Source organism: Argopecten irradians, chromosome 9 (assembly GCF_041381155.1).
Source record: "Argopecten irradians isolate NY chromosome 9, Ai_NY, whole genome shotgun sequence".
NCBI classification, from domain to species: domain Eukaryota; kingdom Metazoa; phylum Mollusca; class Bivalvia; order Pectinida; family Pectinidae; genus Argopecten; species Argopecten irradians.
In genome coordinates this window covers 25,433,801-25,491,682 of record NC_091142.1, presented here as the reverse complement: position 1 = coordinate 25,491,682, position 57,882 = coordinate 25,433,801, and the positions used below count along the sequence as shown (strand labels likewise).

General features: G+C 35.3%; 2 protein-coding genes across 4 annotated transcripts in view; both read left to right on the top strand.

Moving 5' to 3' along the window:
• The first annotated feature begins 5,417 nt into the window (after positions 1–5,417).
• On the top strand, positions 5,418–35,710 carry LOC138331874 (NADPH--cytochrome P450 reductase-like). Of its 3 annotated transcripts, XR_011209739.1 has the most exons (16): positions 5,418–5,560; positions 15,765–15,962; positions 16,893–16,947; positions 17,212–17,340; positions 18,341–18,490; positions 20,394–20,518; positions 21,217–21,306; positions 22,328–22,426; positions 22,751–22,867; positions 23,188–23,306; positions 25,918–26,096; positions 26,522–26,671; positions 27,800–28,064; positions 28,820–29,048; positions 31,110–35,271; positions 35,346–35,710. XR_011209739.1 is itself a non-coding variant. In XM_069279711.1 (15 exons), exons 2-15 carry the CDS (start codon positions 15,781–15,783, stop codon positions 31,252–31,254), a joined length of 2,034 nt encoding a protein of 677 aa, XP_069135812.1. In that variant the 5' UTR covers positions 5,418–5,560; positions 15,765–15,780; the 3' UTR covers positions 31,255–35,710. The 3 variants fall into 3 exon arrangements, 2 of the variants coding, with proteins under 2 accessions (XP_069135812.1, XP_069135813.1); XM_069279711.1 differs by having other exon boundaries at positions 31,110–35,710; XM_069279712.1 differs by having other exon boundaries at positions 5,482–5,501; positions 31,110–35,710.
• Positions 35,711–43,605: 7,895 nt separating this feature from the next.
• Positions 43,606–57,882, top strand: part of LOC138331873 (twinkle mtDNA helicase-like) — a 20,168-nt gene continuing 5,891 nt past the window's right edge. The window contains exons 1-13 of the mRNA XM_069279710.1: positions 43,606–44,584; positions 45,440–46,940; positions 47,305–47,398; positions 48,406–48,556; positions 49,564–49,736; positions 50,354–50,510; positions 50,996–51,117; positions 51,974–52,145; positions 52,666–52,800; positions 54,358–54,431; positions 54,957–55,071; positions 55,372–55,551; positions 56,412–56,537. Coding sequence (XP_069135811.1) covers positions 45,518–46,940; positions 47,305–47,398; positions 48,406–48,556; positions 49,564–49,736; positions 50,354–50,510; positions 50,996–51,117; positions 51,974–52,145; positions 52,666–52,800; positions 54,358–54,431; positions 54,957–55,071; positions 55,372–55,551; positions 56,412–56,537 — 2,922 coding nt within the window. The 5' untranslated portion in view covers positions 43,606–44,584; positions 45,440–45,517. The remainder of the gene's footprint in view (positions 44,585–45,439; positions 46,941–47,304; positions 47,399–48,405; positions 48,557–49,563; positions 49,737–50,353; positions 50,511–50,995; positions 51,118–51,973; positions 52,146–52,665; positions 52,801–54,357; positions 54,432–54,956; positions 55,072–55,371; positions 55,552–56,411; positions 56,538–57,882) is intronic.

The window sequence follows — 57,882 nt, the reverse complement described above, 5'->3', positions numbered from 1 at the left end:
CCGCGTGTCGCAAGCTTTCTTATGACATCCACTTTTTCATTGATTAATGACTTTAACTTCCACAGAGACGTAATTTAACAAGTATTTCTCACATCATATATGCTTTGTTGATTTTAAAACATGTCCATAAAGTGATGAAACTCCAGTCGGAATGGCTTACTCAGAAATCCATGATCTGTCAACGTGTTTAACGTTAACGTTTCGGTTAGTCAGCTTACAATGCACTTGCTATGCATGTTACGATTATCAATTAGCTTCATTAATCTAATTGCCTCCGATTATTCGACTAATCCTTTCAGCCCTAATTTTTACACCCCTGATGATCCTTTGTCTATGTGTGAAGTGTGATCAGAATCACTCAAGGAATGAAGCTGCTAGAGTGCTGATAGGGATTTTCTAAAAATAGTAGCAGTGACCTTGAACTTGATCCAGCAACCCTGAAACTCGAACTCGTCCGAGATCTTGTTAATATTAAGCTACATACAAAGTTTCATCAATCTCGGTTCACATTTACTCAAGTTATCGTGTTCACAACAAAAACTTAACGCACGACGGACGACGCACAACGACGGACAAAAGGCTCTCGCAATAGGTCACCATGACCTATGGTTAGGTGACCTAAAAATGTTTACCAGGGTACACGTCAAAATAGGACAATTTGTCTGGATGTACGTAAACAAGTCTAAAACTAATTTGTTTTGTTTTCACTCACCACGGATGACACCTTATCTTATCACAACATTTTCACATGCAACATTGTTCCAATTTTTATTTCTCATGACCGTCTTTTGATGCGAGAACAATCTACTTGACGGACATAGGTCACACTATAGTCATATCTGATAACACTAGAGACCGTCCGAATGAAGACTATGTCACATGGTCAGAAGGTTTCCAGTTGTATTGTATCCATGTGCAAAAACATTTCCTCTAGGACTGGTATATGCTACAGACACGCTGGTTAGACTGACACTTTACTGCAGCTCATTAGCAATTATGAATGTCCAATAGAAATGAAGTAGACAATTAATGACTGAAGCTATCTTTACTGAACTCACATATGATTTCATAGTATCTCCGTCGATCAACCGATCTTCCCAAACAGCAAACATAACGTAACCCAATACAAAAGCAGTAGATCTGTGTCGAGTACCCGGGTACGGGTCGGGTACTAAAATTTGGGTACCCTGGGACAAAATATAGTACCGTTGACAGCCCTACCAAGCAGGTATCAATCTAGGTTTTGGGGGAAACTACCCTTTTTCAAAATAGGGGAAAAGTTTGGCGAAATATAGGGGAATTTGAATTTTCTTATTTAGGTCCAAAATTATATTCATTTTGACGAAAAAGTACTGTAAAACAACTAATTTTATTTTTAAATTTAGTTAAGCAAGATTTTAAGCTCAATTTAGAAAAAAAATTGAGTTTATTATAAAATATGCAGTAGCTGTATGATAAATATTAAGAAATTTGTAAACAAAAGTCTAAAAAAAAATAATAAAAAATAAGTCACAGGGGAAATTGTGTAACAAAAACGGTCATTTTTTAGCTTCAAATGGGGAATTCTTAAATTTTCAGGGGAATTTTAGGCCAGAGGGGAATTCATTCCTTGAGGGGAAATTTACCCATAAACGGTAATAAATCTGAGCTAGATTGATCCCTGCCAAGATAGCTACCGAAACATTGATTCTCGGATGCCTTTAACATTACTTATGACATCGCGCTGTTAATGTGATATAATAGGATAGAACATTTCTTAAAATGTTTATTTGCTGTATTTTCCCAATTTCATGTTAATATTTTCCAAATGAAGAAAAACTCTCTCTAAAATATACATATTTGAAGAAAAATACTATGTAAATTTTTCCCAATTGAAAAGGTACAGGCCCCTGAAATTACTGAGTAAGAAAATTACTGATTACAATGAATCGATGGTATATAATGTAGTACCTTTCATTTCCAGATATATTTCATATAAGGAATTTGTAATATGTGTTTAATTTACAGTGTATAACAAACTATGCTTATAATTTTGGTTTGTTATATTATATAACTGTTTTACTGTTATATAGGGCCTACATGAATATATATTTAACCCAAAATTAACCTGTTGCCAGATTTATACTATCTCCAGAAAGGGATCGATGAACACTACAAGCAGCCTTTACAGGCTATCAGTCAGAACTTTTTGGAGTCTGCAATTATGGTCAGTTTTAGCTGACTATGCGAGTCAAGTGAATAACACCTTTAACAGGTTGGGCACACTTTTGCCTATGAGGAATAGTCCTACATTTAAATTTGAGTAAGCATTTAGTTACCCAAATGCAGGATTCCGTGAAATTAAAATGGATGAATGCATTTCTCCTCACCCATTATATATCACTTTTTGTTCAGTGATCTGCATTTGCGTAACAAAATTATCACTCAAATGCAGGACTATCCTGCATATGGGAGTGTCCCCAATATGATATAGCCAAATCTAGCTATATAGCCAGATTTAGCGTGCTACCGGACCTATAGTCAAATCTAGCTATAAAGCCAGATTTAACAGTGCTACCGGACCTGATTAAAACTAGATGTCAGCTATTGTGCATCCTCGATACTCCAGGGCTTCCGATCACTTACGATCTCTACACCCCTGGACTAATCTCATAGTGAAATTGAAGGCAGCTCAGCGGAAAACATTTGACCAATCACAGGCTAGCAAATATTTCATTTGAAGACTACAGAGAGAGCGATGTCTAACATCAAAGCCACAGAGTCAACCACAGTGTACCGTTATATATATAATATACGGCTCTTTTGATGTACATCAAATGACTAAGTTACCTGTTCTATTCTGTTGCCTCCAGTTTTACTATGAGATAGTCCAGGGGTGCAGAGATCGTACAAGTGATCGGAACCCCTGGAGTATCGAGGATGGCTATTGTGATGATAAAATATCCTAGATAGCTATTCACCGTTACTATGCATGGTTGATATACATGTATGAATAAGTAAACATTTTCCACACAAATGTTGAAACATTAAATAAGAGGTATTAGCTAAATTTATTAATTAAGAAAGAAACTGTTTTCATTGTTATTTACAACGTTAAGATATCCATTCCATATATTTATTGTCATTATTCCAGAACAGTTGTGTCCCGACATGTCGTAAAGTTGAGAAGCATGAATCCCACGTGTTCCAGAACTTTCTGTGGTGGTTTGCAATTTTGTAAAATTACATTTTTCCTTTAGCTATACTTACATTTTGAGTGTGCCTTTTGGACCAAGATTGGTTTTAAGCACATCTTGAAGTCCTTTAGCAGCACTGATGTTCACCGCTAAGGCCTGGGCAGCCCTGGCAACTTCGGCTTTGGGATTCAGAGACTTGATGGCAGACATGTTGAATACGGAATGCCGAACTCTCGTGTTATAACCGGAAGTGTGCGAGATTTGAGGATTAGGGATCATTTATTATTATTATTTTTTTAACTACTGTTATCGTTTGTTACTCTAATATTGTCAGCATAGTCATGCCAAAAAGTTTAAATTGGATCTAAATATCTTTTATATCATGTTGATATCTTATGTTAAAATATCACTGAAAGTATTCACCGCGTGAGTGTTCAAAATATAAAACACATTTTCTCTATTCTCATTGGCTAAAACGTACACGTGGGCACGTGGAGTTCGATCATCGACTCGGTCCGTTTTTGACAAACAACTTATAAATTCCCAGGGTGGGGAATCACGATACTCAAAATGATATGTTTCACGGAAAGATGGCGAAAATCCTGCCACTTCAGGCATATTTTCCGGGTAAAACAGCTGGTCCAAAATATTATCATTCAATCTAAAACCATCTGTGTATTGGTAATTATTTGCCTGTGTACTCTCGTGTACGAAATCATAATGGTATATCTCCTTCCCATACGTATTATTATACATGTATACTGTATAAATACAGTTGTGCCAATATGTGGTGTTTTTAGGGATGTAGCACGACGTCGTTTCCGTTTTTTTCTTCGATATTAAAATAGAGATATGCCTAATAAGCAACAAGAAAGAATATAACATATGATTTTTTAGCCCACCACCATCAGATGGTGGGCTATTCAAATCGCCCTGCGTCCGTAGTCCGTCGTCCGTCCGTAAACAATGCTTGTTATCACTATTTCTTAAAAACTACTGCAGGGATTTTGTTCAAACTTAACATGGAGGGTCCCCTTGGTCTATATTTGTGCCATACAGATTTTGAGGCTGATCGGAAAAACAAGATGGCCGCCAGGCAGCCATCTTTGATTTTGGCAGTTGAAGATTGTTATCGATATTTCTTGAAGAACTACTGAAGGGATTTTGTTCAAACTTCACATGGAGGTTACCCTTGGTCCCTTTTTGTGCCATACAGATTTTGAGGCTGATCGGAAAAACAAGATGGCCGCCAGGCAGCCATCTTTGATTTTGGCAGTTGAAGTTTGTTATCGATATTTCTTGAGAACTACTTACTTTTGTTCAAACTTACGAACAAGATGGCCGCCAGGCGGCCATCTTGGAGGGTTTGATATCTGATCGAAGGGAAAAATTTCAATGTAGGTGGCCCGTAGCCATATTGTCATTTTGATACCAATCGTTTACTGCCACACTAGGTTTGTTATGCTATATCAAAATTTCATATGTAGATTTGTGCATATTTGCATACCAATCGATTTGGCCGCTATAGTTAATTATCTATACCTGTTTCTCAAAATTTCATATGTAGGATTCCCTAGGCCGTCAAAGTTTGTTATCTGGCCCACAGGAAGACGGGGCCAGCCTATCTGTCTCAAACTGCGTGTCCATCTTTCCTTTGTCTGAAGGATAAATTAAACGACTCGCGTATGAAAATTAAGCATTTATGCGTCGCTCTCTCTGTAATTTCATTTTGCTAAATGAATTGTTCAATAAGAAAATGATAAAGTTGGTAGTCCCTGCGTAATCTAACAGTTCCACTAGGCCTATATCAGAGATTTAGATACATTTGTAGTATTATCTATGTTTTGCCGTCTGGCCCACAGGAAGACGGGGCCTGCGTGAAAGATAAATTAAACGACTCGCGTTATGAAAATTAACATTTATTTCATTTTAAATGAATTGTTCAGAAGAAAATGACAAGTGTAGTTAACGCATGAATTAATATTTTTTCTGACTCCACAAAATTATCAATCTCGTTTACTACAGTACCCATTTAAAAAAAAAATCAAAAGCCAGTTCGGAAAGTTAGCTCATCATCATGATAGAATTACATTAAAAAAGAGTTAGATAATGGTTATTAATATATACGTCCTTGATATTTCTGATCAAAGTGCATGTGATATCATACGTTGTGTAAATTACATCAACGCATCGACAAAAATAATGAACACTCCCCAATACGTCACCGGAAGTAGAGTTCACATTCGCTTCATTTGGACTCGGGTCAGCGAGTCTTGTCAGCTGTACGAAGCGTTATATAAAACCTCAATTGAAACTGAGTGTATGGTGAGAAGAGGTTTATTCTGAAAGGATTTTGCATGCTGTTTGTTTGAGATTCCGGTTTGGTAAGGCGATGATCGACACAAATATCATAATGTCTATTTATGTTTTAAGTTTACATAATCTGAAGCTAGCCGTCATCATGCTCAGAGCATTGCTCTCGACGTTTTTCGTCACGTAGGAACTTCAAACGTTTTTCTGGGCTACAGTAGTTGTTAATATTTTTTTTTCGTTTGCATTTTACTCGATGTAACCCTTGTAAGATACCGTTTGAACAACTCGGAACGATTATCGTCCATGTATTAAATGTAACAGCTTGTAAATTATGTAATTTACGACATATAGGTACATGTAAACGTCCTCGATTCTGACCTGTCACTACAGTACACACGGGGGTCTGGCGAAAGGTCACGCCCTGTCAGCTAGATTTGTTTAAAATTGAATTATCAGTGACAATGGCTTGATGTAATGAAATGAACATTGTAACATGTAATCGACTAGGAACAAAATACGATATGATCAATTGTGGAGTTGTGCCCCAAGATTAATCAAATAATATTAGATCTGGATGGACAGCAAATCATTTGGGCATCATCCCATAGTTGTAGGCCATAAGGCAAAATTTATATTGATAAACAATCAATCAAACAATTATCTTTGCATACAATGTATTTCAGAATAGGGGTGTAACAATACATCAGACTATCGATATATTGCTATTGTGTGCCTCTGAAGTCGATCAATTGATGGCAATTTCAAAAAGTCGATAAAAATGGCTTATAGTACGCCATACTATCAATAGTTTCAATTGTCAGCTATTTTTCTGTAACTTGAACTAAAATCAATTGATAAAAGACTCACAGAGGATTGATAAACAGACTAACAGTCATGATGAAATGTCACTTTTTCCATGCTATTTAATCAAAACGCACACACCGACAATGTTTTCAATTATGATCTTCATTTGCCTTTGACTTGGTACTGATGCTAGCAGCAGGGATCAATCTAGGTTTCGGGGGAAACTACCCTTTTTCAAAATAGGGGAAAATTTGGCGAAATATAGGGAAATTTGAATCTTCTTATTTTGGTCCAAAATTATATTCATTTTGATGAAAAATTACTGTAAAACAACTAATTAAATTTTGAAACAAGATTTTAAGCTCAAAAATGACAAATTTGAGTTTATCATAAAATATGCAGTAGCTTTATGATAAATATTAAGAAATTTGCAAACAAAAGTTAAAAAAAAATTAAAGAAAAATAAGTCAAAGGGGAAATTGTGTTACGAAAACAGTCATGACGCGGGTTTAGGCAAAAATATTGAAAAATCCACACAATCGACCTATGAAATAAATTAGCTTATTTTCCCATTGTGATAGAAGTGCTCAATTTAAGTCAGGTCTTAAAAAAAAAATGAGAACAATTTTCTGCAATTTTAGGCTAAAACTCTTGATATTTTGTAATTTTTCAGGTATTTTTTTGTTGTAACCATGGTTTTCACATGCATGAATAAGTGCAGAAGATGGCCAAATCTGTATTAAAATGTAATTGCAAAAGTTGTGCTGATTAATTATATATATACAGTACTTTTGTACAGGTAATTTTTACAGTTAAATGACTATATCTATATTTCTAAGGCATGCACCTTATTTTCATAGATTGTCCAAATCTACTGTTTTCTGCTACCATGGTGGCCAATTCATCTTCTGGATTTTAATGCAATTCAGAATTCAATACTATTGCAATACTATTGCAATTGTAGTTTGCAATAGTTAAACTATCACAATAGTGTTTTCCTCGATAGCAATAGTATTGTAATATTTAAAATTGTGAACGATAGTCACCCCTATTTCAGAATTACCTCCCTATGGGCCGAGATTTTGCTTCTAATCATTCTAAAAATAAAGCCCTACATGACTCTAAAGTTCTAACATGAATGAAGACAAGGCCAGCATTTTGATCAGCCAATAATAAGATTTATATTGGAAGCTGGTAGTGAGAGCTAAGGTTTATTACTGGTATTACCCAAGATTATTTTTTTTAACAAATGGTTGGAAAAAAGCTGCAAAAAAATATGTTAAAGATGCTTCACCGCTGACAAATGGTATTTTTTCACTATAAAAACAGGAGCAGACGATTTAGTATTTTTCATCAGTTACAAAAGTTACTTACTTTACACCATTACCTCCATTGAAATGTTTGAGCTTCTAATTTTACTTCAAGCTAACAGTATGAAAAATAATTAATTGCATCCCGATAAAATTCCGCAATATTATATCCTTAATGGAATGAAGTACTGATTGCGCATGCACCAAAGGCGAAATAAATTATTTTATATTATTTTTTGTGTTAATTAGACATATATATACACGATTAAACACCAGTTATTGTTAAAATGATTAATATCATTTATGCTCTGTCGGCGGTGGAGCATCTTTAAATAAAGAAAGCAAATTACTAAGTCTCTTCCAAATCATCGTCTTCAACGATAAGAAATATAAAGAGATATTATTGAGCTTGTGTCGGATAAAGATTTACATTCATCAGAATCACAATGCATTAGAACTGTTTGGGGATTAATGAGCTTACTGCAAAGTATCATATTCACATTGATTTTTCGTGTTGCCTACGCAAGGGCTACACTTATAGGTATCACTATGTTGGCGTCGACGTCTGAGAAATGGTCTCCGTGTGATAACTTCAGTATTTATTGTCCGATTTCAACCAAACTTGGCTGAAGCTTTATATAAATGTGATCTCGGATGAGTTCGATACTGGTCAAAATCTGTCAATATATGCAAGTGTCATGGGACTTAAAAATCGTCAAAACAGATATCTATGGTTTCTGCTCGATAACCTAAATATTTATTGTCCGATTTCAACCAAATGTGGTATATTGCTTTGTATTGATGAGATCTCGGATTGGTTTGATACTTGTCAAAATCCATCAATATTTGCAATGAGTTACGGGACTTGATAATTTAACCTAATTAATAATTATATTTTCATAATTATACATCGTATTTGACCCAATAAGCCCCAAGGGCTTTTATAATTCAAAGAATGAAAAAAAAAAAATGAAAATGTGTTTATTAAGACGAAGTTATTGCAAACCTATACAGTTTTGATAGTTTGGTCCTATGCCCAGGCAATTCACATTATAGGCCTCAAAAAGGCGAAGGGCATTTAGGCCAAACAAAAAAATATTTGTGTTTCCGGTAACCAGACCGATCCTATAAAATCAGTGCCTTCTCAAAAACTTTTTATCAGTTTTGTCCTCAAGCAAACAAATAACAACCTAAATTTTGTTTGGTTTTTCACAAAATCCAGAATTTGGTACAAATTCTGTAAATCTAAGACACCAACAGTCTCCTGGGAATCAAATTCATGGTTTATATAAGGTTGAATAAAGTCTAATACAGTTTGTCACTACAAGACTGGGATGAAGAGAAAAAAATATATATAAAAAAAATCCCTCCCTACCAACCCTTCATTTTTAAAGGGTGTTACCAGAAACAAGAATATTTTGCTATTTGGCCTTATAGGGACATCAGTGCTTATTGGATTGAATACGATATGTGTTACGTCCCCTAATTAGAAGTGCTTCACACTTTGCTAAGGACTATACTATTATAAGTATTTTGTGTGTACAGATGCAAGAGTTTATATTATTTTTGCTCCAAACAAACATAAATAACAATCATTTCTAATGTGAAAGGAGCGGGTCGCTGTGGTTTGTGGGGCTTGTATCTTAATTTGGCTCAGTTAATAGAGCAGCAGGTTTTTACATTGGAGAACTGGGTTTGATTGATATGAGCAGCAGGTTTTTACATTGGAGAACTGGGTTCGATTGGAATTATATGTGTATTTTCCCTGTTCTTCTGTACTTTTTTAATTTACTTGTGTGTGATTTATCTTACCAAAACTTAATACACATCACATCCATTAATAATGCTGATACATCTATATACACAATATATAGAATTACATCAGATTTCCCAATTAGCCCTTCTAAAATTACCTCATCTATATTTGAGCTGCACAAGTCTGATGACGTTATTTATAACAGTGACACACATATCCATGTCCCGGTGTATGTAGGTAAAACGTACGTTCTGACTGCATGGATGTGATAAGGTATTATATTGACTGAGTAAATAAAGTACAAGTACACATGGTATATACATGTAGGTGTGTAGATCAACTATTTATACATGTACCCAAACCTAATGTACTAATGCCTCTGGTATAGGTCAGTATAGATCTACAACCTCTGGTATAGGCCAGTATAGATCTACAACCTCTGGTATAGGCCAGTATAGATCTACAACCTCTGGTATAGGCCAGTATAGATCTACAACCTCTGGTATAGGTCAGTATAGATCTACAACTCCTGGTATAGGCCAGTATAGATCTACAACCTCTGTTATAGGCCAGTATAGATGCCAGTATAGATCTACCACCTACTGGTATAAGGCCGTGTATTGATCCTACAAACCTCTGGTATAGGCCAGTATAGATCAAACCTTGGTATATAGATCTACAACCTCTGGTATAGGCCAGTATAGATCTACAACCTCTGGTATAGGCTAGTTTAAATCTACAATCTCTGGTTTAGGTCAGTATAGATCTACAACCTCTGGTATAGGCCAGTATAGATCTACAACCTCTGGTATAGGCCAGTATAGATCTACAACCTCTGGTATAGGCCAGTATAGATCTACAACCTCTGGTATAGACCAGTATAGATCTACAACCTCTGGTAAAGGCCAGTATAGATCTACAACCTCTGGTATAGGCAGTATAGTTCTACAACTACAATCTCTGGTATAGGTCAGTATAGATCTACAACCTCTGGTATAGGCCAGTATAGATCTACAACCTCTGGTATAGGCCAGTATAGATCTACAACCTCTGGTATAGGCCAGTATAGATCTACAACCTCTGGTATAGGCCAGTATAGATCTACAACCTCTGGTATAGGCCAGTATAGATCTACAACCTCTGGTATAGGTCAGTATAGATCTACAACCTCTGGTATAGGTCAGTATAGATCTACAACCTCTGGTATAGGTCAGTATAGATCTACAACCTCTGGTATAGGCCAGTATAGATCTACAACCTCTGGTATAGGCCAGTATAGATCTACAACCTCTGGTATAGGCCAGTATAGATCTACAACCTCTGGTATAGGTCAGTACTAGATATACAACCATCTGGTATAGGGCAGAAGTATAGATCTACAACCTCTGGTATAGGCCAGTATATATCTACAATCCTCCTGGTATCAGTATTAGATCAACCTCTGGTATAGGCCAGTATAGATCTACAACCTCTGGTATAGGCCAGTATATAGATCTAACAACCTCTGGTATAGGTCAGTATAGATCTACAACCTCTGGTATAGGCCAGTATAGATCTACAACCTCTGGTATAGGTCAGTATAGATCTACAACCTCTGTTAAAGGTCAGTTTAGATCTAATAAACCTCTGGTATAGGTCAGTATAGATCTAACAACCTCTGGTATAGGCAGTATAGATCTACAACCTCTGGTATAGGCCAGTATAGATCTACAACCTCTGGTATAGGTCAGTATAGATCTACAACCTCTGGTATAGGCCAGTATAGATCTACAAACCTATGGTATATAGGCCAGTATTGTATCTACAACCATCTGGTATATGCCAGTATAGATCTACAACCTACTGGTATATGTCAAGTATAGATCTACAACCTCTGGTATAGTGCCAGTATAGATCTACAACATCTGGTATAGGTCAGTATGAATCTACAACACTCTGGTAGTAGGCAAGTTTTAGATCTACCACCTTTGGTAAAGGCCAGTATAGATCTACAACCTCATGTTATAGGTCAGTATAGATCTACAACCTCTGTTATAGGCCAGTATAGACCTACTACCTCTGGTATAGGTCAGTATAGATCTACAACCTCTGGTATAGGCCAGTATAGATCTACCACCTCTGTATAGCGCCAGTATAGATCTACAACCTCTGTTATAGCGCCAGTGTAGATTCTACAACGCTCTGGTATAGGCCAGTATATAGATCTACAAACCTCTGTTATAGGCCAGTATAGATCTACAACCTTGGTATACCTCTGGTATAGGCCTGTATAGATCTCCAACATCTGGTATAGTTTTCAGTAATAGATCTACAACCTCTGGTATAGGCCAGTATAGATCTAACAAACCTCTAGGTATAGGTCAGTATAGATCTACAACCTCTCGGTTATAGTCCAATATAGATCTTACAACCTCTGGTAAAGTCCAGTATAGACTCTAAAAACTCTGGTATAGGCCAAGTAGTTTTCGATATACAAACCTCTGGTATAGGCCAGTATAGATCTACAACCTCTATAGGCTAGCTAGTTTTAAATTCTACTATTACTGGTTTTAGGTCAGATATAGATCTACAACCTCTGGTATAGGCCAGTATAGATCACTAACAAACTCTGGTATAGGCCCCAGTGTTAGATCCTACAACACTCTATTGGGTAGTTTTTAAATCTACTATTTACTGGATTTAGGTCCAGTATAGATACATACAACCTCTGGTATTAGGAACCTCTGGTATAGGAACAGTATAGATATACAACCTATCTGGTATAGGAACAGTATAGATATACTATAACCTCTGGTATAGGTTCAGTATAGATCTACAAACTCTGGTATAGGTTCAGTATAGATCTACAACCTAGCTGGTATAAGTGTCAGTAAGTATAGATACTACAATCTTTGGTATAGGTCGAGTATTAGAATCTAACAACCTCCTGGTATAGGTCAGTATAGTTCTACTACCCTTCTGTATAGGCTCAGTATTGATCTACAACCTCTGGTATATGTCACTATAGATTCTACAAACCTCTGGTATAGGTCACTTTAGATCTACAACCCATCTGGTATAGGCCAGTATTAGATCTATCAACCTCTGGTAATTGGTCAGTTTACTTCTACATCCTTCTGGTATAGGTCAGTAATAGATCTGATCAACCCTATGGTATATGTCAGTATAGATCTATAGATTCTAAACCTCTGGTATATGTTCAGTTTAGATCTACAACTCTGGGTATAGGTCTGTATCTACAACCTCATGGTATTAGGCACAGTATAGAAGATCTACAAACCTCTGGTATATAGGGCCGTATAGATAAACAGGTGTTCATGTATTTATGACAAAAATAATATAAAGTTGGGATAAACTATTTACATTCATGTACTTAACTATATGCATAAAACACTAAAAAGTAAACATATCGAAAAAAAATTTCCATATTAAATGCCAGCATGGTACATGTGCTTTAATGTAGTGTGGAGGATACATCTGTGTATTGTTCATCTTCAAGGATAGTCGTATATATATTCCTGTAGCTATTCATGGAGATTACTCATGACAATATTATATTTTAAGTGTTTACATACACATATTGTGCCATTTGGTTGTTTATAGTTAATGTATCCAATATTAGACCCTGTCCCATTAATTATGCACCCTTCCCTATAAAGCAAATTCCACTTAAAATACCTCAAATTAAATGCAGATTAAAAAGATTGATGGTGTACATTTGTACAATATTATAACTTATGCACAATTTGATATTATATAAGCTAAAGAAGATGGAGAAAAATAAAATCCGAGAATGGCGCAAAAAACCGGACGTTATCTTGACGTCACAATAGAAAACATTGACGTTGCGTATCGATTTGGAAAAAATAAAATTAATGGAATCGTACGTGTAAAGGTATTTCATTTTATAAAGAAGCCTGGAAAAATTTATATAAGCATTAAAGTTACTATTTTTTAATTTCATTGGTTTATGAAATAAATTTTGTTTGCAAACTTTTGTGAGAATCTGCTACGCGGATTCACACAGTTTACAAACAAAATTTCTTTCATACCCCTATGAAATTCAAAAATAGTGACTTCAATGCTTAAATAACAAAATATTTTCCATCATTGGTAAATACCTCTATATTTATCGGTTGCGTAGGTGGATTAAAATCTTGAATGTGAAATATAAAAAAAAAAATGGATGACATGGTTTTATCAGTTTTTATATATTCTACATTCAAGTTTCCAAGTATTTGATAATGAGTGATCATGTTTCGACTGCTGAGATCCCCGTGCTGGAGGTCCACCGTGCGCCGTCCGCCGTTACGTTAACTTTTCACATTTTGAACTTCTTCTCAAGTTCTACAGTGGGATTTGGCTGAAACTTGCATGAAATGTTCCTGACACGGTCCCGACAAAGTGTTGTTATTTTTCGGGGTCGATCCGAAATCCAAGATGGCCGCCACAGCCGCCATCTTGAAAAACACATTTTGAACTTCTTCTCAAGTTCTACCAGTGGGATTTGGCAGAAACTTGCATGAAATGATCCTGACACGGTCCCGACAAAGTGTTGTTATTTTTCGGGTCGATCCGAAATCCAACATGGCCGCCACAGCCGCCATCTTGAAAACACATTTTGAACTTCTTCTCAAGTTCTACCAAGCGGATTTGGCTGAAACTTGCATGAAATGATCCTGACATGGTTCCGACAAAGTGTTGTTATTTTTCGGGTCGATCCTAAATCCAAGATGGCCGCCACAACCGCCATCTTGAAAACACATTTTGAACTTCTTCTCAAGTTCTACCGGTGGGATTTGGCTGAAACTTGCATGAAATGATCCTGACATGGTCCTGACAAAGTGTTGTTATTTTTCGGGTCAATCCGAAATCCAAGATGGCCGCCACAGCCGCCATCTTGAAAACACATTTTGAACTTCTTCTCAAGTTCTACCAGTGGGATTTGGCTGAAACTTGCATGAAATGATCCTGACATGGTTCCGACAAAGTGTTGTTATTTTTTGGGTCGATCTGAAATCCAAGATGGCCGCCACAGCCGCTATCTTGAAAACACATTTTGAACTTCTTCTCAAGTTCTACCGGTGGGATTTGGCTGAAACTTGCATGAAATGATCCTGACACGGTCCCGACAAAGTGTTGTTATTTTTTCGGGTCGATCCGAAATCCAAGATGGCCGCCACAGCCGCCATCTTGAAAACACATTTTGAACTTCTTCTCAAGTTCTACCTTTGGGATTTGGCTGAAACTTGCATGAAATGATCCTGACATGGTCCCGACAAAGTGTTGTTATTTTTCGGGTCGATCTGAAATCCAAGATGGCCGCCACAGCCGCCATCTTGAAAACACATTTTGAACTTCTTCTCAAGTTCTACCAGTGGGATTTGGCTGAAACTTGCATGAAATGATCCTGACACGGTCCCGGCAAAGTGTTGTTATTTTCGGGTCGATCTGAAATCCAAGATGGCTGCCACAACCGCCATCTTGAAAACACATTTTGAACTTCTTCTCAAGTTCTACCAGTGGGATTTGGCTGAAACTTGCATGAAATGATCCTTACATGGTCCCGACAAAGTGTTGTTATTTTTCGGGTCGATCTGAAATCCAAGATGGCGGCCACAGCCACCATCTTGAAAACACATTTTGAACTTCTTCTCAAGTTCTACCGGTGCGATTTGACTGAAACTTGCATGAAATGATCCTGACATGGTCCCGACAAAGTGTTGGTATTTTTCGGGTCGATCCGAAATCCAAGATGGCCGCCACAGCCGCCATCTTGAAAACACATTTTGAACTTCTTCTCAAGTTCTACCTTTGGGATTTGGCTGAAACTTGCATGAAATGATCCTGACATGGTCCCGACAAAGTGTTGTTATTTTTCGGGTCAATCCGAAATCCAAGATGGCTGCCACAGCCGCCATCTTGAAAACACATTTTGAACTTCTTCTCAAGTTCTACCTTTGGGATTTGGCTGAAACTTGCATGAAATTATCCTGACACGGTCCCGAAAAAGTGTTATTATTTTTTCGGGTCGATCCTAAATCCAAGATGGCCGCCACAACCGCCATCTTGAAAACACATTTTGAACTTCTTCTCAAGTTCTACCGGGTGGGATTTGGCTGAAACTTACATGAAATGATCCTGACATGGTCCCGACAAAGTATTGTTACATCTCTGGTTGATCCCAAATCGAAGATGACTACCATGACACTATATCTAAGTAATTTCCTATATGTTAAGGCCCTTGGGCCTCTTGTTTGAAATAAAATTTGTTGTAAGAAATTGAAAATTATCCTGACATGATCCTGACAAAGTGACACTATATATAATTAATTTTACTATTGTCAAGGTAGTCAGATGACCGTTAAGGCCCTTTGGGCCTCTTGTTATATATTCTACTTTCAGTTTCCAAGTATTAATAATGAGTGATTCTGTTGATGCCGAGATCCCTGTGGAGGCCACATTAGCTGGCCCCGCTGAAGAAGGAATGTTTTCTACACTTGACTTCTTCATATTATCAGCACTGGCTGGAGTTTGTATATACTACTTCTTCTTCAAAAACAAAAAACAAGAGGAACCAACATTTAAAAAATTAACAGTCCAGTAAGTATTAATACAGTAAAACGCTTACATTATTATAAATCTCTTATAAGTTCACTTGAACATATTGATAAATTAAAGTCTACAAATTCTTAGTTATAACATAGTGATTTCCATTCTCCATGCATGGTTAACACTCCTATAAGATGTCTATGAGATATACCGGTACACATGTGTATGATAAACTATGCTTTAACGAAGTTTGGTCTCCAGAGGTTTGTATAAAGTTATGTTTTACTGTATAAGACATGTAAAAATAAAAGTCTATACAAACCATAGAGGAAATAGATCAATACCTTTAGATAAAATTGCCAGGGATCATTCCAGTCATTCTACATACAGTTAATCGACACATTTTCCCTCTGACTTAATTGCACATTTTTTTTACCTAAATGAAGGAGGCATAAGTTTTTCCAGAGATTTTAATTTCGCAATCTTGACTTCTGGAGTTCTACTTTACCTATGTTTTAAACAGTTTAACGTCAATTTCTTTTCTTGATTCCTTTGTTTGAACAATTCATTGGTGATTTATTTTTCTTGATTCATGTACATGTTTTGAACAGTTTAATGACAATTGATTTTCGCAATTTCTTATTGTCCACAAAATATAATATCTCAAGCGAAAATAAGCTTCATTTACAGTACCTTATTTATATACTGTATAATAAATAGAAACATTTTTTTTAGCAGGGCAAGAAACTTATTTTGAAAACCACTTGCCCGAATTTAATATTTCAGTCTAATTTAATCCAAAATAGGGTAATTAACATTACAACTGGACAAGTTTACACCAATTTTCACTTGCCCGGGAGCATATTTTACTGGTCTCGGCCCATCGGACCTGGGATATTTCTTGCCCTGTTTTTAGTATCATTTTCAGATTATATGTAGAAATGTGAGAGTTTGTTTAATCAAAAACAACTCCTATTTCAGGCCTATGCAGGACAAGACCAGCAATGCAGGATTTATAGAGAAAATGAAAGCTTCTGTAAGTTCCCTATCACAAGGGAAAATATAGCTTTGATTTTGACATCTGAAATGGCATGTGGCATTAAATAAAATCTTTTTGTTTCTGTTCTTGAAAATGAAAGTATACTATGGAATAGTGTTGAAGCTAAAATTTATGTAATTACATACCTTTCCAAGAATTGAAGATAATTGGACATCATCTGCAAATTATAGAACTTATCAATGGGCAACAGTAGTTAATTATATACTATCAAATTGATCCTTTACTGTTTTGTTTTCCCAGGGTAGGAATGTGATTGTATTTTATGGATCTCAGACTGGAACAGCAGAAGAATTTGCTGGACGTCTGGCTAAGGATGCTACATGTTATGGAATGAAGGGAATGGTGGCAGACCCTGAGGAGTGTGAAATGGTGAGTTTGTCTTAAATAGTATGCTTCAGTGTGATAGCACTAAAAGATGATGAGCTTGTCTGGGGCAGTTTGTCTGGGGCAGTGTGCTTCAATTAGATAGATCACTATAAAATGACTTGTCTGGGGCAGTGTCTGGGCAGTATGCTTCAATTAGATAGATCACTATGAAATGATGAGCTTGTCTGGGGCAGTTTGTCTGGGGCAGTGTGCTTCAATTAGATAGATCACTATAAAATGATGAGCTTGTCTGGGGCAGTTTGTCTGGGGCAGTGTGCTTCAATTAGATAGATCACTATAAAATGATGAGCTTGTATGGGTCAGTATGCTTCAATTAAATAGCTCACTAAAAATGATGAGCTTGTCTGGGACAGTTTGTCTGGGGCAGTATGCTTTAATCAGATAGTTCACTATAAAATGATGAGCTTGTCTGGGGCAGTTTGTCTGGGGCAGTATGCTTCAATTAGATAGCTCACTATAAAATGATGAGCTTGTCTGGGGCAGTTTGTCTGGGGCAATATGCTTCAATTAGATAGCTCACTATAAAATGGTGAGCTTGTCTGGGGCAGTTTGTCTGGGGCAATATGCTTCAATTAGATAGCTCACTATAAAATGGTGAGCTTGTCTGGGGCAGTATGTCTTGTCTGGGGCAATATGCTTCAATTAGATAGCTCACTATAAAATGGTGAGCTTGTCTGGGGCAGTATGCTTCAGTGAGATAAGACTATAAAATGGGCAGAGTTCCACTATTACATCACATCACATCACATACATACTGCAGTATCCTAAAACACACTCATAATTCATAAATAGAATATTAGACTTGTGGCTACAGGAAACTTTTCAAACTTGTTTGTTAATTTGATATGCCATTTGCCTATCATGTTATTGAACTTGTTTGATAAATTGCATATTACATAACTTCTCAATATGCATGTAAAATCCTCTTTTAATATAATGAAATAGATATGTGTAGTAATTTGTAGTGGATTTATTGCTACAGGAGGACCTTGTGAAGTTAAAAGAGATAGACAATGCCCTGGCTATATTCTGTATGGCCACGTATGGAGAAGGCGACCCGACGGACAATGCACAGGAGTTCTACGATTGGCTTCAAGATGCCGATACTGAACTTAATGGGGTGAAATTTGCTGTAAGTGACACTGTTAATCATTTCTAATTTAGATTAAAAAATTCTCTTTTACTTTTCTTCATTATTCACATATTTCCTATCGATGATACAATAGTTTCAAAAGTTTTGATTTAATTTGAACATATTCGATATAACTACACAGTATAACTTGTCTAAACCGAACCCTGTATAAACTGGAAACTTCTCTATACCGATTAATTTGTTTGGTCCCGGCAAATTTCTTAATAAACTATAGTACCCAAAACCTGCATAATCCAGAACCTGTCTACTCTGAAACTGGAACTGTCTAGGTAATGTTACTATACCTTTCTTTGTAAAATTAACTTGGGCAAACTGGCAGCAATGTTTTCACAACATGGGACTGATCATGAGGCGCCTATGGGGATTTACCTGTACCAGTATACTAAGGGCTAGATAGTGACAACTTTTCACTTTTCATTCGACGGTTTTGTTACATGTACATTGTATTAGTGAGAAATGAATAGTACATGTTTCGACTTGATAAGGGTCCCTGTCCGTGTAAGCGCCCCTAGGTGCCCCTTTCCTTTGTATTTTGGGACCTTACTTTCACTAAACACTGACTTAAATACAGACAGACACTACGAAAATCGTGTAGGTTTCTCTATTTGATTTCTCATGTAAATTGGTTGATGGGCTTAATCTGTGCAATAAGTTTGTGAAAGATTAGCCCAAATCTGGTCCTATTTTATGTGGAAGATTAGCCCAAATCTGGTCCTATTTTGTGTGGAAGATTAGCCCAAATCTGGTCCTATTTTATGTGGAAGATTAGCCCAAATCTGGTCCTATTTTGTGTGGAAGATTAGCCCAAATCTGGTCCTATTTTGTGTGGAAGATTAGCCCAAATCTGGTCCTATTTTATGTGAAAGATTAGCCCAAATCTGGTCCTATTTTATGTGGAAGATTAGCCCAAATCTGGTCCTATTTTGTGTGGAAGATTAGCCCAAATCTGGTCCTATTTTGTGTGGAAGATTAGCCCAAATCTGGTCCTATTTTATGTGGAGGATTAGCCCAAATCTGGTCCTATTTTGTGTGGAAGATTAGCCCAAATCTGGTCCTATTTTATGTGGAAGATTAGCCCAAATCTGGTCCTATTTTATGTGGAAGATTAGCCCAAATCTGGTCCTATTTTATGTGGAAGATTAGCCCAAATCTGGTCCTTTTTTGTGTGGAAGATTAGCCCAAATCTGGTCCTATTTTGTGTGGAAGATTAGCCCAAATCTGGTCCTATTTTATGTGGAAGATTAGCCCAAATCTGGTCCTATTTGTGTGTGGAAGATTAGCCCAAATCTGGTCCTATTTTGTGTGGAAGATTAGCCTAAATCTGGTCCTATTTTATGTGGAAGATTAGCCCAAATCTGGTCCTATTTTATGTGGAAGATTAGCCCAAATCTGGTCCTATTTTATGTGAAAGATTAGCCCAAATCTGGTCCTATTTTGTGAGCAAGATTAACCCAAATCTGGTCCTATTTTGTGAGCAAGATTAGTCCAAATCTGGTCTTATTTTGTGAGCAAGATTAGCCCAAATCTGGTCCTATTTTATGTGGAAGATCAGCCCCAATCTTTTCCTATTTTATCTGAAAGATTATCCCAAATCTGTTTCTATATATGGATTATTAGCCCTTTAACACCTTTTTTGTATCGCCCTATGCACCTATTAGGTAAGATACGGTATTATGCTTAAATTCTTTATAGGTTTCATTTTCTCTCAAACATTCATAAAAAATCTTATTTTCTTTATCAAAATATAATAAGTTAATTTGATTAGGTTATGATTGTGTAAAATTTTATGTAAATGTATAATTTGTAATATCAACACACAACACGCTGTACATGTACATCATTTCTTGTTTCATAACTTTTAATGTACATTTATATTTCATAGGTTTTTGGTCTAGGAAACAAGACCTATGAGCACTTTAATGCTATGGGTATATTTATGGACAAAAAGCTTGAAGATCTAGGAGGAGAAAGAATATTTGAACTTGGATGTGGTGATGATGATGGAAAGTAAGTTGTTCTGTATAAAAAGGCAAAACCACTAATAATTACAGTATAAAAAAAAAAAAAAATCACAGTGTAAAATACCAAAATCACAGTATAAAAAACAATAACCACTAAAAATCACAGTTTAAGTGGGGGAGTTGGTTATGGGTTATACTGGATTCAGGTTGTCCGTCTCTCTGTCTGTAGATTTAACATTGTCTGGCGAATTCCTCCTAAACTACTTGACAGATATTGATAAAATTTGGTACACAGAACCCTATATAAAAAGGAGTAAGGTAAACTTTATAATGTCTCATATTAATGGAGTAATGACAAAATTTATTCAGCGGGGGTATGAGTCTTCCACAGTTAAGTTTCTAATTTGATATGAGCATCAGTTGCTTTCAACATGGGTACTAATTCTAATTATTCTGCTGTTCTGTCGTCTTATAGCCGGTTAACTCCGATCTCTGTATTTAGGCAGTGTAGAATAAGCTAAAGATCACATCATCATTAGAAATATCATTACTGCAACCCTCAAGACAGATTTTGCATGAAAAGTATTCTTGATAATTATACATGTAACCCATAATATATCCTTAGAATGTTGTAGGTCAAAGATCATATTTGTGTTTTAATCTGGATGATTTTAAAGTAAAGTATTACCATATATGGCAACTTCAATCATGAACTTTGAGATTATTAAAATGATTTAATTTCAGTATTGAAGAGGATTTTGTAACATGGAAAGAGAAATTCTGGCCAGCTGTATGTGAACATTTTGGAGTAGAGGCTACTGGGGATCAATTTAAGTATGTATACCATACTGGGACCCAACCAGTAGTCGTGACTGAACAGTAGTCATGATTGTGTGCATATTCTACTATGCGTCCAGATTTCCGAATGTCCGGAGCTGCAGACGAATACTTCAGGATGGTGTTGTTTTGTTTATGTGAAAATAATGTGTTTCATGAGATGCAAAAAATTGATTTTTTTCCAAATCACGACTACTGTTCCTTCACAAAGACAGGTAGGGTCCTAGTATAGGTATCAAATAATTATATATAACGATGTAATATTTGATTTATCATTGGTGCACTCCAACATTACATGGTATCAGTTACGCAATTAAAATTTTTCAAGATTTTAACTAAAAATGAGAATATCAAATTTTTTGCTGTTTTTTACTAAAAATGAAAAAAGAAAATTTTAGAGGTTTAAATTTTTTTGCAATCTGACTTTAAGGGTATACTCAACCTAACCATTTCTCAATAAATTGTGCGATCAAATTTTCTTAAATCAAAGCAACATCTTGCAAAATTGCAAAAATGTCATTCCTGTGAAATGCATAAGGGGAGATAAATGCACATGAATGTCCCTTTCCGTATCAATTTGAGAAGTAAGTTTCTAATCATGGATTTTCTTTGTGTGAATGCTGGATACTCTGTCCTGCTACTATATATCTGTAAGTTATGTTGGGTCTAATAAACATACCTTTTAAGAAATACTATTGTATTACATCTATCGAAATTCAGTTTTGAAATTGTCACGTATAATATCAGTTTTGATAGCAAAATACTGTGTGTGAGTACTAAAATAAATTTAAAATAAATTTAAAAAAATTTAAAAAAAAAAAATAAATATTTTTGGTAATGAGTCAAATGAATAAGATGATGGATGTAATTATTATAATATAAGTATCAGAAATGATGAACAATTCCAATCTACTACTTTAAAATTGGATTATTACAACTTATTACAACTTACTACTGATAAAGTGCACTTTTTAAGGCAAAGATGGAGCACAAATTTATGACCTATATCTATTTTCAGTATTCGCCAGTACAATCTTACAACACATGATGATTTACCTAAGGAAAAAACATACTCTGGAGAAATCGCACGGCTTGGGTCATTCCGAAACCAAAAACCGTAAGTTCTTACTAATTGTTGCAGTTTAATATGTTTATGAATATTTCCTTCTGGATGAAAAAGGCAAAATCACGTCTTTAAAAGTGCTTTAATGCCCAGAAATTTATCTCATTTACAAAAGTACTTGATGTTTAATCATCAATGATTGGTTAAAAAACAAACATTTTCAAGTTCTTAAACAGTTTTCACTATGATGTAACTGATTTTGTCAAAGGAAGAAAAAGTTTAACTGCAGAACAGATTCGCCTCCCCTTGTCACTTGTATTTATACTTAACTCTTACTTGATACTTTGTATCATATTGTATGCTGTTTTTATTCTCCAGGCCATATGATGCTAAGAACCCCTATCTGGCTCCAGTTGTTGTCAACCGTGAATTACACAAGGGTGGAGATCGCTCCTGTATGCACATAGAATTTGATATCACTGGCTCAAAAATCAGGTACATAATCAACAAAAACCTTTTAGGTTCAAAATTCAGAAAAATTGAAATTTTGGTGATGACATTTTCTCAGCAGTGAATTTTTGATGTCTTAAATATGAAATTAACCATTTCATACATTTAATTAGTAAAGTCTAGAAATTATTTTAACAGAGATCTGCATACATATAAATGTATCCAAACTTGACATGTAAAAAGGTCTTTTGCTTTATATAAAAATGTGTTTTCGATGCCTAATCTGAATTTTAAATAAGACCTGAAAATCAAATTTCAAATGTTTTATATATTTTCCTGTTTGAATTTTCCCTTCCATTATTTAGGTACGAAGCTGGTGATCATGTGGCTGTTTATCCAGTTAATAATCAAGACATTGTGAACGGAATTGGAAAACGTCTGAACGTGGATCTAGACCAAGTTTTTACTTTGACTAATGTTGATGGTAAGCTTGTAATGTTATTATTTCCAGGTTTGTTATATATAAATTTCTGTTCTTATGGTAATTTATGCTCTTCATGCAAATCAACTTTATTACTAAACATGATGCATTAAAGGATTTGTGCAGTCAAAAATGATAATTTCAGTTTATGCTGGAAATGGCTTTATTAGCGAGTGTAGAAACCTCTCTGTACCGCGCGCGACCGGAATAACCTATAAGCCGTCGATATCGAGGTCCAAAATTCTGACCGCCCGATTATGCATATTTTCTAGCTCTAAACCGTGTGACGTCATAATAATCCGTGGCTTATATAGCTGTACTATAACTGATGTGCTATCACTTACTACGACGGTCACAGGGAAAGTCGATCAATGATTTTTTATGATTACTTTTGAATGATGTTAATCGTACAATAACTTTGGCTCGAATGTAATTAACTAAAAGAGTGAAATTTGATGCTTCAAATACTCTAATTTATGCTATAATAGCAGGTATTTTCGTGTAATTATGAAAGAAAATCTACTAATAAATAAAAGTTTCGGATTTTTTGTTGATGAGTTCAGCAACGAATAAGCTTTAATTAGATAATATTTTCCTGTAGTCTGTATCTTTGATACACTGTAAATTACAAAGTTTGTTACTGTAAAATGAAATTTTACGTAACAATTTAAGAAATCCTTGATTAAAGTATTGACGTACGTACACATCGATAATTGATCATTACAAACATTGTGTTGTGTGTTGCTAACCGAATACATTTTTACAATACCGTAAAACGTTTCAACATGTGGTAGAAAGAATTTATTTTTGATATTATAAAAGATCTAAGTATTGATATATTAAGCAATACAAACTATTTTTTTTCAGACCGTGCGGTCGCTTTCAATTTTTAATCGATTTACGAGTAGATACTCCGATATAGATATATAACTAGCCATGCCTTTGGTTTGATGGTTATGTAATACCTAGACCAGGATGTTGTTTACCTGTACACAACGCCATTCATCGAACTCACCTGTAATTACCTGGCCGTGTGCAATTTGCTATTCGGTGGACTATATCGGGTATTTGCTATTGTCTTACTGTCAATCAGGTTAGGACACCGTTAATTGGATTGTGATTTGAATTATGGAAACCCCGTACATCTATGCTTTAGATTTTTTTTAATGTCACCTCCATTTTGAAAATGAAGATGTAAAAGCAAATGGAAATAAAATATCCCTGATCATACCTAGGAATATATATTACATATATATATATGTGGTACACAGGTAAAACAATAATGGAAGTTGACTTATTTAGAAACAAAAATGGTTCTAAGAACTATTTCAACTAAAGATTTAACCTTAAAAATTATTCCAGTCTAGTACTGTAATTAAGGAATCGTGGCATATAGCAATCTCCCGTAATTTCTAAGGTATTAGTAAAAATTCTAGGCATGTATATATTCACAGTTTCGAATCTAGTCATACAAGAAGGGTTACAGCATTACCACACTAAATATACTTATTTAAATATCACTAAGTTTATTTTTGAAAAGGTACAAGATATAAAGTTTCAAAGACAACAATATAGATATACATATTATTTTCGGTATAAGTTCGGTACTGTTACTCCAATATCACATAACTGATAACCGTCCACATCTTATTTTTACTGAAAAAACTGCAGTGTTTGCATCGTTATGGCAGAAGTTTGAAATAAAAACATGGATTCTAGATATATTCATACTAAATTTGGGGATTTTACTCGTAAAAATATAGTGTTACATTATACTTGTCTTTTTATTACACAGAAATTTACATAATATGCTATCTAAATCTCAGTCCAGACTGATCCGAACATCATTTTGATATCGCTATCAAATTGGACTGATTATCTAATTTAAAGTTAGATATATGCTTGTTTGAATGTTTGAAATGGTGTAAATGGAATATTTTGAAACTGAAAATATCTACATCATAAAGCTAGAATAACCATTTACTCGAAAAAACTCAAATTGTAGATCTAACGTATACGTATATGTGCTGTATAGATGTATAGTACTAGGCTTACCTTGTGTAGCCGCGGACTACAGTGACATCACAAGACCATGTGACCGCCTAGCTCATTATCTCTGAACCGTAGTCGACACTACCTGTAAATCACGACCAAAACCAACCGATAGCGCTAAAACCTAGGCGATTGGTTGGGTGGGACTTAATTTTTCATTCATCCAAAGCAATATCCTGACGTATTATCAAATAAAAATTTTGGCTGCACAAATCCTTTAATTAAAATTGATTGATTGCCATTGTGATGTCTTTTGGGCCGAATCAATGGTATGGTCACCCTTCCAAGAACATTCAGTGCTCGGACATTGCATACCTATGTCATGCATATACCAATAAGATTTTGTGTATTTCATGACTGTTTAGAAATCGCAAAAAATGATAGCTATGAAAATGTTGTTTATATAAATATAAATCGCAAATTTGAATTGTCGTGAAAATGGTGCTGAACATGGAACTGCAAAATTTTAGTTACCATGAAAATAAGTTGTTTTACTATATATAATATTTTGTAGTACTTATTATATTACTGCTTTCTATGTTAACTGCTATCTTTGTTACAGAGGAGGCCAGTAAAAAACACCCCTTCCCCTGTCCTACCACCTACAGAATCGCTCTGTCTCACTACGTTGATATCACTAGCATGCCAAGAACTCATATCCTACGTGAATTGGCAGAGTACGGAAATGAAGAAGACAAAGAGTTCCTTGTAAAAATGACGACTTCATCTCCAGAATCTAAGGTACGAGTTGAAGTTTGTGATCACTAATCATCGTAAGGGCTTCTTTATGAATTTGAAAATTGATCTAGTATGTTGGGTATCAAAACGTTCCTGCATCAAGACCTCAGCAATCTTAACTTATTTTTACGTGTTGACCATTTCATTGGTAATAGGAAATCATGAAAAAGTTTAAATGACATATATTAAAAGAACCATGGACGTTTCCACTCTATATTGCAAAATTAGATAAAAAGGGTGTGTAATAGATATTAAAAAAATGCAAAATCAAGTTGTGTAACAGTAATTCTTTGATTAAATCTTTGCAAAATGGGTTGCTCAATTTACATTGTTGGAAAGTTGTGACATTATACTAATCATTATTATTAAGTATTGATATTATTGATGATAAGATGATTTGAGATTAACATATCTCAATCTTGTAACAGGCCCTGTACAGTGACTGGATCATCAAAGACCACAGAAACATTTTGGCAGTCCTCGAGAGCTTACCGTCCCTACAACCACCAATCGACCATCTTTTGGAACTGTTACCAAGGTTACAGGCCCGGTACTACTCCATCTCATCATCACCAAAGGTAGGCTGGTCTTTTTATAGAATCTTTAAAGGGCCACTACCTTTCTGAAACGGCTTTTAATTTATGTTTTTAAAATGGTTGTCCTAAAAACGAGCGTAATTTTGGACTATCTCTGCGCCAGACGGCAAAACAGCGAAATGACTCTCCACTGTTATCATATATTACGCAGGAAATCTTGCATATGTTTGGTGTTGTAACCTCATCTTAGGCCATCGGTATATATTTTCTGATGTTATTAATGGTTTTTTAAGAAACCTTTATGTTTTGCTCCGGAAAGGTAGTGAGCCTTTAAAGGTAGGCTGTTTTTTTATAGAATCTCTTAAGATAGGCTGGTCTTTTTATAGAACCTCTAAAGGTAGGTTTGTCTTTTTATAGAATCTCTAAAGGTAAACTGTTCTTAAAGATGGTGGAACATCTTTAAATATTCTAATGCTAATGTGACATTGGTAAAAATAAATCTGCAGTTTGAGGTAACAACAAGTGTACCACATCAGCTGTTATCACTACATGTTGAGATGTGGATTGTAAGTTATGTGTGATATCCTCAAAATAATGTGATAATAAGATTATTGGATACTGCATGACACTAAGAAAATTGGAAAAAAGTGTCTCAATGAAGGTTTGTTGCTATGTTGCATGTTTTACTGAATGAACACAAGTTGAGTTTAATGCCTCTTGAATACTGTATATATATATATATACTTACCTACATCCTTGATACTGCAGGGGTTACTGTCACTCTCATCATATCCCCCTGGACTATGTCATAGCAAAACTAAGACATTTCGGGAGAAAAAAAAACCCTGACCAATGAAAGTGGTGGTGCAGAGACCTCTTGAGATTACATAGAATGACAGCGACATCCAACTCCAATCCAGTGTACCATTATTGAATTTGATGTACATCAAAGAACAAAACTACCTGTCTCTGGTGTTGTTACACCCAGAGCCTTCAGTTTTGCTATAAAATAGTCCAGGGAAGAATATTACGACGTGATAGTAGCCACTGGAATATCGAGAATTGTCATCTAGGGTTTGATATGATGACAATGATAGTAACCCCTGAAATATTGAGGAACACTTGATTTAATTGTACATACTGTAACATATTGGTGTGATCTATGGACAGGTTCATCCTACAAGTATCCATATCACAGCTGTAGTTGTCAAATACCAAACTCGTACAGGACGAGACGTTGAGGGCGTCGCCACAAACTGGCTCGCACTTAAACAACCCACCAATGGAACAAAGGCGCTGGTACCAATCTATGTGCGTAAATCACAGTTCAGACTTCCATTCAAGACAAACACACCTGTGATTATGATTGGACCTGGGACAGGTTTGGCACCTTTCCGAGGATTTATACAGGAAAGACAGTTTGTACGCAAAGATGGTAAGAACAATGTAATGATGGAATCAATGATTTAAAAAAAAAACTTTCATGTATACTTGAATATTTTAAGTAATTTTTTTAAAGTGAATAGTCGGGCAAAGAAAACCAGTCTAAATGCGTTCATTGGCCTTCCAAAAGTTCTCGCATATTAATACGACAGTCAAGTTCTGCTTAGTTTCCCAGTTCTGACCATAAAAGTAAAGAAACGTTGAAAGCATTGAAAGTGAGGCTGCATGGAAATGCAACCACGGACATAGTGAACCAGGAGGACGTTTTAAAAATGTCCATACTTTAAATTAATTTCTTCGTACGCAGACGGATTTTGACGAGAGATTTTATTTTTCCATTTCATAAGAAATTATACTGTATACATTCATACCATTTTTACCGACTTTAGCCATCCTTGCCCGACTGTTCACTTTAAAGTTTATCAATTTGTGTAAAGTATGAATGCATTATTATGTGCTAATAATAAGAGGTAGAATCAAACACGAGTTCAAATTCTTTATGGTTATTAAAACATGAATCTGTTTAAGTATGATATAAACATACCGATGGATTGTATGGATAACATGCCGACAGAACACTGACTTTAGACAGTGAGACAAAATCTAGGAATAGGCAAAGTTACATCGGAAGTAAACCCTTTACTAACTAGATTATGGGTAAATTTATATATACAGTAATATTGTTTCATTAAATCCAAATGCTGAAGTATTTCTTTAAAATTACTCCCTATTTCCTCTGTTTTGCAGGTAAAGCAGTTGGTGACACAGTGTTATATTTTGGCTGTCGTCATAAGGCACAAGACTTCTTGTATGAAGACGAGTTAAGTGACTATCAGAACGATGGCACACTCTCTAAAATGCATGTAGCGTTCTCACGTGACGGGCCTAACAAGGTGTACGTCCAGCACCTTCTGGGGAACAACAAAGAAGAGGTGTGGAATATCGTCAACTCAGGAGGCCATATATATGTCTGTGGGTAAGTAAGCTGGAGAGGCAATATATATGTTTGTGGGTAAGTAAGCTGGGGAGGCCATATATATGTTTGTGGGTTAGTAAGCAGGGGAGGCCATATATATGTTTGTGGGTAAGTAAGCTGGGATGGCCATATATATGTTTGTGGGTAAGTAAGCTGGGAAGGCCATATATATGTTTGTGGGTAAGTGAGCTCGGGAGGCCATATATATGTTTGTGGGTAAGTGAGCTCGGGAGGCCATATATATGTTAGTGGGTAAGGAGCTCGGGAGGCCATATATATGTTTGTGGGTAAGTGAGCTCGAGAGGCCATATATATGTTTGTGGGTAAGTAAGCTGGGATGGCCATATATATGTTTGTGGGTAAGTAAGCTGGGATGGCCATATATATGTTTGTGGGTAAGTAAGCTGGAGAGGCCATATATATGTTTGTGGGTAAGTAAGCTGGAGAGGCCATATATATGTTTGTGGGTAAGTAAGCTGGGATGGCCATATATATGTTTGTGGGTAAGTAAGCAGGGGAAGACATATATATGTTTTGGGTAAGTGAGCTCAGGAGGCCATATATATGTTTGTGGGTAAGTAAGCTGGGGAGGCCATATATATGTTTGTGGGTAAGTAAGCTGGAATGGCCATATATATGTTTGTGGGTAAGTGAGCTCGGGAGGCCATATATATGTTTGTGGGTAAGTAAGCAGGGGAAGACATATATATGTTTGTGGGTAAGTAAGCTCAGGAGGCCATATATATGTTTGTGGGTAAGTAAGCTGGGGAGGCCATATATATGTTTGTGGGTAAGTAAGCTGGGATGGCCATGTATATGTTTGTGGGTAAGTAAGCTGGAGAGGCCATATATATGTTTGTGGGTAAGTAAGCAGGGGAAGACATAAATATGTTTGTGGGTAAGTAAGCTGGGGAGGCCATATATATGTTTGTGGGTAAGTGAGTCAGGAGGCCATATATATGTTTGTGGGTAAGTGAGCTCGGGAGGCCATATATATGTTTGTGGGTAAGTAAGCAGGGGAAGACATATATATGTTTGTGTGTAAGTAAGCTGGGGAGGCCATATATATGTTTGTGGGTAAGTAAGCTGGGGAGGCCATATATATGTTTGTGGGTAAGTAAGCTGGGGAGGCCATATATATGTTTGTGGGTAAGTGAGCTCGGGAGGCCATATATATGTTTGTGGGTAAGTGAGCTCGGGAGGCCATATATATGTTTGTGGGTAAGTGAGCTCGGGAGGCCATATATATGTTTGTGGGTAAGTGAGCTGGGGAGGCCATATATATGTTTGTGGGTAAGTGAGCTCGGGAGGCCATATATATGTTTGTGGGTAAGTAAGCTGGGGAGGCCATATATATGTTTGTGGGTAAGTGAGCTCAGGAGGCCATATATATGTTTGTGGGTAAGTGAGCTCGGGAGGCCATATATATGTTTGTGGGTAAGTAAGCTCGGGAGGCCATATATATGTTTGTGGGTAAGTGAGCTCGGGAGGCCATATATATGTTTGTGGGTAAGTGAGCTCGGGAGGCCATATATATGTTTGTGGGTAAGTGAGCTCGGGAGGCCATATATATGTTTGTGGGTAAGTAAGCTCGGGAGGCCATATATATGTTTGTGGGTAAGTGAGCTCGGGAGGCCATATATATGTTTGTGGGTAAGTGAGCTCGGGAGGCCATATATATGTTTGTGGGTAAGTGAGCTCGGGAGGCCATATATATGTTTGTGGGTAAGTGAGCTCGGGAGGCCATATATATGTTTGTGGGTAAGTGAGCTCGGGAGGCCATATATATTTTTGTGGGTAAGTGAGCTCGGGAGGCCATGTATATGTTTGTGGGTAAGTGAGCTCGGGAGGCCATATATATGTTTGTGGGTAAGTGAGCTCGGGAGGCCATGTATATGTTTGTGGGTTAGTAAATCAAACAAAATCAAATCGGAAATTCCTGAGAAAGTGTTCTTAATGAGGTTTAACAGAATAACTACTGAATTATGTATAGTTACACCCATGTAATCTGAAATTCAAACATTTTTTTTATCATTTATATTTATATTCTGTTGTTTACAGAGATGCACGCAACATGGCTAGAGACGTACACGACACATTACTTAAGGTCCTTGTAGAATGTGGGGGAATGGAACAGCAAGCTGCTGCAGACTACATCAAGAAAATGCAATCTAAGGGACGTTACTCTTGTGATGTTTGGAGTTGATCCTATTCGCTGGCTAAATTGTACATTATAAACTGTTTCATATATAATTACAAAGATTTTCTTCTGTAGTTACAATTATGTACTTTTTCTGCTCTTTAGTGACTTAATGATAAACTGGTTGTCTGTTGTGTGAGTAAATATTTGTTTGTCAAAAACTTTATACATGTATTGACTTAGTACATAAAATTTATTTATTTTTTTTTTTTATAGAAAAGCTTGAATTTGATTTTTGAATAAGTTTTTACTGTTTTATGTTTTACTGATTACAATTGGTGCTGACTTGTCTGCTCTTTAGTTAAAAGATAAAATTTAATCCAATCTGATCAAAATACATATTGTTATTCTTGGAATTGTAGTACAGGGTCAGGATGAGATGTTGTCGGATCCTTTATGATTTTAATCTGTTTGAACTAAAGCACTGATATAGCTATTGGTTGATGGCAGTCAAGAGAGAATAAAATACATTTTATTAGCATCAAATAACTATTTTTTTGGCTTTTTTATACCAATGCAATATGATACACTGTAAGTATAGTCATTCTCGTGTAGGTTAATTTCTTGTATTAACTTAAAAGATTGCATGATATTCTTGGGCATAAAGCTCTTGTATATACAGTTTTATTTCGTTGATGAAGATCCATTTATATATATGTAGCTTGATGTATGTTCCATTGTACAATGTAATTTTGTAAATAGAAAAAAAAAGATTTTAATAATGTAAAATAAAAATAATTCATTACAGACATCTATGTATACATACCAAAAAATATGTCCATCATTCTTTTATAGGAAATTTATTGGATCAGACTTTCTCTGTATTAATTTGTTAAAGTATAGAATTATACTATACTTCTATTTATGAAAAATTGTCTTACGAAATGGAAAAAATATTTGTTAATGATTATACATATAGCGAGATCTATTCTAAGTCTATAAACAATTTTATTATTAATTTGTTTACGAATTCCAATTATTATAAGTATAATGACAGTACCATTAAGTGTCGTCGGGGTTGATATTTTCAATATTGTTATCGTATTATTTCTTTGAAATATTGATTATGATAACAACTAATTAACGTATGAAACATACAAATATACACTGTATTTCCATATAGATAAACTTTGTGATAAATGTGTTTTTGAAGATGTCTTATTTTTGTAAAACCTGAAATAGTGTCGCACATTGTTTTGTCAAAATATGTAAAACAAATTGACTTTGATCATATAAACCATTATGACATGTATGTATATAGGCAATATATGAGAGAAAATATAATTGGGTGTGAAAATTGACATGGATAGAAAATGAAGGTTATTGTTAGGCTTAACTGGAGAGAAAAATACTGTCTGTTGGGAAAGGTAAACTTCAGTATTGTGAATAATAGTATTAATTAAATGTACATTTTTCCTGTTCAAAAGATTTTTCATTAAACAGTCAATGCATTGAAAAATACTTACAAATTTCTTCCTTTTTAATACTTTATTCACTCATTATTTATTTTTCCCCCAAGTTGAATATCAATTTAACCATGTAGGATTTAAACTCCGATTAATAATTCTTTGTTTAGGACCTAAATTCAGTTTTTCCTGGGACCAAATTACCTGTATAAGTCATTCATTCATGATTGCTGTATAGTTACACATTATGGTACTTCAGATTACACAAATCACTTAGAATATTCAACAAGACCACAAGTATATCTAGAACTTGCCAATTCACCAACAGTTTATTCTATTCAATGTATTTTCATATTAGAGTTATCTACCCTTGCAGGTATGAACTGATTGTTACATCATGTTTTGAAGGAAAACAATGTTATTTGTGCTCAAAATATCATGACATCACAATTAATACCTATCCGAAAGGGAGATAACTTTGCAATATACAAAAACAGAATACATATTGGCAAGTATCTATATATATGAAGGTTGTAGCATTGAAATTGATTGAAGTTCCTAGGACAAGTATAACAGCTGTATACATGTACAATGGGTGAAAACCTGTAAAATTGCATGTAACATAAAATTACAATTGAACTTCTTCTGCTTATCCTGCTGTCTGCTCTAACTACCCTTTGTAATGTACATGTTCAGGTGAAGTTTCAGAGTTCTTATCCATTAGTACATGTTATTAGTAAATGCTCAAGATTTTAATTAGGTTTTAAGTTAACCAGCTAACAATTGTAAGTCATAGTAATTTTCAGGTGTTTTCATCAGGTATAAAGCTAACTAAAGCACTATCATCCGCATTAATGCATTTCATTCATCTTCCAAAGAATTTTGTCTCTATCTTGAAAATGTAATCGGCAACTATTAAATGTAAAGCTCATGAAATCATGTTTAAATTAATTGTTTTTGTTTCTTGACAAATCATCATGTAAAGTGAGTGTTGAGAAATTATGTGTTACAATTCTGTCTTTGTGTACTGCATGCAGAGTTGTCTGCTCTTTAGGATCGGTGATCATGGTTGTTGCAGCAGTTTCTGTGGAGGAAATATGTACTGTATAGCGGTTTAATTTTGCCAATGGTATATTTTCGCTGAAATCCAGGAATTCTGAACTTCAACGAAATATTCAGATACAAAGGAACAATATCATCATTTATATATTTACGATTTATAGGAATTGGAGATATATTCATAAATCACAGGACTTGATGAACCACAAAACTTAACCGTGAATATGTCCCTTTCAGTAAATTGATACATATTGACACCTGCAAATTTACAGCGCTATACAGTATGTTGTTTTCATTGAAACTGATCATGTTACTCTAACAAACTTGCATTATAATGATGCTACCTACCTTTTAGTTAACTCTGTAATATGCAAGTACATGTACACAGTAATGCTCTTTACTTTCTTGTATCCAATGTTGAAATGTCATACATGTAAATGAAAGATTTGTTTTAAGTCAAAGACCTGTTCATTGGCAAAATTGGCAGTATATACAAGTTTCGGCCAACTTTTACACTTTCATACTTATAGTTTACACACTAGTAAATGTATCTGAAATACCCTGTACATTGCTTAACAACATATTGTTTTACCGTAATTGCCTGGGATCTGAGATAAATGAGGTTCCTCTGTATACGGTATGCTTACAGAAAGGTTCAACACACAGCCATAATTACACTACTTACATCAGCTGTATAATAACATTGCAGTCATATTATACGATTGTTTCATTAGAACTGAGGGATTTCTCTATGTCTCCCCTGTTATCTCAGGTCAAAGATAGAACGATACCAAAATACCCATTCTGTCTTTGCTTATTACAGAGTTACCTCCCTTGCAGGACTGTATCGATTGTGATATCATTATATTGTGAGCGAAATTCACATTATTTTCTCTGAAAAGTGTAACATTACGCTCGCAAACACATGATGTCACAATCAATATCTACCCATAAGGGCAGGTAACACTGCAATGTGCAAATACCCATAAAAATGTTTTATTACTTGACTCTCTTATTTAAATAATGTGTGCTTTTATTGTCTGGAGAGGAATTAAAAAGAATGTTTTGATTTCGAATGATGCCTCAGAAGGCAAGATTACTGCATACATTTGGGTGTAACCGTGTATACAACAGTACTAAGCCAAGGGTTACAGCATTCACATCTAATTTGAATGAAAACACTCAAAATTACTTAATTTAATATGCTTTATAAAGAGTTTGGTAAGAATATGTTCGTTAATCATTTTGGGTTTCTCTCTTTGGAAAGACTATAAAAGATAATTAAACCAAAAAGGATTGATTTCATTATCAACAATATTTGAGTAATATATTATAATTATAATTACAAATTCTTACTTGACATACCAAAGATACTTGTTTTCAATAATGGTGTCTTTGATGTATATTTATGTATATGTGTATATTATTTAGATAAATACTTCTCCGAGATACTGTATGGATAAAGTAGATAAACAAATATTGATTGTATATTTTAGCTGATATTTCTGATCAGAATTTCAAACCTTTGTACATAAAAATTTTTACATAATAATAAAAGGTAGTTTGTCAGTAAAACTGTGAAAGAATATGACCCACCATTAGGGAAAATTTTTTTTTTAATAATAATAAAAGGTAGTTTGTCAGTAAAATTGTGAAAGAAAATGACCCACCATTAGGGAAAAAATACAATTTAGTCTAAATACAAATAAATGTTTCATTTCTTGAAATAAACACCATTGATTTGTTAGCCACCAGAGGAACTTGTAGCGGCCGGGCCACTGACTTAATTTCTCAAACTGTAGAACATTTTGGATTTATTTCTGTTATTACTTGAGTTCTATGGCCTTTATTTTTTAGAGAGAATAAAAGGAATAGAACATTCTTTGGACTTAAACTTGAAAGTCTACCAATCTACACGATTTTTGTGAAATATCGACAATGTATTATGGCTAGTTCATTGTGATAGGAATATTTAATAAAATTGATGACTTTGCAAATACGTTTTGTGTCTTATGTAGGGTTCCTGATGTTAAAATGTCTATTTTTGTATGTATACAAAGAATACATTGTTAGAATCTTATAATACAAGTTTTATTTTGGTGCGTAACTTAGGAAAGATGAGATGACAAGACTTTGCTGAGTCATCTAGGCTTTCCGTTTTGAGCACCAAAATTGTGAGAGACCATGCCACAATATTGGGGGGTTTGATGTCATTAAAATGATGTTGTGGTGAATGTGACGTCACATTTTGGTGGTCTAATCTCTGAAAGTTTGTGGTCAAGTTAGAAAAAGTTCTGTCAGATATGGAACAAATTCATGTGATCGTAATGACGGATAAAGCATTTCATAGTGGAACATAAAGCACAAGTTTATCTGGCAATAGTTATCCGTCAGTATGCGTGACTGTTGCAGTATAAACAGTGTGAATATTAGTAAGGTAAAGCTAGTTCAAATAAAGGTTTACCTATTACAGCCAAAATGTGTCAAGAAACTGAAAGGTTCATTTTATAGCCAGTTGATCTTCATATATAGATCAAAATTGCCATTTGTGACACTTTGAAACTGGCCTTCTATATCAGGTGGTATTAATACAGAGGTGGTCTCTATGACAGGTTTTACTGTACTTCTGGTACAAAAGGAATCACTTACACGTCAGTATTATATTGGATAACCAAATTATCTTGATACATACATTGGTGGTATTTAAGGCAGGTTTTAGGTCTTCAGACCCAAAGGTCTGGAAGAGCTATTGTCATCATGCATCATCCGTCGTCGTGTGCCGACGACTGTGCATAAACTTTTCATTCAAACAACTTCTTAATAAAGGAAAAGCCTAGGGTACTCACATTGGGCCTGTAGCATGATTTCATATTGGACCTTTGGCATGCTTTGATGAAGTGCTTCCAAGTTTGTTAATTTTAATAACCTTGTGAATAACTGAGAGCCCTAATGACCTGATATTAGGCCTTTGACATGCTGGGATGAAGGGCTTCCAAGTTTGTTATTTTGAATAACCTTGACTTTCATTCAAATAAGCCAATATAGGTCAAATAAGCTAAACTGTTTGATTAACATCTTGTGAATAACTGAGAGCCCTAATGACCTGAAATTAGGCCTTTGGCATGCTGGGACGAAGGGTTATCAAATGTGCTCAAATTAATGGCCTTGAATACCTTGATCTTCATTCAAGATCACAGGAGTCAAAAATGTTAAAATCTTCAAATGACTTCTTGTGAATAACTGAGAGCCTTAGAGACCTTATATTGGACATGTACCATACCACAGGGACCTGGCACGATTTTTTTTAAACTAGCAGTATACATATATATACATTATAGTATCAAGGGTATGAACTCCGCGGTCGAGAAATACGGACCTATTTTCTTTAAACCGTGATTATTTTAATAAATGGGTTCTGTACAACAATGACGTATATCTTACCTTAAAGAGAAATAATTTATCTTTCCATTGAGTGCTTGATGAACAAAATTGGCCAAGTATTGACGAAGTTATGGCTTGATGAATCGGGAAATTTGCTAAAAATATGCTAGGTAGACATTTCCCTGTCCGGTCGAAATGTCGTCTCGGCTCTAATGGGCACCTCAAAAACCAAGCCAAAATCACAAAATCTACGCTTGTGGTGGTAAACAGTACCCATAACTGTGTTCATCCACAATCTCCTTTGGAGGTGTCATGACCCGTACTTTGTAGAAACTCCATTTAAACATAGTGTAGCTCACTTACTCTAACCGTCACCGCCATGTTCATTTTTTCTCTCGGAACTCTTCTTGACTTTACATATCGTGACTACATTATGCAAATTATGTAATGTTGTGCTTGTGTCTAAACTCGAGAAGCGTTCCGAGAGAAAAATGAACATGGCGGTGACGGTTAAAGTAAGTAAGCTACACGATGTTTAAATGGAGTTTCTACAAAGTACGAGTCATGACACCTCCAAAGGAGATTGTGGATGAACACAGTTATGGGTACTGTTTACCACCACAAGCGTAGATTTTGTGATTTTGGCTTGGTTTTTGAGGTGCCCATTAGAGCCGAGACGACATTTCGACCGGACAGGGAAATGTCTACCTAGCATATTTTTAGCAAATTTCCCGATTCATCAAGCCATAACTTCGTCAATACTTGGCCAATTTTGTTCATCAAGCACTCATTGGAAAGATAAATTATTTCTCTTTAAGGTAAGATATCCGTAAATGTTGTATAGAACCCATTTATTAAAACAATTACGGTTTTAAAAAAATAGGTCCGTTTTTCTCGACCGCCGAGTTCATACCCTTGATACTATAATATATATAAGTATACTATTGGTTAAAAAATTTCGTGCCAGGTCCCTGTGTACCATACTGGGATCAAGGGCTATCAAATTTGTTCAAATGAAATCCTTGCCCTCCATTCAAGGTCACAGGGATCAAAAACGCTAAAATATTGTAACAACATCTTGTGAATAACCAAGAGTCGTAGAGACCTGGTATTGGGCCTGTATCATGCTTGGATGAAGGTTAACAAAGAATGTGAAAATGAATGGTCTTGACCTTCATTCAAAGTCACAGGAGTCAAAAAGGATAGAATGATTAAACGACTTCTTGTAAATAACTAAAAGCCCTAGAGACATGGTATTGGGCCTGTATCATGTTGGGATGAAGGGCCAAGTTTATTCAAATAAATTACATTGATTTCCGTACAATGCATCCTCGATACTCCAGGGGTTCCGATCACTTACGATCTCTACATCCATGGACTATCTCATAGTAAAAATGAAGGCAGCTCAGGTGAACAGATCTGAACCAATCACAGACCTGCAAAGATTTCCTTTGAAGACTACAGAGAGAGCGACGCCCAACTTCAAAGTCACACAGTCTACCACAGTGTACCGTTATACGGCTCTTTTGGTGTACATCAAAGGACTAAATTACCTGTTCTGTTCTGTTGCCTCCAGTTTTACTACGAGATAGTCCAGGGATGTAGAGATCGTAAGTGATCGGAACCCATGGAGTATCGAGAATGCGTACATGGTCACAGGAATCAAAAAGGCTAAATGTTTAAACAATGTCTTGTCAATAGTTAAAAGGCCAGGAGACAGGATATACGGCCTGAAGCATTCAAATGAATTACTTTGACCTTCATTCAAGGTCACAGGGTTCTAAAAGGATGAGATATTTAACATTTTGTCGATAACTAATTGGCCTGGAAACCTGATACATGTATAATAGTCCGCTAAACCTGCCTATATTATTAGTTTTTTTTTTTTTTTTTTTTTTTTTTTTGCCTTATATATAGTCTATATATTAGGCCAAAAAAATAAATAAAAAAGCCTAATAATATAGGCAGGTTTAGCGGACTACATGTATAAGGCCTGCATCGTTCTGGGATAAAGGTTAACCATTGCAAGTTTGTTCAAGTGAATGACCTTTACCTACTTTTAAGAAGCGCTAAACATGTCTATATGCAATGCATTCTATAGCTTTTTATTTATTTTTTTTATTATCGCCTAATGTACATTGTATAAACCATTTAAAAGAAATGATAAAAAGAATAATATATACTCATTCTCTATATTAAAAATGAAATACGCATATTATTTACTGTGTATTTGTTGTTCAAAACTGAAATACTGATCGTAATTTAACCATTCCGTATTTACAATACTGTTTTTATATAATTTAGGCATGGAAAGAGTATTGCTATATGCTATCATTACATAAAACACACGAAATGATAATTAAATTTGTACGAAGAGGGTGTCTTCCTCTTCAAGTTTCATGGTGTCCGCGCATTAGCATATTGGTCTCTCGTTGTACAATGTACCTTGATTGACATCCTGAAGATGTCCTAAATTTAGACTAAAAGTGTTACAATGAAATTGTGGTTTATATATGGAATAAACCAGTTTTTTTATGAAAAGAATGATTAGTTGATAGACATGTTTTCGAATGGCCGTGACCTGCGTGCAAATGTTGTATAATGCTAAAATATATACATGTAGCTTTCTTCCGTAACCCAGAATTGAATGGTCCTTTTTCAGAAAGTTATTGCTTTTTTGAATTGCAATCCTCGTTATATATATTAGCACTGTCTGCAATAAGTTTCAGTTGATTTTACCGGCATCATAACAGCTTGAAAGTATATATATACCTAACAACACTTTATTCAAGGATGTGTTTTTATAACTCAAAAAAGGAAGCAAAATACCATGTATACAGTGTTCCATATCCCATACGGAAACGGGTCCAAGCCACGGTTACTGTTTATGCCCGACATTCTACATGAACTCTACCATGCGTATTATTTCTGGAATAGTTTGACCAGTTTGCATGACGTGGACCAGTTTTAAAATAATACGAAAACTACCGCGATGACTTTCAATGTGAGCCTCGTACAAAGTACAATAAGAATAGGCCATGACAATTTTCAGGAGGAGTTACTCAAATAAGCTACAACAAGGTTTTTAATAAAGGTAAGTAATTTTAAAGCAAATGTCTTTACATGTTTATTAAGTTGTTGGTGGCGCTCTCTTGTACACGTGAATTACATTTAGCCAATGCCTTGTGCTCTGACTTTTTAATATGGTACATGTATCTCATGAGGATAAGTTCAACAGAGATTAAATGGGTAAATAAATTATTTTAATTCATAATTATAATTTGGAAAGTAGAAGTCGCAAATTCACAAGTATATGACTTCAAATGCAAGTGTGTATATGTACAAAACGTACAATCTTTATGAGGTAAAAACGGTATAAAGCTAGTATATATATAAAATAATCCAAAATAAAAGGCCAAAATAAATTCAAGATGTTAGTGTTATTTTGGACTGAAGACTATAGTGGGCCGGCTGAATATATATTCCATAGAAAGTTTTTTTTACTTTGATTTATTTTGACCTTTTATTTCGGATTATTAATGTACTAGCTTAATACCTTTATACCACACTATGGTACAAATTGATGATACATATATACCTGTACTTTCATACTTCAATCTTCTTTCAATCGGCTACCTGTAGATTACTGTTAATGTATATCTTGTATTAGTATCGATGTTAGTAATATTAAAATTTTGATGCGATCCCCCTTTATTAGACGCGAACAAGTTACGAAATTTTAGTTACATGATTTGGATATGGCTGAATTCCGTTTGTTCAGTTCAGTTCTTTATTAATTTGAACGATTGCGATTTATCAGTGTTTGAACAGCCAAAAAATAGGGTTCATCAGCTGATTGATGATCAGTAGTATATGTATCCATGTACATATGTATATATATATATATGTTTTCTGTGACTGTTTCCAGTAATTTGGTAGGGACGACATGCACTACTTAGCGAAGTTGCGACATATGCCCTAGTCCGCTTAACTTGCCTCTCTGTACAGGTAAAAGCATATCTTATTATAATATACAGACGGGTCTCGTGAACTATATATACACGTGCGTACTAATGAAATATTTATAAGCTTCTTGTACATCTTCTGGTGTATATGTGGATTTATCCGGAAACATATCAAGGAAATGCTCAGGGTCGTGGACAATGGCCATATTGTATGATTTCAACATCAAGTACATATACTTTGTATATATACATAGAAAAGACGATGCTATATCTAGATCTATCAATAATAAAAATTACATGTAACAATGAACACTTTGAAGTAATTAGTCAAACCTGTTATATAGTCATAAGTTAAAAGACACATCTATATTTATAAAGGACATCCCTGTCTATTAGGACACCTTTATATAAAGGGCATCCCTGTCAATAACCGGTACCTCTATTTAAAGAACATCTCTGTCTATAAGGACACCTCTATATAAAGAACATCCCTGTCTATAAGGACACCTCTATATAAAGAACATCCCTGTCTATAAGGACATCTCTATATAAAGGGCATTACTGTCTAGCTGTAAATGGCATCTCTACATAAAGGACATCATGTCTATAAGGACTTATATAATGGACATTCCTGTCTATAAGGACACCTCTATATAAGGACATGTCTATAATGACACCTATGTAAAGGACATCCCTGTCTATAAAGGACACCTCTATATAAAGGACACCCCCGTATATAAGGACACCTCTACATCAAAGACATCAATGTCTATAAGGACACCTCTATATGTGGACATCATGTCTATAGGGACTTCTCTTTATAAAGGACATTCCTGTCGGTAAAGGACACTTCTCTATAAAAGACTTCCCTGTCTATAAGGACATCTCTATCTAAAGGACGTCCCTGTCTATAGGGACACCTCTATATAAAAGACATCCCTGTCTATAAGGACATCTCTATATAAAGGACATCAATGTCTATAAGGACACCTCTATATAAAGGACATTCCTGTCGGTAAAGGACACTTCTCTATAAAAGACTTCCCTGTCTATAAGGACATCTCTATATAAAGGACATCCCTGTCTATAGGGACACCTCTATATAAAAGACATCCCTGTCTATAAGGACACCTCTATATAAAGGACATCTGTCTATAATGACACCTCAATATAAAGGACAGCAATGTCTATAAGGACACCTCTATATAAAGGACATCTGTCTATAAGGACACCTCAATATAAAGGACAGCAATGTCTATAAGGACACCTCTATATAAAGGACACCTATATATAAGGGTACCTCTATATAAAGGATATCCATATCTAGATAAGGACACCTCTACTCAAAGGACATTCCTGTCTATAAAGGATCATATCAATCGGACTGGTACGATATCATTTAAATTCTTTAAACTTTAACTGTAAATGGCATATCCAGGGGCGGATTTAGGTTTTGAGGTTAGAGGGGGCGTGGGACAAAGCAAATCAGGCGAGGGGTCTGGGGGCCGCCTAGGCCCCCAGAAGCTCTCGAATAAATGATGCAAAATCCTGCATTCTGAGGATTTCATGAACACATTTTCCAGAAAATAATTGAAGCCATTTAAGGATGTTTTTTATGGTTTTCGTGTCAAGTGTCATATTTTTTTATTTGAAGTTTTGATTTATTTTTTTTTACTTACAGAATTGCAATATCAAAATCTTAATATTTATATATGGACATAAAGCAAAGAAGAGCGGGGGTCTGGGTGGGGGCCGCCTAGGCCCCCAGAAGCCCTCGAATAAATGTACACTTTTTCCAAAAAATAATTGAAGCCGTGTAAAAATGTTCGTTTATTATTTTTGACGTCTAATGTCATATTTTGAATATAAAGTTACAGAATTGCACTGCCTAAAGTCTGAATATCTATTCATAGAGGCACGAAGCAAAGAAAAGGATGGGGGTCTGGGGGCCGCCTAGCTAGAACGAATATACGTACCCGGCCTACTATGCCTTTAGGCCGGGTACGAATTGGTCCCTATGTATCGTAGTGGAGCACTGCCTCCGAAAATCACTCGGGTACAGTTTTTCATACTTTTTTGGAGGTTTTGAAGTAATAGAGAACAATTGTAGATCTAAAGAAGACACCATTTTCAGTCTAATCGCCTATTGAAGGTTTTTATAGGACTAATGAAAGTGTATGTGAACTTTTTTAACGATATAAGCTTTTACTTTTATACATTATCTGTCAGATTAGATAATTCATTTTCCCTAACTTACACAATCTTCATAATTCGTGTATTGGACAACGAAAGAAAAGAATGCTATTGGTCTTGTCTATGGCCATACGGTGCCAGGAACCATTGCTATCACCCTGTTTTCTAATAGGGAGACTTTTGTCATGTGCATTAATTTTTCAACATCGTTTGCCTATCTTATAACATTATCGTTAAGATATGTTTTTATTGAAACAAAAAAGGAAGGCATCTTGCCATGGGGTGCACCCAGACCCTAAAAGCTCTCATTTTCTGTCGCATTCCACTTTTTTCTTTACACACATTTTCTTAGGACAAATAAAAGGCTTATAGAAGCATTCGGCGTCAGTATTGATCTTGTAACTGGCGTTTTGAAAGTACGCACACATTTGTGAATTGATAGTCGGATTTAATACAGGACTTTAATGCTGATTCAAAAATGTGTAATATATCATTTACAACCTGGAAAACGAAGGGCATGACATATAGTCAACCAGCGAAGACTCATGGCCAGCTACAATTCCTTCCACCCACCCCTCCCCCTTTTCTTTTATTGCTAAGGATATCGAGATATAACCTATCAATATTGAATATTAATGACAATAAATTATCTAATATATTGGGATTTTATCGGGTTTTTTTTTGGAAAAAGTAAATACTTGAAGGGATTTACATTGTACCTTTTAAGCGATGGAGATAAAACCTTAACTTACACGAAAAAAAATATATAATTATTCCATTATGCCTGGATACAAGTATGTTCATGCATGTATGTACCACAAAGTCGAATACATTTAGATTTTAAAATGATAACATCAAACGGTAAAGGTAGGAAATGGAGCTTTCTGTCTAATTCTCACTCTTTATCTAATTCCTTATTTTTTTCCCTTTCTCTCTCTTTTTTTTCTTTCTTCCTTCTTTTCCTTCCTTCCCCTCTTTCTTTTTCCCTTCTTTTTCCTTTTTCTTTTTTTCTCTCTCTCCTATTTTAGGGGGGGCGTACGCCGGGTCCACCCCCCCCCCCCCCTTGGATCCGCGCCTGATATCAATATGAAGGACAGACTCGGCAACCCCACAGTCCACAATTCAGGATCCGGTATGAAGCATATAATAGTAGTATGCGACCTAAATCAATTTCGCTACTTGTTACTTCCCTTGAACATTTTACGTTCGGATGCCCTCGGTTTCGTACATATGGATTAGTATAAAAAATAAACCACATGGAGGGAAAATGTGGTGTTTTGCGATAAAAACATGCACGAGTCCGATGACTGTTCATAGGGTTTGTTGTAATTGGTAAGTGTCCAAACTCGCATGTGTTGATGTGTTTTCCCCTGTTATTTTACACAAACAAATTTAAATTTAGCGTCAATATTTTTTAGAACCGCTGACATCAATGCAACCTCACATGTTGACAGGTGCTTGAAGCCATGAAGGATGAAGGATACATGTAGTACACAGTCTGTATGACTGCAATGCATTTGGTTTAAAGTCATATGATAACAAATAATAATGTATAAAATGAATAATGTATATATTGCAGTCAAAACATCACAACTTATGACATAAGCATCTGTGTAAATGAGCTGTAACCGTATCTACATTCTGTATTCTATGAGCGGGGCATACTCCCTACTCCAACAAAGTTAGAGGTATAGCACGACGAGACATTTTTGGAACATAACGTCGACAATCAGCAAAATACCGTCCGATAAAAAAAGGCTGACCAGTCGACTCTCATGCTATGGTAGTAGCATACTCCAGAACAGTATATACAGTTGTACATTTTGTGTTTAATTATGATTTTATTTGAGAAGTATCTCTGTCTAGAAACAAACGGGAATTACAGACATAACTTCTTAAAAAGTTGTTATAAACACTATAACTTGTCTTAATTAGATGTTAATTGGCCAGTATAGACAGGTTTCCGATTATTTATGATAGGCTTTAGTTATTATACATGTAATTATTAAGATAGAAAATTCCATACAATTAAGCCAGAATAGACAGATATCCAGATTAGAGAAGGGCCGGTTTTTACAGGTAACATACTGTAGATTTCTTACTCTACTTATTGCTTGATTAACTGTACTAATATATATTATAATTGTTTGATTTAAACTGTTCATTCATTGTATTTTATTCTTACAGAAGAGAGATCGTTGAAATGAAAACTATTGAAAAAAGGAGCAGAATTATGGTGGACAAGTACAACATTCAGAGATAGCTATGAAGAGCTGTAAGCTATCTTGGTTCTATCACAATTGTACTGCTTTAACAAGATGTGGAATTGGACAGCAAGATGTTCATATGAAACCTATAGGTCTAGCTCTTTCAGTTCTGAACAAAAGTGATGAAAGTAGGGTGATAGTTTCTTCACAGGGGTCAAAAAATGGGCCATCATCATCTCGAGTTATGAGTGGAACAAGAACAGACTGTCCAATTTTGGCGTCTCCAGCAAAGTTTCCGTTGACATGGTCTATGCTTCGATATTATATGCTGAAGTACAAACATTATGTACAAAGTCACCAGCATGGTACGTTACAAAATATTTCTGAAAGCATGTGTCCATGTGTACTAAATGTTGTGAACTCAGAAACCAAAGTCAAGAGTAAGGGATATGAAATAGTTTACAGGGGAGATAAAATGAAACGGCGACATTTGTCACTGACACCGTGTGGTTATAGAGACAGACAAGGGCATAGTTCGATGAAGTATGACAGGCCTGGTGCATCTGTTCATTCATCCATGCCTTTCCACACTTCTTGCCACTTACACAAATCTGATGACAGTACTATGGACCATGGTTATTTGACAAATGAAGAGGAATTTACCTATAATGAAGAACCTAGCCTATATGTTCCAGAAAACATAGACAAGAATGATATTGATGTGAAAATTTCGTCTGGTGAGGAAGAAAAATATGATTTAGATGACAAATTAGTTAGTCTTCGCCATGTGGTAGATCATCCTAAAAATAAAAAATCTAATAAAGAATCAGACTCGAAGGTGAAACGGACGAGGACGATGAAAAAAACACAAAAGAGTATTGACACATTATTGAATGATATAAACCATAAAAATGGAGGAAACCAATCTTTGTGGGGGAAATCTCCTGTGTTACCACCTGGAGACAAAAAACCAGTGACGAAAAGAAAAAAGAGCAGCAAAAGAAAAGATAAAGAAATTTCAGAATGTGAGAAAATCAATGACCATTCTTCATCGACCATTATGAATGGAAATTCTGAAGATTGTTTGAAAGGCCAGTCTCAAAATGTAGTTGAGTCATTAGGAGACAAGAAAACGTCAACAGAAAGAAAGAAGAAAAGCAAAAGGAAAGATAAAGAAACTCTAGAATCTGAGAAAGGTAATGGCAGTAAGTCTGATAGTAAAAAACGAAATTCTACAACAAACTCTGATGGTTTGTCTAAAGGCCAGTCTCACAATAGTAACAATGGTTCAGAGATATTTAAAATGGTGGAGAATATTCCGTCCAATATCCAGCAGGTGGTTAGGAAATATGGAGTTAGATCTGTGACCGAGGGGTACACATGTCTGGTTACACGCTGTCCTAAACTGCCCCGGCCATCAAGATCAAAGAAAGCCGCCAACAGTCCAACGTGTGGTCAGTTGTACATTAATGCTTTGTCAGGTAAGTTCACTAAAATCAATGTATGAGCTGTAATAACAAAGCTCTCAGCATCATTTCACAAATAATTAGAAATGCTACACCGCTTAAACTGTAACAACATTATAACTTTTTCCAACATATCTGTTAACTTTTAGGTTCAAACTGAAGTTAGAGTTAGTACCCCTCCCTTTTCAAAAGTGTGAGTATATTTACCCACCCCTCCAAAAATTATCTGGACCACTGATATATACTCATAATCATGCAATTCATTTTAAAAACTTATAAATGCTTTTCCTTGACCGTTTTTGTTGCTGGTGTCTTTTTCATCACAAATTCAAACTTACTAGTGCGGCTATTGACTTATCTATGTTTGATTTTGTTTTAGGTCATTTTCAGTGTGATGAATGTCAGAAATCAGGCACATGGACTGATCTCCAGCTCAACTTACAACACTTACGACCACTCAAAAGTCAATCAAAGTATGTTGTTTATCAGATATACAAACAAATTTAATATTTAAAGGGACAATTCAGTCTAAGAGTACATTAAAATTTGTATATAGATTGGAAACAAACCAGTTCTAATGAAAATTAGATTAGTTGGTTTTACTGTGATATGCCAGAAAAGCCCACTGTAGTGAAATGAAATATATGTGAAATGTTCAAACTCACTTGCTGTCCACCATTGCACATAGTGGTCGGACATCTTGTATGCTGAACCCTGGCCCTTGCCAGTGTAGTAAAGAATGTTTTGTCAAGAACTACTCAAATTTCTCTTGCCTTAGCGTGTTTACGTTATTAGATGCACATGTTCTTGTCTAAATATAATTTCACCAACTCCTCTTTGGTTATGTATTGCATTTGATTAACGTATGTGACTTTGGCTCGGGTATGGGTACAGTAGATATGCTATACCTGCTTAATCGTATTGATCAATGGTTTGGAATTTTGAATGGTATCTAAGGAATATAGAACAATACATTTATGTCATATTTTGCTTCGTGGTTACGTAACAGAATTAGCCTCATTGAATTATCCCACAGAACAACGTGTCAAAACCTATCGTTGTATAATCTGGAACCCTGTCTATTATAGTGTTATTACAATAATTAACATGGAATTTTCCATGTCAATTTATAGGAATTGAAACCTGTAAAATCAGGAAACATGGATGAAGCGACCAATTATACTGATTGTGACAACATTCTGTTTAGAGTTACATTTCGCATTATTTTTATGTTCAAATAATTCTTGACATGGTTAAATGCAGTAATTAAGTACATGTATTTGTTATCTTGATTTGAATCTTGGTAAATTTAACTCATATCTGGCTCCGATTTCTCAAAACAAAAGTGCAGACTTAAGTCAAAACTTAAGTTTTTTCCCTTATGTAACTTATATTATTATTTTTTTTTTTACTTAAGTCAGTTTTTGACTTAAGTTTGTTTCGAGAAATTGAGGTCTGATGTGCTGTGTCTTCTATCCAGGATTGATTATCCATGTATGTCAGAAGTGAGCGGTGCCACACTCCGTAAACAGGGAGCAGAAGAAGCGGAGATTTACCTGACGGAGGGGGTGCCCCTGAACCAGCTCAACTCCACTGATCTAGAACTGTTACAAGAAAAGTTTGAATGTGAGGTAGGTATGGGTACACATGTACTGGGGGAAATTATGTGTAAAAGGATTGGGTCAGTATGGAAATGTACATACCGTAGGTGTTAAATACAGTCACTCAGTATATTTCTTTGGCTTAGTCGGCAGAGCCGTAGTTTTTCACACCAGAGACCTGGGTTCAATTTCTGTGTGTATTTTTATTTTCCATGTTTGCAATGTACCTTCTTTTTCGTTCCTGTTATGTATCTCTATCACTCTTACTAAAAATAGAAAATTTTATGCCTCAACTAGTTTCTCTTTAGGCCAATTAAATTCAGATTTCATGCAGAGCCTTCACACAAAAGTGTTGGAACTGATCTGCTATTCATGTCAGAAGTTCAAAGGATAAGTTTAACATTACATTAGGTAAAATATATATGTGCATGTGTGGCATCTATATGCATGTGTGGCACATCAAGTGGCAGTGATGTGTATATATAAACACTTTTATGAACTTTTAAGCTACAGTGTTTATATAATACAATGAAACCTTCTTAAAGTGAATAGTCGGGCAAAGAAAACCAGTCTAAATGTGTTCATTGTCCTTCCAAAAGTTCTCACATATTAATACGACGGCCAAGTTCTGCTTACGTTTCCCAGTTCTGACCATTAAAGTAAAGGAAAGTTGAAAGCATTGAAATCGAGGCTGCGTGTAAATGTTACCACGGACATAGTCAGCCGGGAGGACGTTTTAGGATTCCTATACTTTAAATTGATTTCTTCGTGCGCAGACAGATTTTGGCGAGAGATTTTATTTTTCTATTTCATAAGAAATTATACTGGATACATTCACACCATTTTTACCGACTTTAGCCATCCTTGCCCGACTGTTCACTTTAACAATAATCTTGATATTTCCATTAAATTTTTGAAAAGCGAATGCTAATGTTTGTGAACTTGTGAAATTTAGTAGCCACAAAAGATAGTGTTTTACTATAGCTTTTTGTATATATGTATATGACTGATAACATATAATGATGTATCTGTTTCAGAATCTCGCTCTGTCTACGTTGTTGAGGTATAATGTACGTTACCATGGTAAGGAGGATGCCCTGTTGATACCGTACTATCTGTCTGATGGGACTCTGGTCAGCGCCAAAAAAATCACCTGCATAACCAGGAATGATTCCTACAATTACGAGTTTTCACAGGAATTTATTACCTCGTAAGAATTTAGAAATTATTTGACATCTTTTCAGTAATCAAGAAACAATCGTTAAAATCGATAATCATTTGCTGCTATGTTTGTTATATTAAAGAATAATGAAGATCTATTTTCAATTTTTCAAAAGGTAATTATAGAACCTTACTTGGTGTGTCATGTGGGCATGGACATCTCATGGCTAGTAAGTTATGACATCACTGTGCATTGCACTATCGGCTGGTGCCTTAATAAGTTACTAGTAAGTTATGACATCACTGTGCATTGCACTATCGGCTGGTGCCTTAATAAGTTAACAGATTCCTGTGTGTATTTTCCATGTTCTTCTACATATGAGTTATCCATGTTTGAGACATACCTTCTTTTCCTTTCCTGTCGTGTTTCTCTATCACTCCTACTAAAATAGAAAATTATATGACTCAACTAATTTCTTTTTAGGCCAATTAAATTCAAATTTCATGCAGAGCCTAAGTATTGGAATTTGATACATACTTAGCACAAGTTATCTATTGTAGAAGCATCCATCATAACCCAAGCACAAGTTATCTATTGTAGAAGCATCCATCATAACCCAATGTTCTAATTGAGATTAAAATTAAACTATAATATCTATCTTACAGGTCTGGAAACTATCATCTGTTTGGTTGGAATCAGATTCCAAAAGGTGCTACTTCCATCATCCTCACGGCCAGTGAGTTTGATGCTATGGCTGTATCAGAGGCCACAAATGAGGCAGTTTTAGCTCTTCCTACAGGAATCTCCTCTTTCCCCATACAGGTAAATCCTACACAGTTAAATCAAATTGTTAAAAAAACTCCCAAACATTTAAAAATTTTGTTGATGTAAGTGATGTACGTTGCCTGTCCTTCTGTTGGAACTTTTGTTTGAATTTTTTTTTTCTGATTTGATAGGCTTTTATCATTGTTGTGTTACATTAAAGAGCAGTTTTATTAAAACTCTTGAAACATTTTTTTCAGGTTGTAAAGTATGGGTTATTATAATATTGTTACACACACAACCAGTTCAACTTAATGTATGACTTTTCGATGCCTTGTACGACGTGCACACTGTAACTATCAGACAAATGACCAGGCAGCATAAGCTAGCACACAACTTTGTCATACATTAAATTTAACAATATCGTTATATATGAACTGTGATAATAAAATACTTGATGGAAGTTGGTTGATGAAGTGTTGATGTCAGGCTACCCTCAGATCTTACCTTCATGTTACTAACCTCTTGTGCGTTAATATCCACAGTGCTTGCCTGACCTTGAAAGGTTTAAGAAGATTATACTGTGGTTTGAAAACGACTTGTTGTCTTGGAAAGCTGCCAAAACCTTTGCCAGGAAGCTGAATGAGTCTAGATGTTCTGTTATTAGGTATATATATTTTACTTACCGTATTTGCTGTAATAACTGTCTCTTTCTTGATAAATGTGATAGCATATACAGTAAAACCCCTATAACTCGAACAGTAAGGGACCAGATCAATAGTTTGAGGAATACAGGATATTTGACCCGAGGTTGGTCACGATCAGTTATCTACAGTCGAAATATCTTATCTCTAACTATGATGTGTCAATGGCATTTTAATAACCCAGATTTTCAGCAGTTTGAACTTTTATAAAAGTGGTTTTTGATAGCAATATCATGTTTGAAAAAAAAAAAAATGTATATACATAAAAATGAACGTTTGAAAATTGTTTATGGTTGAACACCTGTTTGATGAATACATATGGTTTAATACTATTTATTTGATAAAATGGAGAAAATTTTTCAGTTCAAGGATTAAGGGGTATTTAACGAATAGCTGTTTGAGCCATCCAGGGTTTTGTTAGAGGAAATATATAGGGACACAGTCGGGACCATGTGATCAGAGTATCAGGGTATTCGAGAAATGCGAGTTTGAGTTAGAGGGTTATACTGTACGTAATAATTCTATTGTGAGCTTGGGAGGAAATATTGAAAATTTAACTGTAAGAAGCTTTGAAAAAATTCATTGTGAACATTTCTTTTTAACCTTTGAAAATGGGTTGTACTATTTGAAAATTTTGCTATTGCTTTGAAAAAAACATTGTGAAAAATTAGTAAGTATTTAATTTGATGTGACGATCCACATGAATCTTATATAGAGTGTACAAAATAAGATTGCGCCTTGTTTTCCTGTTGTCTCTCTCTTATACCATAAAGCCTATTTTTAAACTCCACAAATTAACAACTGTATGTGTAATTACAGACCCAGTAACGATAACCCTGGTCCCTATCGGGCCTTGGATCGTGGCCAATCTTTGAAGACGATAATGAAGAAGGCACACCTGCTGATCCACGAGTCAATCGTTGGCTATCCTCAGCTGAAGAATGAAGTCTATTCGGAGCTGGCAAATCTCAACTTGGTAGCAGGAACTGAGGTAATTTTAATGCAGAAATCATAAAATTTAAGTGAGCTCAGTGTATTTTGCTGAGACACAACTTGTTTTTAAGATTTGTTGTTCATGTTGAATTTGATTTAAGATGTAAGCGCGGGAGGGATCTTTATGTGGGAGGAAACCGGAGTGCTCAGAGAAAACCCACATAATCAGGCAGGTGACCCTTAACCTTTTCACGTCTGTGCCGGGGATCAAACTCCAGCCAACTATGTGAAAGGCGAGCGGCTTAAGCACTACACCACGCGACCACCGAACTTTGATTTTGAATTTGATTTAAGATGCTATACTGCGAGAGGGTATACTCCCTGTCGCTGAAATAGATAAACTGATATTTACATTATGTGGATTGCTATATGTTAAGTAACATCAACAAATCAAAACATATTAGTTACATTTGTCGTTTTGATATAGAAACAATCACAACCAGATCTCTGATTCCACATTTACAGTCTAATATGTTGACCTGGCTTCTCCTAAAGATTTTTTTTCTGTTATGTTTCAGTGGAAAAGGTTTACTGCTCTGAATACCATACTGAAAGGTCATCGACGTGGAGAACTAACGGTATTCACCGGGCCTACTGGATCAGGAAAAACAACGTTCATGAGCGAGTACTCACTGGATCTTTGTGAATCAGGGGTGAGGGTAACTGTAATTACCATGGTTATTTTTAAGTCATCTGACCTATAGTCATAATGCTTCGTCTGTCATTGTGCGCCATCCACCGTCAGCGACTTGTGTGTAAACTTTCCATTTCAACAACTTCTTCTCAATAACAGCAAGGCCTAGGGTACTCATATTGGGCCTGTAGCATGCTTGGATGAAGGGCTAGAAATTACCAAGTAGCCAGTTTGTTCAAATGAATGACCTTGACCTTCATTCAAGGTCACAGAGGTCAAAAAGGCTAATTTTAAATTCTTTAAATGACTTCTTGTCAATAAGTAATAGACCTATAGACCTGATACTGTATTAGGTCTGAAGCATGCTTGGAGGAAGGGAAACAAAGTCTGTTCAAATGAATGACTTTGACCTTTATTCAAGGTCAAAGGGGTCAAATCAACTAAAACCTTTAATGATTTATTGCTTACTTCAGTTCTATTATAGATTGTATTAAAAGTCAGGTGATTATCAAGGCCCTTTGGGCCTTTCTTTTATAGACTGCATAAGGAGTACAGTAATTGATTATAGAAATCATGTCTGTATAACCAATTATTTTCATAGCTCAACCTTTCTGAGATTTTGGTATTAAGCTAAAACCTTTAATGATTTATTGTGTACTTCAGTTCTATTATAGATTGTATTAAAAGTCAGGTGATTATTAAGGCCCTTTGGGCCTTTCGTTTATAGACTGCCTAGGGAGTACAGTAGTTGATTATAGAAATCATGTCTGTATAACCAATTATTTTCGTAGCTCAACCTTTCTGAGATTTTGGTATTTAGAAAAATAAATTTTAAAGAATGAAAATTTTGTGACCATTTTTAAATTGCATTGATGTCAAATTTAAATCTTACAATCATTGAGTAAATTTTCGCGACAACAACATTACCCTGAGAAATTGCAAAAATATCATACTGGTTTTATGTTTCTCTTTCTCACTGTGATAGTAACCATTTTTAAAGACTAAGTAAATCAAGAGGTATGCATGATGATCAGTAACAAATAACACACATTTTGTATTTATCTTTCATGGAGCAACAATTTTTGCCTTCTTCACAGGATAATTAATCAAATGAATGAAGTGTCTTTTCTCACATTCCAGAAGATAACTGGTGACTGAAACCAAGGCATTCAAAATATACTAAATATTATAAGTGAAAAAGTGAGAATGAAAGAGATTTCTTTTGTATTTGTCTTTGTATACTATTAAAATGTGTTTCAAAAAAAAAAAAAAAAAAAAAAAAATTTTACAGAAGACGAGTCCTACAGGATACATTGGTTAAATGTAGAAATTACATATATTTCATGGGAAGAGAATTTGGGGTACACAATAGAGATTGAAACTAAAGAAAAAATAATCACCTCTAGAAACCATTCTCATGTTTTTTTTTGTTTTTTTTTTTATAAATATACTTCACTTTGAGTCTGTGGAGTTTTGAGATGCCTAATGTAAAGTTGCCGAACTGAGGAATATTCAGTTTTCTAAGTTTAAAAATCAGTGAGGAATACTCTAAATTTGCTCTTATATTTGTTTGAAGGTTAGAACTTTATGGGGAAGTTTTGAGATACCTAATGTAAAACTGGCCAAAGTGATGCTGACACAGTTTTCAAGGTAAGTTTAGTTTGTGTCTATACCTAGATTGATGCCATAATCGGGTCAAAAGGACTTGTTGATTTTATCATTACAGATGGAATTTCATATTTTACAAGCAACATTTCTATAGAGACCCATATGATATAACATTTTGCTAACTACCTCATTAGTTTGACATTGTACACCATGATGACCTTGTTTAATTTATTTCGTTTGTCTAAGCCAAACTTTTCACCATATATGTACACCTGTTCTGTAACTAGAGGTGCAAGAACTCATCACAATTAATTTAAACATGTAAGAAAACTAATATTGTATAATCAGAAGTACAGTGTAACTTGTCTCAGTCAAAAGTCACCGGAAACTAGCATATAATTTGGCTGGTATAGACAGGTTTCCAAATTATACAGGTTTTTATATTAAATGAAGGAGGTAAATACCATACAAGTACGCCACAATACACAGGGATCCAGACTTGACAAGTACTGGTGTTAAAAGGTTCATCGACGGTGTGTTAGTCATACTTATATTGATTTGTTGTAGGAAGAATCTGTCTAGCCATATAGATGAATTTGACCACTGGTCCAAACAGTTTGAGAATCTGCCGCTGTATTTTTTGACCTTTCATGGTCATCAAGAGATTCAGAGTGTTCTTGATGTAAGTGTGTCCATGTTTGGTGTACATCTATGTTTATTAAAAAAAATCTTACTAAAAATCAACATATTTTTGTGTACGATTAAAATTTGTGTATTTTTTTTAGAAATGATTAATCGCTGAGAATACATTCCAAGCACAGGTAATATTAAGTCAGTAGAAGGAAGCTGAATCCTTACCTGTTACATGTTGATTAAAGTTCCAATTTATATGATCCTCTATTTATTAGCTGTGAAGTTTTAGATTTCCATCTCTATTACACGGCTGATTTGTAACTATAAAATCAATTTTGTTCATCAACAGGCCATGACTCATGCCGTTTATGTCCACGATATTGAGCACATTATTGTGGACAACCTTCAGTTCATGATGGGCTCCATGAATGTTGACAGATTTTATGTACAGGATCGCATCATAGGCAGTTTCAGAAACTTTGCCACCACCATGAACTGTCACGTCACCGTTGTTATCCATCCACGAAAGGTCAGTACTCAGAGCACAGTTGAGATATTCACGGTTATTCGCTCACAGAAGATAATTAATCAGATCACAGTTGTTATTTACCCACAGAATGTTTAATAGTTGAAACTTTGCTACAACTTTTATTTGACTAATAGAGACATTCAATGGTGGCCACCAAGATCGCCTGTTCAAGAATTAATTTTAATTTTGTCATACCATTTCTGTACATTGTCCTTTATATAACTAAGTGTTTTTGAGTTCTGTCATGGATTTTTTATCACCAGGCCCCAGGATCATGAAAACTGAAGTTTTTGCTTAGCCAATCAAAAGTGACGTAACTTTTTGTAACATGATTTGTGATTGGCTAAGTCTAAACTTAAGAATGTTAGACTTAAGACTAAGATTGTTTCATGATCCTGGGGTCTGGTCCGAAGGGCTGGAGTGCTTATGCTGTGGTGCGGTGTCCGTCTTTCATCAAATTTTCACAAAAATCCCTATAATCATGAGTGGCTAAATGGATTTTGACCACATTTGGTCTGCAGCTTCTTTGAATGAAGGGGAATCAATTTTGTATAAATGGTGGGCCTGAGGGATGAGACCAATAGGGTAAATATAGATAAAAAAAGTTCTTCATCTTCTGTAGGAATGAAGGGATTTGGTTCTAATTTACTTTGAAGCTTCTTTGGCTGAAGAGGAACCTATTTTGTATAAACAGTGTCTCTGGTCCCCCAGGGGTCAGCTGAGTGGTGGGACCCAATAGAGGAAATGAAGCAAATTCTTTTAAAACCTTCTTCTGTAGCTTGTGTTCTTGATCTGGAACATACATGCCCAATAGGTCTTTTATTTATGTAGTCAGAATATCTTTATTTTTGTTCTTTTAGGAAAAGGATGAAGAACTTTATACAGAATCAGTGTTTGGTTCAGCAAAAGCCACTCAAGAGGCTGATAACATAATCATCCTACAAGACCGTAGGAATACCAATCCAAATGTTGGTAAATATATACAGGTGAGTACATACAGGTAAATACCTACAGGATCAAAGGAAAACCAATCCAAATATTTGTTAATATATACAGGTAAATACCTACAGGACCGTAGAAATACCAATCCAAATGTTGGTAAATATTTACAGGTGAGTACATACAGGTAAATACATACAGGACTGTAGGACGAAATGTTGGTAAATATATACAGGTAAGTATATACAGGTAAATACCTACGGGACTGTAGGAATACCAATCCAAATGTTGATAAATATATACAGGTATATACTTACAGGACCGTAAGAATACCAATCCAAATGTTAATAAATATATACAGGTAAATACTTACAGGACCGCAGGAATACCAATCCAAATGTTAATAAATATATACAGGTAAATACTTACAGGACCGCAGGAATACCAATCCAAATGTTAGTAAATATATACAGGTAAGTACATGTATATACAGGTAAATACCTACAGGACCGTAAGAATACGAATCCAAATGTTGGTAAATATTTAAGGGATAGATGTTTGCTTCGCAGGGGTTACATAATTTACACGTGCTCCATTATCATTATACCCTCATAACCTCAACAAAATAAACATCTTTTCCTTATATTTACTGTTTTTCACGTGAATGAATATTATTTATTCTCGCTGCAGTTGGTGGGCTATTCAAATCATCTTTCGTCCGTGGTCCGTGGTCCGTCCGTCCTTCCGTCTGTCCGTTAACAATTCTTGTTACCGCTATTTCTCAGAAAGTACTAAAGGGATCTTTTTAAAATTTCATATGTAGGTTTCCCTACGGCCCTAGTTGTGCATATTGCATTTTGGGACTGATCGGTCAACAAGATGGCCGCCAGGCGGCCATCTTGGATTTTGGTAGTTAAAGTTTGTTACTGCTATTTCTCAAAAAGTACTAAAGGGATCTTTCTCAAATTTCATATGTAGGTTCCCCTAGGACCTTAGTTGTGCATATTGCAATTTGGGACCGATCGATCAACAAGATGGCCGACAGGCGGCCATCTTGGATTTTGATAGTTTAAAGTTTGTTACCGCTATTTCTCAGAAAGTACTAAAGGGATTTTTTCTCAAATTTCATATGTAGGTTCCCCTAGGACTCTAGTTGTGCATATTGCATTTTGGGACTGATCAGTCAACAAGATGGCCGACAGGTGGCCATCTTGGATTTTGATAGTTTAAAGTTTGTTACTGCAGGTAAATACCTACAGGACCGTAGGAATATCAATCCAAATATTGGTAAACATATACAGGTAAGTATATACAGGTAAATACCTACAGGACAGTAGGAATACCAATCCAAATGTTGGTAAACATATAAAGGTAAATACCTACAGGACCGTA

Bases quoted from the DNA above. Each gene is read 5' to 3' on its own strand.
- LOC138331874 (XM_069279711.1), top strand. From the start codon at position 15,781: ATGAGTGATTCTGTTGATGCCGAGATCCCTGTGGAGGCCACATTAGCT. The intron at 21,307-22,327 runs GTATGTATACCA...ATCTATTTTCAG, and splicing joins GCTACTGGGGATCAATTTAA to TATTCGCCAGTACAATCTTA. The intron at 28,065-28,819 runs GTAAGAACAATG...TCTGTTTTGCAG, and splicing joins ACAGTTTGTACGCAAAGATG to GTAAAGCAGTTGGTGACACA.